Source organism: Phaenicophaeus curvirostris, chromosome 2 (genome assembly GCF_032191515.1).
Source record: "Phaenicophaeus curvirostris isolate KB17595 chromosome 2, BPBGC_Pcur_1.0, whole genome shotgun sequence".
Lineage (NCBI taxonomy): Eukaryota > Metazoa > Chordata > Aves > Cuculiformes > Cuculidae > Phaenicophaeus > Phaenicophaeus curvirostris.
Window position 1 is genome coordinate 79825629 of NC_091393.1, and position 71344 is coordinate 79896972.

The 71344-nt window shown below is 40.1% G+C and overlaps 3 protein-coding genes and 1 long non-coding RNA gene across 6 annotated transcripts; 2 read left to right on the forward strand and 2 right to left on the reverse strand.

Annotated features, from left to right (window-relative positions):
* Positions 1-6600: 6600 nt before the first annotated feature.
* On the reverse strand, positions 6601-14708 carry CRIPT (CXXC repeat containing interactor of PDZ3 domain). Its single transcript, XM_069852624.1, has 5 exons — positions 14614-14708; positions 14141-14206; positions 12755-12809; positions 12030-12133; positions 6601-9179 (listed from the first exon to the last, which is right to left on the reverse strand). The coding sequence occupies exons 1-5, from the start codon at positions 14627-14629 to the stop codon at positions 9115-9117; spliced, it is 306 nt and encodes a 101-aa protein (XP_069708725.1). The 5' UTR covers positions 14630-14708; the 3' UTR covers positions 6601-9114.
* Positions 14709-14711: 3 nt separating this feature from the next.
* On the forward strand, positions 14712-37055 carry PIGF (phosphatidylinositol glycan anchor biosynthesis class F). 3 transcript variants are annotated; one of them, XR_011337033.1, is made up of 8 exons: positions 14712-14726; positions 15449-15699; positions 17263-17354; positions 18279-18395; positions 23617-23725; positions 34763-34896; positions 35589-35687; positions 36277-37055. XR_011337033.1 is itself a non-coding variant. In XM_069852621.1 (7 exons), the coding sequence occupies exons 2-6, from the start codon at positions 15472-15474 to the stop codon at positions 34874-34876; spliced, it is 660 nt and encodes a 219-aa protein (XP_069708722.1). In that variant the 5' UTR covers positions 14712-14726; positions 15449-15471; the 3' UTR covers positions 34877-34896; positions 36277-37055. The 3 variants fall into 3 exon arrangements, 2 of the variants coding, with proteins under 2 accessions (XP_069708722.1, XP_069708723.1); XM_069852621.1 differs by lacking the exon at positions 35589-35687; XM_069852622.1 differs by lacking the exons at positions 34763-34896; positions 35589-35687; positions 36277-37055 and adding an exon at positions 23970-24307.
* On the reverse strand, positions 34954-53788 carry RHOQ (ras homolog family member Q). Its single transcript, XM_069852623.1, has 5 exons — positions 53443-53788; positions 52566-52624; positions 37061-37225; positions 36245-36340; positions 34954-35488 (listed from the first exon to the last, which is right to left on the reverse strand). Exons 1-5 carry the CDS (start codon positions 53582-53584, stop codon positions 35333-35335), a joined length of 618 nt encoding a protein of 205 aa, XP_069708724.1. The 5' UTR covers positions 53585-53788; the 3' UTR covers positions 34954-35332.
* Positions 53789-57867: 4079 nt separating this feature from the next.
* On the forward strand, positions 57868-67485 carry LOC138718265 (uncharacterized). The gene is made up of 3 exons (XR_011337034.1): positions 57868-58597; positions 59256-59419; positions 67062-67485. It is a non-coding gene; the product is annotated as an uncharacterized lncRNA (long non-coding RNA).
* The last annotated feature ends 3859 nt before the right edge of the window (positions 67486-71344 follow it).

Below are 71344 nucleotides of genomic sequence, written 5' to 3' on the forward strand. Positions count from 1 at the left end.
CAATTGCCAGACACCAATTACCATATGTGGTATGTTTGTGTTATGTTGGAGAGTCTGTACAAGAGAAACAGCTATTTCACAGCTTTGTTCTCATTTCTCGTTAGCACCTTGCAGCCTCCTAAGATTCTTCCTAAAGAATAAAAGATGTTATTCATAGCCACTCAACAAGGTGTTCTCTCACTGTTCACAGCACAATATCACTGTAACATTTTAACTAGCCAGAATATAAAATGACCTACTCATCCCCATACAAGCAATCAAACCCAATCCAACTCATCCCAACTACTAACAAAGCCTACAGAATACAAACTTTACTGCATATGCCTGAAGGCTCTCAGGCATTACCTAGTTTTCAGTAAAAGCTGCATGACCACACACATTTGAGGATCCCGACCCTTAATCCTTGCTCCGAGGATTCTGTACCATTTCCAAGAATTCTTTGGGTTACTTTCCAAAAGATGCTTTGATCAAAAGAAAAAACACAAACCAGCCAAACAGATCTCCCCAGCCAGACCTCCCTCTTCGAATAGCCAGATACAAGATTAATATAATCTGCTTTTGCACTGTCTGATGTCCAATGCGAATTAGGTCCCTAACCACCTTTAATATTGGCAGCTCTGAACCAAACTAGGAACTATACTTGGAGAAAAGGATACTAATCTACATCAAGAAGAGCAGCAAAATCTGTCAGTTAACCTGAATTTGAATCAGAAGTTTGTTATAGATGTTTGAGTTTTTTTCCTATCAGTTTATTGATTTAATACCTGCTCTTTCTTCAGCATCCTTAGTTTTACCAATCTTACGATATTTTTCACATGCAAATGTACTTTGAGATATACTTGTGTGTTCCTCAATGCATTGTGATCCTGCTGACCTATCTCCTTCAGAAAACATTGTCCTAAAACAACCTAGATATGCCTTAATCTTTGGCAGAATTGGGATAATACATCGTAACCCAAAGGTGTCCAAATAGGAACAAGGTATAGTGATAGTTTAATGTATGAGATATTCAGTAAATATCACATATCCTGCCCAACTTTAATCAACACTGAAAGTTGAGCAACTATGCAAAGAAAATGTTTGCACAAGTTAAATAGCTGTATAGCCCAAAGTTTCAACTACCAGTGGTGAAAAATACACACACATAAAATGTTATGTAAACTGTTTGAATGGACTTCAAGGTGGGGGGGAAATCTTATATGAAAACAATGCTCTATTTGTTTGTAGGAATCAGTGATAGCAAGGTAGACCTGTTCGACTGTGTTCAGTTCTGGGCCCCTCACCACAAGAAGGATGTTGAGGCTCTGGAGCGAGTCCAGAGAAGAGCAACCAAGCTGGTGAGGGGGCTGGAGAACAAGTCTTACAAGGAGCAGCTGAGAGAGCTGGGGTTGTTTAGCCTGGAGAAGAGGAGGCTGAGGGGTGACCTCATTGCTCTCTATAACTACCTGGAAGGACGTTGTAGAGAGGAGGGTGATGGCCTCTTCTCCCAGGTGACAGGGGACAGAACAAGAGGGAATGGCCTCAAGCTCCACCAGGGGATATTTAGGCTGGACATCAGGAAAAAATTCTTCACAGAAAGGGTCATTGGGCACTGGAACAGGCTGCCCAGGGAGGTGGTTGAGTCACCTTCCCTGGAGGTGTTTAAGGCACGGGTGGACGAGGTGCTAAGGGGCATGGTTTAGTGTTTGATAGGAATGGTTGGACTCGATGATCCGGTGGGTCTCTTCCAACCTGGTTATTCTATGATTCTATGATTCTATAATACTTCTTTGACTTGGGATCCTTGAACTGACCTTGGGTTGCAAGAGCAGGAAGCTGAACAAAGAGGTGAACATCAGAGATGCAAATCAGGGTGGAGACAGCACTTAGGGGCAGCGTGTGGGGTTTTGGAGGTCAACCAACCAAATGTTGATGCTGGTGATTGCGAGCGCGCGGACAATAGGCCTGGGCCAATCAGGATGCTATGGGAAGCGCGTGGACAGATAAGCAAAGGTACATAAACCTGTAAGTTCCAACAAGAAAGGTCTCCACTTTTACATCTATCTGGAGTTCGTCTCATTGTTTCATTCCCGCATTTGTTTTCTCAATTAACTAATTCCTTCCTTAAAGGAGTTACTGTGTCAAACTCTTGTCTTAGTCTGTCCTGGTCATATAGGTATCCGAAGTATTACACACAAAAAAAGACACACAGAGACAAGTCACCTCCTAGCAATCTATAAATGCTACAGATTTTTAAATGAGTTCTAACCCCAGCTTGACACCAACTTCCTCAACAGCATCAGACAAAGCAGCAGAATGGTTCTTACTCTTCTACCTCACATGGCATTGTGAGGGAAAACTAATGCTCAATGACAGAAGTGCACACTTGTGCTCCACACAATTTTACTGTTGCTAGTACTACAATTTCCTCCCTCAGTCTAAGCATCAATTTTTCATTACGAATATAAAGGCAGGAATAAAGCATATGGCATGTTACGGTTGAGCAGTCTCTATAAAACTGCATTTCACAGATAGCATGTGACAGGCACACTTGTCAAAACTTGGCTAACCTGCATATTCACCTCCAAACAATCTTCATGACCTTGCCATATATATTCTTACATTGGAAAGGATTTGAAACTTTTAAATTACTTGCTTAAATAAACTTATCCTTTAAAAAAAATTGTGCCTAGCGCACAGCTGTTTCTGAAAAAATTCCCCAACCTTCAAAAAACTTTTATAAAATAAAAAAGCATGGGAATTGCAAGCTAGTTCTTAGCCTTAATATTTGCATGATAATTTGTTTTTCATTAAGCTAAGATAAATAATTTAAAAAGTTTTCTCTTTTACAATAAATGTGGCAGTCTTTAAAAACTGAGGTTCTTTCTTCATGTACCATAATACCTGTATCTATCAATGCTGCACATACTCAAAAGTTCAGCAATAACATATGTTTATATGTTAGCCAGGTGCAGAGAGGTAGTTATGACAGGAAATCTGGATAAAACAGCAAGAAATGGGAGTCAGTACTATCAGCAAAATCTTAAGAAATCAATTGTTTTCACTATTCTCTACAGTTTTCCTAGAAGCTTCAATAATTCAGTCATATAGCTCGCTATTTGTAATACATTAGAATCTGACCGACATGAAATTTGAACACTTTGACTCCTAAAGCCTTCACTATCAGACACTTTTATCCTTAGCTGCTGCCAGGACAGGCACATGGGGCCTCTCTGCCTGGAGCCTCTACAACAGCACTGCAGGATGCCACAAGGAGTGAGCAAGTGATGATGCCCCCTTCTTCCTCTTCACTACAGACCTACTAAAACTATGTAAATCCATACTGACCCACTTATGTGTCCACTATTCCTAAGCTATGCTGGGAAATGTGGCAGTTTGGTGGGTTTCTGAATTTAGATTTTACATGTTTTGAAGAGAATGGCAGCAACTATTGTTACTTATTACTCATTATTCAAACAAGGATCTGTTTTAAGCTTAGAGCAATTAACCTCTGAGTCATTGCTTCAGGCTCTCTTCAAATTCAGGCTGACACCACAGCATACACAAAATATGCCTGACCTTTTTAAGATTTCTGTGAAGCCCTAACAAGTAGGGACTTCTTGTAAACAAAACAAAACAAGCAAGAAAATCTGAAAATCCAAATAACTCTTCTCTTATATCACTTTTGCTTACTTCCCATCCTTCAGGAAACAATGATTTTGGAAGCCACAAAAGGAAGCTATTAATCACTGAAATGTCATGTCATCACTTTTTCAAGTCTTCCACAGAAAGGCAGATTTAAGACTGTGAAGTCTTTGCTTAATCCAATTAGCATTTAAATATTTTAATCAATAAAAGATGACAATTGTACTGGGCTAGATGCCAACGCTCTGAGAGCCATGCCTTTTGTCACACAGTCTCAGTTGCACTGATGAGTTACTGAACAGTAGTAAACACACCAGAACATTAAATGTCCACAACACAATCTGGGAGCTGCATAAAGTTAAAATCTTTACCTTCTATGGCAGCAAAAGTATAGAAAATTAACAGCAAGGAATGATTTCCTGAAGACTGGACTGATAATGGTGTATATAAGGTGCCTGTGATGAGACACATTAGCCATTAGAATAAGGCAACTGTGTGTTCTGTGTTTGCATGTGACTTGAAACATTTAACAATCCTGATACTTAATCATTGTAACCATGATGAGGCAGAAAAAAACAAAACCTCAACATTTGTTTTCCCAAATCCATTTGGCAGACGAGCATATAGTAAGTGCATTTGCTGGAAGTGCTTATGCTTAATGAATCAGTAACGTTGCTAAGTTCAGTCTGCATCTTTCAGTGCAAAGAGAGAGACAGAAAGAAAAGCAGTTTCTAGAGGTTTTCTAACAGAAAGCCAATGTGGAAGTGTCTGCTTAATTAGGTAGCTATTTGTCCATCAGTTCAGTGGTGCCTGAAAAATCTACTTGCTATTTATTGCAAATGAATGGCAGCAAGGCGAAAATAAAAAAGATTTAGAAGTGTCTTCGCGAACTATGTAAGAAAGCAATCTTTACCCGCAATACCCACACAGAGAATATCCACTCAGCAATTCCTTCACTTTCTTGGCAAGATTTCAAACAATTTCTTCCAGGTGCCTTCAACACATCTCTTCCTGTTTGCCCTAAAGTTAGTGAAGGAAGCACACTCCTTGTCAACAGAGAACTCACGTTTTCTGCAGGTGTTGACCAGACATGATGAACATGTGGATACCTCTTGCAAGCTCTGCTAAGCAAACCGTCCCCCAACTCATAGAAGTTGCTGAAAAAATCAGTTTCTGATTAATTTCAGATGATAAGGTCTTCCATAAAAGCACAAGTCTGGGAGGAAGACAAGCAGTTCAGAAAAAACTGGTCTTCACATAAAGCACATTTATAATCCTCACTAGAATTTGGCTCTGTTATTTGTAAGGGCTGTCATCCTGCCTTATCAGATTGTTCAACCAGTTCTGCAGACGGGGAGAGCAAAAGTATTTTTACTTAATAGCAACCCTCATCTCTGATGCACTGATGTGTTCATTCTCTCAGGATATGCAGGGCAAGTCTTCCTGCCATCAGTATTCTGGTTTGCATCTTGCCACGTTTTTTTTTTCCTAAACCAGTTATCTGCCAACATACTGCAAGTAAAAGAGATATCTGTGTGACCTCACACTGAACAAGCACTCACTGAGCACATGGTTCAATTAAGCTACTGGTAAGTCAGTGATTGAGCTGCAACATCCCCAAGAAAGCCACTCTTGAATTTTCCACCATCCACAGCAAATGACAGAAAGGGGCCCATCTATAGGCCTTATGTACTTAGAAGAGATCAGGAAGTCTAGTTTCAACCCAGGGAAAACAATGACTTGTCTGAGGGAGGTTTTGAAGTCTTTATTAGCCCTAGAATCTTAATCTTGGTGTACAGGCCCTATCACTAAGTTTTGGCATACCAGATGTAAAAAGCCGCAGCTCCTGCTCTTGGCTTACTGCCTTTCAATGAATAATGAATCTGTCATGCTGGGAATTCTTTCTGCAGATTCTTCCTGTGTCTGGAAAACTTACAGCTTTGCGTTAGGAAAATACAGCAACATGGTTCATTGCACTGCTTCGAGCAGCTGCTTGATTCAATCTATTGGTTTTTAATTTTTACATATATCTCTTATGTCCACTAATAACACAAAGGCACAAGTCATTCTTGCCCAGAATTTATGATGGTGAGATTGGCAGAAGGTCCTGGCCTAAGTGTCTCTGGGTAGAACAATGTTCAGCCAGTACAAAACTGGAGTATTTGTGCAATATGAGGCATTATGGAGAGACGAGTTGATGATAGGAGTGATACCAGAAAAAGCACACAGGTGCAAGACTTACCATCTGAAATTTGTACATCTCTCATTTTGCTAAATAAGAGATTTTGTTACAAGTCAGGGCCATTCTCAAGGAAATCCAAAGTGGTCAGTGATAGCCCTGTATTTAGGACAAAGTCCTTCTTGCTATCTTTCTAGTAATGAAGGAACACAATAAACCTAAGAGGTGGAAAAAAATCACCACATTTCTACAGGCAAACAATTAAAATAGTCCTAATGCTTTGGAACAGTATTGCCAAATGACTATCCCGGATGGTCCTTTCTCCAGCCTCTGCAGCAGAAAGAACAGGGTTAAAAAAAAACCCTAAAACCTCACACATCACAGAACACATGGTAAGGACGGGAAAAAACGCAACACCACCTGGACAGAATAGGACACAACAGCTCCTGTTCCATTTTCATCTGACTGGCCACTACAGGCACAGCATCATTTTTACAGCTAATCTGTTCCTTTCTCTCAGTAATCCGCATCAGACTACTGAGCTCAGTAATAGCTCTAGCCAATGAACACACACAAATAGCAAGGACAGTATAAGAACAAGCAATACTGAGGAAAATTCTAATCCTACTAAATTTGGCAGCACAAACCTGTTATGTAACCAGTGATTTAGTGGACAGTCTGATCATCTGGCAACATTAATGTGTTCTTCTCAGTACATTAAACAAAAATGACAACTTTCCATCACAGATTTTATTTTGTTTTTCACTGCATAATATCTCAGGAAAGGCACCCCATGCTAACATGACACTTTTAATATCAACAAAAATGCTTTTATACGACAATTCAATTATACAGAAGGTGTATGCAAGATTAAAAGCTACCTTTAAGTGCGTCTTTGCCCAGATTCCCTTGAACTGTGGTGCATCTCAGAGGTGCAGGAGAGGGTTTGTGATCTAAATTTAAAGCAATGGGTCTCCAAAACAATGCTTGGAAAATAGGCTTTTCTGAAAGTTAACTGTTACATCAGCAAATTTTACAGATCTCAGGAACTGAACTTCTCACGAGGCTAAGAAGTTTTGAGAGCTACAGATGGAAGATCCCAAACACGTACAAACCACCAGAAGACCAAACCACTTATTGTATCAACTGTTTAAAGAAAACCCAAAACTGTCCTCATTTTCCAACAGAAATACATTCTAATATGCATAAGCAGCTGCCCAGCAATAGGATACAGGTGCATAAAGGATCTATTCACAAAATAACTATGAACAAAGGCTCATACTATTTAAATCCCCCTTGTCCTTAAATCAGTTACAAAATGAGTTAAGAGTTCATTCAGTCCTAACATTTACAAAGTGCAATAAACATTCGACTCATACTAAATACTCAAGAATTACCAACAGTAATGCTTTTGAAATAGAGATAGTGGCAAGTTTTAGAAGACAAGAAAGGAAGTTTTATTCACAGAATGGCAACAAAACGAAACAAAACCCAATCCTATAGAACATATCCATTAAGGGTGAAAAGTTCAGAGAATATCAGAGAATTTGCTATCTGAAATTGTCACACACTCTGGTGACAAGCACTTGTTGCAAAACCTGATGCTAATTACAAACATTTACTTTTCATCCATGTTTCATCCATGCCATCGATATGCACACTAATATGAGAATTCCTTGTTGTGTTTGGAAATAAGCGGCCATCACCATGCAGAAATAACTTTGCAGGATGCCAGCTATCACCAGCTAGCTAATCCATGTACCTCTATTCAATTAAGGTAGATAAAGCTTTTAAAATGAAAAGCAGCAGCATTCCTCTCTTCTTTTGGGGAACCCAGCTCGTTCCACTATCCTGACAAAGCTTTTTAGGAGAAAAAGAATTGCCATTTTAGCAACTGCAGCATGCCAACACATTTGGAACAAGAAACTTTGGTGACAAATGCTCAATCAAAAATGGACAGTTAAGGGTGACAGCTAATGTCAGGCAACCTCCTTCAGAAGACTTCCTATAGCACAGTCACTGCATGGCAGGAGCCAAGAGCAAACATCACCAGTATTTTGTTATTCTTCCACTAACACATAGGGAAAAAAGCGATTTTTCATTCTCTATTAGTCATGCAGTTGTCCCAGTAATAGACAGGAGAACAAGAGGAAACCTAAACCAGAGTATCTATTCATAGGGAAATTCCCATTGATAATTTTTCTGTCACAGTTGAAAGTCACAACAGCGTTCCACAAAGGAGATTGCTAGAAGAAAGAAACACTTAAAAAGGTCTAGTTAAAATCTCACCATAAATTAGGAGTAGCATTCTTCACCCTTAAAATGCATGTGTCGTGAACACTTGATACCCTCCGTAACAGAAATTGCTTTCTTACGCAGAAACCAATCAAAGCACAAAAGAAACCAAGAGCCACACTCAGCCTCTCACATTTAGAGAGGCTCACTTCAAGTCTCATATCACACCAACACAAAAGAGAAAGCAGCCCGTTTTGATCTTTCAGATTTGACATGTGTATAAGCAATTACATCACAGAATCCAAAAGCCAGTTTCAAACCAATTATTTAAAAGCCAGTCTACCCTAGGAAATAAAGAGGCTGAGACATGGCATTAGAAATTGATGCTCGTTATTTTATTGCCTTGGGCCACCAGGTGCCATACATGAAGTCTCCGTAGAGGCTCACAAGGGAACGGCTAAGCAGTCTTAATTGCCCAGGTAAGAACTGGCAGAGTAACACACTAGATTTCAGTAGATTAACCATTTATGATTTAACCAACCCTGCTGTAGGAAGAAACAAAATTCAACAGGACAATTGCATTAAAACCTGAAGAGCAATATTTAAATAATAGTTCAGGTTGAAAGTAATTATAAACATCCATCAGCATAGAACTAAGTGAAGATACTACTTTAATAAGGTGATTCAAGCTCATATTTCATATGTCTATAAAATATTACTATCAGACAAGCAGAAGACTCAAGATAGGGCAAAAATAAAAAAAAGCATTAATCTCAAAGACCTGTGTTACGATGGTAACATAATTTCAACCTATCCACTAGGATGTCTCTCTCACTTTAAATTGTATCAGTTGCCGCAAACCATTACCTTTAAATATCAGTTAACACTAAGTGCTAAAACAACAAAAATAAAATATTATGTGCATTCCTAGGCAAACAATAAGGCTGTCTTTACCTCTTATCTCATTCCAATTAAAAGTATTATCTCCCAGAATGTAATATTCACAAAAAATTGTAGAGAAAAATACTGTACAAAGACACAGCAGTTAAAGTTCATAAAAAGACTAGTCAACACAATTAGACAGAAGTTTGCTTGTAGTTCTTCGTATCTAAGACCTTCTTGCCACACATTGAGCAGATGCCTATAAACAAACAATAGGTGCGTAAATTACTTTAAAACCATTAATAGTTTTCTTAAACAACACAGTTGTGATGTTTTCATGAAGACAACTTTCAAAAAAAATTGTTTAAATGAGCTCTCACTAACAATGTATCTCTGCATTTTCTCACCAGATACTGCAAATTTAGAAGTAATAACATGACTCCTAATACAAACAAGTATTTACAGCACACGTGCAATACTGCCACTTAAAAAAAATGTCTATTTTGAGAGCATGATGATTCACAACACTGCCTGAAGCCTTCGTAATTTGCTGGAGTGCTAAAAGAGAGCCAGGAAAGGCTTTCATCTGACAAACAGGTAAAAATGGTGTATTATTAAACTTAAGTCCCGTAGCCAAACTGAGGCACCAGATGGACAAGTAGCTTGGCTAAGAAAATATTACAGTTGCCAACAAAATGACTGCTAAATGGAAGATTAACAGGTGAGTAGGTTCAGACAGTTGAGAAAGCTGAAAATTACATAGTTTATAGAACTAAGCTATTTATAGAGCAGTAGAAGTGAGAAACAATGGACACCCCGAATATTTAAAAGTTGAAGTGAACATGACTACTGGTGTCCCAGAGGACTTTGTCCTAAACCCAAGTCAGCAGACTAGAGCAGCAAAAAGTACTCAAGTTCAGCAGGGGCAGAGGGGCATGTTGTCAAAATGTGTCCCTCTTCTTCTAAAGCAGAAAGGTGACAAATCTTTTGTCTGGTAGGGCCGCATCTCATTTTAAAAGACCATTTCTTGGCAGACAAGAAAAATGTCAAGTGGCAACTATTCCTGTTAACTCGTTCTGAATGGGGTGTTTTCACATATTGACATCATGTGACTGGAACCATATCCAAAAGTCCATTAGGAAAGTGAACAGCAGGGAAAATGCCACATGATTCACTCTAGAGAGCAAAATCCAGCCCACGGTCTGTTCACTTCAGCTCTAAACTGAGGAGTAATTAACTTTAGATTGCTTCTCAATTTCAGAGATATGCAACAGTTGAAGCGCTAAGACATACGACTGCATATGCTTCAAGAAACATGCCATAATTGCATCTTTAATGGTCAGAACTACAACCTAAAGCACTTAAGAGTTCTGAATTTCATGAAGAAGCCACATTCAACCTACAAAGATACACTAGTGGGCAAAGAAGAAATACTGAAGCCCACCCAAACCAGCCATAAGTTTAAGAAAGAACCAGGTTACACCGTATGGGATTCAAAAAACAATCTGGTGAGCATCTAGCAACTAGAAAAGGCAACCCTCCTATAGCAGGCTGCTGAACCACTGACTCAGTGACACAGTATGCATTTATAGAACAGTTAATGTAATTTCATAAGTAAAACATACCACTGGTTAGCTGTAGCTTTACATCTAATAATCGGTTCACCTCGTGTCTGTGTCCTATGTGGATTCCTTGGTATTAATATTGTAACTGAGTTCACGTTGTGTTCCCTGCCCCTTCACACTGGCTCAGGAAATACAAGTTTAAGCCCTTTTGCTTATCTACTCAAAATCAAAAGGCTAGCAGAAGTTTGATATCCTTAAGGCTTTCCATCGAATTAATTGGAAATTGATTCCACCACCTCCCTCAGGAATTTTTTAACATTTTTTAACAATATTGAAGACTTATTATGAATATAGGAGATAGAAAGCTTCCAGGTATAAGCAGAATTTCGGTGTAGACATTCACACAACTCATACATAAAGAAAGATTTTATATATAAGGTACTGCACAGTGCAGTATCTTCCTTTCTAGGGACGATGATTACAGTCATCTTTTTTATTTTTCAGTTTTGCCTAAAGGTAAGCTTTACTTACAACTCATCAAGCATATTCACAACTGGACTAGAGACTCTAGAGAAATGAACCTTTCAATGGCTTATGTTAAGCCACTGAATGCCTAAGAAAATATGCAAGCACAAAGACAATTAGAAGCATGATTTGCCTTTGGAAACAATTTCATAACTGCTTTTACAATTCAGCTTATGTTTCTCACTTTGCCTTCTATTCCTCCAGTATTCTGCTCTTCCTAAGCTAGCCTATTGCTTTACCAAGACCAGAAGTTGGATTTTTGGTTGTTTCGTGGGGCTTTTTAGGGGGACGGCCAGGTTGGGTGGTTTTGGGTTTTGGTTTGCAGTTTTTTGGTTTTGTTTGTCTTTTGGGTTGTTGTTTTTTTGTGGTTTTGTTTCTTTGTTTGCTTGTTTTTACCACTATTCAGAAGCAGAAAAAGGACTGCAACAAGTAACTGAGTTTTACAAAATCTGATTTTTTCAGAAACTAAGAAAAATCAAACTTGCTAAATCACAGTTTTCTATGCAATTGTCAAGATGAAGCTCACAGTTACTCTTCCAATTCTACTGCTTTAGATAGCAGCAACATTCTAAAAGAAGCAGAATCACAGAATGACCTAGGCTGGAAAGGATCTACGGCAGTCTCCTGTCTTGCCCCTGCCCAGCTCAAACCATGGCCACGCTGGATAAGGCTGGCTCAGGACCTTTCAAGTCAATCCAGAATACCTCCCACAGAGATTCCACAGCCTCTGTGGGTCGCTGTTATTACAGTACTTGACTACATTCACAGTGAAAATTGCTTTCTTAGTATATAATTAGAATTCTCCATGTTCTACCCTATGTATGTTACCTCTTATTCTATTACTGTGACCCTCAGAAGAGCCTGACTCCATCTTCTCTATGCCTTCCTACTAGTATTTGGAAGATAGCAACTAAATCTCATCTTAGCCTTCTCTCTGTAAGATGAAACAAATTCAAGAGTTCTACTTGCTCTTTCATTTCAAACCAATCCAGGGTAATTTGGTACTCAGTGAAACTCACCTTTTTTATAGGCACATCCTTGACAATAGTGAGATCCAGGCTGATGGACAGAACTCTTGCAAATCCGGCATATTGCAAATTTGTTCTTTCCATAAGGATCAAACCTGGGAAAAAGGAGAAGTATTTTATTTACACACCTTAAAATAAAGTACTTCCTCTGCCTCATCCTAAAATGTCTAAGCTAGAGGGCATAGACAGAAATACCCACAAAGCCTGTAACTTAGAAAAGGGACATAAAAGGACTAATTGTATCAGGCTGCACAGTCTACACAGAAGTTTCCTCTTTCCCCATTAAGAGAGATTTCTTGCATTATGGACACAACCTTAACAAAAGCAGAATTAAATGTGGGAGTTTATTAACATACTATACTATAGTAAACTTAAATGCCTTCTAGCAGCACCTTGCCTCTTTCTACAACAGAACAGCCCCCAAGCATTAGGGAAATGCTCAAGAGATTGTACAGGCAATCTCAGCACAGAAAATAAGCCTTCCCAGATCCTCTCCTGACAAAAGCATCAAACCCTAGCAATTTGTGAGAGAATTGAAGTAAAATATTTGCACGCGCTCTATGATTCAGCACCCATGAAATATGTATGGACATACTTTTATCAGATGTCATGCCCACTACAATTACTTTAGTGTATATTGGAGAAGTTTTGAGCAGTTGCCAAGACACACAGTACACAGGCCTCAGTTTTAGCCAAAATCAGTATTAAATACTAACCTTGCCTTCTTTGAGGTCAATGCCTTGTTTTCATTTAACTTGCGGCCACCACTTTCTGCAAAGAAAATAAAATCACAAACCAGTAACTTTCCCAGTTCCAAGCATGCCTAAAAAAGCTTAGTTTACAGCTTTTACATGTGTGAAAATAAAGTCACAAACACAGATAAAACATATAGCACAGCATTAAAGCACAGAACAGAATACTTTATACAGTGTTCCATTTGCATATTGTCACTCCATACAAGGAGGAACAAAACAGTCAAGTTCAGTCCTGAAGAGTTTGGAGTCAATAAATTCCCAATGCATTAAATCAGCACGGAAGGAGTTGCAGAGATTAAAAATTAACCTGATCAACTATTTCAAATTTTAACTTTATGACCATAAGACAGCTCAGGTGCCCAACAGTCTTTTAGGTACCTGAAAAAAATCATAGGATCACTAGGTTGAAAAGACCATTGACATCATCGAATGTAACCATACCTGTTCAGTACTAGACCATATCCTTGAACACCTTATCTACCCGTCTTTTAAATACCTCCAGAGATGGTGACTCAACCACCTCCCTGGGCAGCCTGTGCCAGTGCCCAATAACTCTTTCAGTGAAGAAATTTTTCCTAATGTCAAATCTGAATCTCCCTTGGCATAACTTGAGCCCATTCCCTGTCATCCTATCACCTATCATATGCAAGAAGAGACCAACACCCACCACAACCTCCTTTCAGGTAGCTGTAGACAGTAATAAGATCTCCCCTCAGCCTCCCTTCCTCTAGGCTAAACAACGCAGTTCCCTCACCCATTAGTCGTGAGACTTACTCTCCAGGCCCTCCACCAAGCTGATAAAAGAAGTGGTTACTATTACAGAAAGTGGAATACTTTTTATTTAAGCTAAAGTTTCATCTAAGTAATTGGTTTTTTTCTTAGTTAGACAAAATGTCCCTCTGATAGCATGTTTTCTTTCAAACAGCGTCTTTCCAGACACTGGTCATTCTTTGTATATGATAGTGTCTCATGTGAAGTGCGATACATGCTCAACAGATGTGTCTTCTTCTGAAATCACCTCTGTCTGCAGCTTTTCCCTCTCTAAGACAGAAAGCTAGCTCCAAAGTTCCAAATTAGTAAGAGATTTGACTGGTGTAAAGTTCAATTGGTCCTTGAAAATAACAGAATATGCCTAACATTTCTGGGAAAATGTATACGCATGCACATAAGTAGGAAATACATTCTGTCCCCAGCTCCTGTCTCATTAAACATGATCGATGGAGATCACTCCTTCATAATGCCCAGGCCCGAAAAAGGGTGCCCGCTTTCTAAAACTCAAAAACGAGTCTTCGAAAGTTTATTGGCCAGCGTTTTAGGTATCAAAGAGTTAAACCCCACCCCAATTACCTGTCGTGTTTCTTGCACCATCTTTCCACGTATCGGGAGTGATGACCGTACCCAGTTTCTTCTCACCTGTGCAACGAAATGTTACAAAGTGAAAAAAAAACCCAAAAACTAGAACTCTACTGTGTTGATGCCCTGAAAAGGCGCTGCCCATGGACATGTGGACCCACATATACAAAGGCCCAGGGGCCCGGGGATGCAGGGGCCCACGGACGCAGGGACATAGGGGGCACAGGGACACGGGGAACCCACGGGCAAAGGGGACATAGGGGGCCCACGGACACAAGGAACCCACGGGCAAAGGGGGGACAGCGGCCCAAGGGGGACGCAGGGGACCCACAGACGCGGGGGCGGGGAACGGGGCGGGGAACGGGACGGGACACGGACGCAGGGGCGCGGAATACGTGGCCCACGGACGCAGGGAGGAGGGAGGGCAAGGACACGGGGGCACACGGACCCTCGCCCCCTTCACTCACACTTCTCGCACACCATGGCCGCAGCTCCTCCTCCTCCGCCACCACCACAACAACCAGCACTTCCGGTCCCGCCCCGGAAGTGACCGGCGCGCGCCGGCGGCGAGGCCGCCGCGGTAAGAGGCGCTCTCGCTCCTTCCCGTCTTTCTCGGCGTGTGGCCGGCGCTGCCGATCGGAGCCCGCGGGGAGAGGCCGGAGCAGGGTCGGGGGGGAAGGGAAAGGCATCCTGGTCACGGGAGGGGCTGAGGCGGAGCTCAGGGCGACGTCGTCGTCCCTCCTGCCACCCCCCGCCACCCTGAGGGGTCCCCACGGAGCAGCGCTGCTCTGTTTGTTTGTTGTGTTGGGGTTGTTTTTCTAGACGAATGACATTGTCTCTCGCAAGTGACAGGCGGTAGGATGGAAGGGAACGGCCTTGAGCTGCGCCGGGGTGGTTTGCTCAGGGACGTGGTTTAGGGGCAGATAAGAACGGTTGGACTCGATGGTCCAAGAGGTCTTTTTCCAACCCGGTGATTCTGTGACATTAGGAAAAACTTCGTCACGGAAAGGGTTATCGGGCCCTGGCGCTGCCCGGGGAGGTGGTGGAGGCACAGTCCCCCGGAGGTGTTGAAAAGACAAGGAGATGAATTTCTTGGGGATGTGGTTTAGTAGTGGACTGGTGCAATCGGACTCGATGATCTTAAAGGTCTTTTCCAACCTTATGCTTCTACTATTCTATGACTGTTACCCCAGTGCCGAGCTCAGAGCTCTGGCTTGCCTGTCGCGACTAAGGAAAAAAAAATCTTACCCTGTAGCACTCTGGCTGTGTTTCAGTAACAAAGCATGGCTTCCTCTCTTGCAGGTGGCCGGTTAACAGGGAGCACAATGAGAGAAGCAGAAATAAGGAAGCTCTTTGCTGCCAACCTCCTCTGTGTTTTTTTAGTTATTCTGACAGCGGTTGTTCCAGCTTTCTTCTGGGACGGATTCACAGTTGTGGGAACACACCTCACATGGCTGCGTATTTGTTCTGTTTCTGTTAGTGCCCTTAGTATAGTCTTGCACTTAATCCTTAAGCCAAATTTATCTCGTAAGAAAAGTTCATTTGCTCACAAGGTAAGATTTCTATTCTTAAGCTGCTACCAGACAAATTGGAGGGGAAGCAAATTCTGTTACTGAAATACTCAAATGAGAAAGGAAGAAGACAAATTTTTTTTGTGAATTCTTGTTTTCTGTGAATGAGCTGAGTGTAGCACCTTCTGAAGTAAGTTCACCAATATTTTTGTGATCTCAAACTTTTTTTACCTGCAAATAACCTGTTTAGGTGGGTGATTCTGTGCCTTTCCTTTTTGTTGTCAATGTATTGTTGTTTCTAGTCCTGGCCGTTGATATAACAATTGGCATGGTGGCAAAAATCTGCAAAATTGAATGGACACAGAATTCACTTCATAGTCCAGGCCTGACCTTCAGCTTTAAAATGCTTTTCTCATGTGTGGTCGTAAGTTTCAGATAACTTTAAAGGAAGAGAAATACTTTCTAGAATCAGAGACATGAAAGAGACTAGCTCATTGCAATTTAAGCAAAGGTAGTTCATTTCAAAAAATGGTGTGGAAGGCTATTAAAATGACTACATTTGTTTGTATGGCATACAGAAGAATCTAAATAAGGGAGAAATTTTTGATGTTACAGTTTGTAATGTAAGCATTAAAGGTGAGAATTCCAGTGAAATAGGTTTGAACAAAGCAAATCTGGAGCTGCACACCAATGTTTCAGGAGCAGAGAAATACACTAGCATTTTGAAGTCAGGTGGATAGTCTGGCACTCCCAGCTTGCTGAGTCAGACAAGATTTAGTTCTCTGATGTGGCGACTCTGAAACACGTAATGAAACATCAGAGAAAGAGTATTTTCATATGGGAAGCTTCCACTGGCTGTGGGGAATGCAAAATTGTTACGGGAAATGAGTATTTTAACCATCTATGACTTAAAAATGAAGCAGGCTACGTGTTCTAGGTGGGACTTCATCCCAGTCTAGCATAAGAAATAAGGATCAAAAAAGAGCACTCAAATGGAACTGTGGTTTTCTGTTCGTGACTTGATCAGAATAGATCTAGCCAGAACTATTCATCGACTGGCTGTGCCTCTATACAATATAGTGAGCACCAAGAAACTGTTGTTTAAATTCATGACAAATTATACATATTTTGCAGATTTCTAGAAAGTCATGGACATTTCTCAAAAGTATTTAGAATTTAAGATGCCAAATTCAAAATGCATTGGTTTTCATTGAATGAAATTTTAAGTGTTACAGTTGATTCTGAATATTATTATTTTCGTATTGCACATTGTCTTGCTTTTAACATAACGCTGAGATGTAAAATAGAAATGTAAAAATACCCAATAAAATTATGTCTGTTTTATCTTGTCATTTCTAGTTATATGTTTGTATGCTTGCCTTATTATATTAGGGTGCATGAAAAAACAGTATTGATAATTTTTAATTATTTAAAGTTTTATACATAGGAAAAACTGGATTGAAGTATACTGTGTTGTTATCATACTGTGTTGTAGTTGAAGACAGGTAGAGTATGATACTATTGATAAGATATAGACGATGTGTGTAACTTATGTTCTCTTTTATTTTGAAATGTTATTCTGATATTTTATTGCTCTTTTTTTAGATATCCAGATTTCTAAAATGCTGTATATACTTTTTCATGTCTTGCGTACTATTTCATGTGATTATTGTTCTTTATGGAGCACCTCTCATAGAGTAAGTCAGAAGACCCTGTCTTTCTCTAAACATTTTAAGGGGCAGTTCTCCTTGCAGATATTGGTATAAGTGTTGTGTATTTTGTGGTACATTGGAAGTTAAGGGATAAGCTCCTGGCTGGGGAAGGAAGGTTAGCTGTTTTGGGTTTGGTCTTGGTTTGGGTTTTTTTTGGAGGGGTGTGGGGACAGGGGTGTGTTTTCTTTGGGGGTTTAGTTTAGTTCAGCTTTTTTTTAGAAATTGACTCTTAAAAGTTGTGTGTATTTGTAGATGCGTTGTTCAAGGTAGTTGTGAACAGCTCCTTTTGCTTTAAATATGTTAAACATAAAAGCGCTAACATTTTTCCAAGTTTCATTTAGTTGTTTTCCTTGTAAAATTTAAGATGTGCCTCTTGCATATCTTTTGTCCTCTTGGTATTAGTGTTTTAGGAATGACTAAAAGAGGGAAAATAAAAAAAAACAAAACAAAACCAAAAACCAGAGGGACGAAGCAGCCTGATTTCTGAGAGACATTCTAAGTTACTAACAATTGCATCATGTGGTTTGGTATTCATGGTTGTTTCCACAACATCAAACTAGAAAAATAAATGGCATAATGAATTAAATATCCAAGCTTACTTCAATTCAGATGTGGTGTTCTTTATGAGGTACTCTCGTATTTTCTTTAAAATGTTGCAGGCATCAGGCATTTAAAATAATTACTGAATTTCAGTCTTCATTGAGATAACACAGATACCAGAATTCTTTCTATCTTTCATTCCTGTTCTACAAGTTAAGAGGAATAATACTTTCTTCTAGTACATGAGACTTAAGAAAGCATGCATGCTTTCACAAGTTGAATTAGAGGGTTTTTTTTTTACCCCTGAATCTTGAAACTCTTAGAAAATTAGTAACCACCTTGCTTAACTGTAATATTCCTTCTTTGTAGGTCAGTGATTGAGACATTTTTGTTTGCAGTTCTCTTGTCTACCTTTACTACTTTACAATGCTTATGTATGCTGGGACCAAATTTACAAGCATGGATCCGGGTCTTTAGTAAAAATGGGTAAGTTATAATCTGAAGTTTCTGGTTTTATCTGGAGTAGAAATATACAGAATTGATGTAAACAATATATTGTGGAACTTTCTGTAAGGAAAGTAAAACTTCCTGATTTCTGGGTGTATGCTTTTCTGAACAAAAATGTTATTCTCTATTTTGAAAACATTTATTTGGAAAACTTTCTTTTTATTTTTGATGCCCAGACACTAAATCACACTTCATATGTGTTTAAAGGAATTAGTTTTAAACACACATTTGGATGGTGTAAAACGATTGTGCAGTCCAGTATGATGGTTGTCAGATAAAGTAGAGACCTGAGGCTGAGCTGTATAGGGAGATCCTTGCACATAACCCAATAGTACCTTTGTAAATACAGCATTTAAAGTAGGAATAACCAGCCAAAACAAACACTATTTTAATAGTATTTTTAACTTGCACATAATGGTGAAAATGATATGTAATTTACTGTGGTCTTAAGTAATTTTTACCCATGCTCATTTTCAAGTTTCAAAGAAAGCTGTTTTCAGTGTTGAGAGTTTTCAAGCACTGATTTTTATTTTATTTTCAAGAGGAAGTTTAAGCTAAAATGACCCATTTAAACTGATTTTCACCTTGGTGACAGCCATGACATCAGCACGCATCAAGGATAGTGCATTTTTCTGACATATCCTCTCTCTTCTGCCTTTTTTTCACTCAGTCAATAACAGGACTGTTGAAAGGCTGGGATGCTGAAGCACAAAGAAGCCCCACATATGCTTGAGATTTAATAATAAGATGTTAGCAATCATTTCCTTTTAACGGTTTATAAGGGTGAGGTCTCGTCTTGAAAGTGACAAGTTCTGTAGTGCTGTTGAGCTGTGGTTTTTCATTCAAACTTCTGTAGAGGGGGACAAAAGTAGACTTTTTGTAGTAGTTCCAGGTATTGACTTTTGGGCTCAGTTCTCAGCTTACTGAAAAATATCTTGAATCCTTATTCAAGTCAGTTATGCTTGCCTTTTTATTTTCAGTGGAAGGCTTGAATAGACTTTAATAAAAGCATGGAGTTGTTTAGCCAAAACAAATAATTGCTGATTCACTTAGTCATGTTTGGAGGCTTTGCAACTGGAAATAATAGTTGAATTGATGTAACAGATGCTTGACGACAGTCTGTCTTTGTACCAGGTTAGATTTTGAATGCCTGTCAATGTCTGTTTTTCCCAATCTACATCTTAATGTTTTTTCAGCACAATTACTGCATAGGAAATAGTTTTCTTGTTTTGACATTTTTTCTGTGACAACTTTCTACGTACTTCATAGTAGTGAGCCAGGTCATGTTATGTGAATAAAATGTCTGTTTAATTATGATGTCTATTTAGACAAATCTTTGCATGAAAATAGACTGCAAAGAAATATTGTAGCAAACTGCTTTTTTAAAAATAATCCTGTGGTTTTTTTATTTGACCTCATGAATGAGTTGGAACATTTTGCGCTTAGGCTTGAGCTGAGTGTAGACATGATGTGTTAAATGTTCTCTCTGACTTAACCATGTGGAATGAGGCAGGACTGGTTGAAGGAGGAAAAGGATGGTTAGGTGAGATCAACACAGCTGTTTGCCTTGAAAGAAAGAGTTTAGCAACATGAATTGCACTGGAACAGCAAGCTGGAAAGTCTCATTAAGCATATAGCTTAGCATGGTAAAAGAATGTATCTTAAAAGTACCTGAATACAATTTATACTTAAGTAACCACTGGCTTTTTGTTTGGTTGTTGTTTGTGGGTTTTTTTGTTACTCTTATTTTTGTGCTATTGTCTTTGCAGAAAGGTGGAAAAAGACATAAAAGAAGAAGAAAGTTTATCTCAATATGTCAAGTGTAAATAAATAACAGATATTAATTAGCTATCTATTACTCTGGATAGCTTTCTGCTTTGTTTTAGGTGTTCTAGTGTGAAAATACTGATGTGTGTAATATCTTGCCATAGGGCTATTCATGAAGTTACTTCCAAGTAATTCGCGTGTAGTCTAGTGCATTGTGATAGCTGTGGTACAGCCGTCAGTCTGACCTAAATATTTTGCAGACAATAATGCAAAGTGCTTATTTTTTCTGTGAAGATGCTTAGCTTTCTCCATTTCTACTTGCAGCATTTTCAAGGGAAGTCACTACTAGTAAAATCACTTCTAATAATGTTACTACAAGATCAGTTGTTAAGTACCTGTGCCTGTAGGAGGTGGATTATATGTGCTGTCTGATGATAACATGTAATCTATGACACCACAGGTTTATTATTCCTAGTATAAAGTTTGGGCTGTTGGAGGAGTGAAGAGGGAGATGGTGTTCAGCTTTTTTTCTTTGCGTGCATGAGAAAATTTCTTGAAACACAGTTGTAGCTTAGACAGAAAATTGCGCGTGCTCCATGTTTTCAAACTGAATTCACTTTTGAATTGAAAGTGTCGATTTGGTGGATGAAATAGATTTTGTTTTTTAAAAGATTTTAAGAAATGCGAACAATTTGTTCTTACTTGCATATATCTAGTCTATGTACACATGGAATGTGTGAAAAAAGTAAGTTTTGCTACATCATAGAAACTTCAGTTCTAAGTAGGCTTTAAATAGGGCTCTTTTCATTAATTCTGCATTTGAGAAGGTGTGGGACCATGTCTGCTATCTCTGGACTTCATATTCTGACATCTACTGTTGTGACCAGTGTAATGACAGTGATCCTATGCTATCATGTGCTGTTGTAAGCAGATAGAGGGAAATAAAAGCTACAGAAATGGTTATCAGCAGTAATGAGAACAGGTGACTTTTCTTTAAATGGCTTCAGTAATGTTGGCTGAAATATCCTCCTGCATAAAAGCCTTTAAGAAATTGGCTTTCAACTGCTGATTTTTATTCCTCCTTTTGGAGGTTGTTTATTTCAAATCACTTCTCTGAGTAATTTTGTTGAAATTTCTGATGTAATAGCAATTATAAGATGTCACTTCGGTAGGAATTAGATTTTTTTTTTTTTTTAAGCTTGCAAAAGACTAGTATAGTATAGACCCATAACTTTAGGGCTCCTTCCAGTTGTCAGTTCACCTATTTTTTCACTTGTTTGTAAACTGCATACTTTTATGGACTTGGTAATGTTTTCTTAAAGGTAGGCATTACCAAATGCTAAGCACTGCTTAGTATTTCAGTCCTGCCGCGGCTCAGGATTCCAGATCATCGCTATCCAGGAGCAATCTTAGTTAATTCTTTTATGTTAGCTAACCTCTTAATTCAAACATTATTTAAAACAGTACTTAATGTATTGTATTGTATTATTTAAAGGCTTTAAAATACCTTTGTGCCACTAGTCATCATTTATTATCCTAAATATTGCTAGCTTTGCCTGCAGAGCCATCTTAGTTCTAGTTTATTCATAGTTAAAGAAACGTATAAAACTCAAAAGTTTATAAATGTTGCTGCAGCAGTTAGCTTCATGCAAATGATGGGTTTATGTAATGGGTTAATGGAATAAAGAATGCCAGCAAAGAAAACCCTGATGAGTGACATTCTATGAAGAAAATCAAAGCATTGTTCCTTCGGGATAATGTTGGAGGACAAGTCAGGTTGTATTTAAGTAGCCAATGTCCGTGCTGTGGAGTGGTTGAATTAGCTCAAACGGTTGCTAAACTGGCAATGGCTGTTCTTCACTTGGGCACTGTGCTTTGCTAATTTTGTTGCTGTGCTTTTGGACTCAGTCTATCTCCATATGATGCAGGAGTATATGTGTAGATTTAGCAGGTAAGAGGTCTTGTGGGATATAACTGCGCTTCAGTCAGTCCTTGGTATATTCTCCTTTCTCCTTCATTGCATTAAGACTGCAGTGAATGCTCTCTTCCCCGTGCTGCCTAACAGCTCGCTGCTCAGTTATCCATCTTCTGAAAAATAATCTACAAGAGTTCTCTATATGTTGACTCTTAAAAAGTTGTTTTTAAATCGGGGCCTTTCCCTTTAAAAAAAAAGGTCAAGCTGGTGGGATTGTGAATTGAAATGCAGTGTTATAAATTAAAGGGATGAGGTTATTGTACAAGAACCAGTTCTCAAGTTGCACCCTAAATATTATAATCTGAATTACCTTTATTTTGCAAACAGTGAAAAATGTTTGCATTTCACTTGTGAACTGTTTAGTCAATAGCAAGTGCAGCTGTGAGTTAGATATTCTCAGAAGTAAAGTTGGAAAGTTTAGACTCTCCAAAACAAGGTGTAGGGTTAAAGCTTTCATGTCATTCATCCTGAACAGCACGTGTTCAGAGTTTATTATCTATCTAGGTTGTAGCCATAAAAATGCACGTTTTTCCTTCTGTTTGCTAAAGTTAGGTTTGTGTTCGTAATCTGAGATGTAGCAAACTTAAGATTCTGATCTCTTACCTTACTGATTTGGAGCAGGGATTTTAACCTGGTTCTGCTGTCTCAGAACTGTGCTCTACTGTGTTCTGAACTTCAGCTGTTCTTATTTCTTAAATGGTACCAAATACTCAAATGTTCATGACTTGAATGTGGTAGATCGATTGATGGTGGACACGAAGTGCTTTTCTATTAAACAGAAACCTAACTTTTCCAAAACTTTTGAAGTCAGTAGGGTAGAAAGCTATAAACTGATAACTGGAGTAATTAACATCTCTTACGATATGATATGTGCTATGATTGACAATGCAAGAATTCCTTAGCATGCAGTAAACTGATCCTGCAGCGATCATTCATGAACTTGTACGCAGTGTTGCTGAAGGGGTGCAACATGCGAGTAACACTGATTTGCAGTGTTTCTTTTCAGTTGATTGAATATTCCAAAGCAAATTTCTCATGGTGGACTTCTAGTTTAAATTTCAGTTTGTTGTAGTCATCAAATACTAACAACACATCTACACCACAGAGTGATTCGTGACTGTGCTTTCCTGTACAATCTGATGCTACCCTTTCAAGTCTGCTTCTCCCTGCAATGTGCACACTATTTTCACTTGCTCAGTCAAACAGTGTTTCAAGTTCAGTAGGAGTATTTCCAGGTAAATAAATTAGCTTTTGCAATAAATGTCTCAATGGGGAAAATAAGTTCCTGAATATATAGTAGAGAAAGATTGTGGTTATAACTAAAATATGCTGCTTACATTTTACGTATAGTTAGTATCTTTTGGGAGAAAACTGCTTGCTATTTATCAAATCAGATCCATCATTCTGACATGGTAGCCTCTGTTGCTGTTGAAATCTTCTAACACACTGTTTTTACAGAGCGATGTCCATCTGGGAAAGCAGTCTACAGATTACCACCATGTGCAGTATACTTGGAGCTTGGTTTGGAGCATTTCCTATTCCTCTTGACTGGGATCGGCCTTGGCAGGTTAGTGTATACACCTTTATTGTATAAAAATATTACTTTTCTGGGTATGCATGCTACACAAAATTGCTCTGAAACGGTATGGGTATACTGCACCCTCTCATGAGCCGTTCGTAGAGGGTTATGCCAAACTAATATGTCAATGGAAGCATCTGTGCTTACAGTGTAAGGATGTGAAATGCAAAATTTTTACCTGCTTTTTTAATAGGTTCTTTGTTATAAATTTATGAGTGTCTCTTGTATGCAGATTTTATCATGAAATAGAGCTGTAACTATTTTGATAAGAAGAAGCAAGACAATCGGGAGGAGAAATGTGAAAGGAAGATGGCTCCAAGTTTGTCTGCCTTTGGTCTGGTAGCTTTTAATGTTTATGAGCAGGGAAGGAAAGATGCTTTCCTAGTGTTTTAGTTGCCCTCTATCTTCCATAAAAGCACTTAACAGAATGCATATTTAAATGGATTTGGATTGATTTGTGGAAATAGTGTGAACAAAGCACAGTACTAAAAACTTACCTTCTGATCTCAAAGGGAGGCAATCATTAGCTTTTTACTTGCACAATAAAAAATGTGACACTGGCGTTGCATATTCTGTCTTTATAAATTCAGGTGTCTGTGCTATTTTCTTAATATTTTTATTGGCATGGAGAAATTATTCCATTAAACATAACTGAAGTCTGCAATTGCCATGAAATGATGACACTAGTAACACTTTTTCCTACATGTAGTCAGAGGATGTTTTCATTCCTCAGGTTGCCACACTCATACACTCTCAGCTGAGGAGTTATTTGCTAGGACTGTTCCTAAATAGGTGGTTTCAAAGATTTGTTTCAGATATCAGTATAACAGGCAATACACTTTTCTCTGTGATACTGTAAGAGATCATTGTAGCTTACAGCTACAATGGAAATTGGTCTTCCGTAAGTAGCTAACAGCCTGCTTTTACGTCATCAGTCTCTCTTTACACCAGTGCAATGAGAGGACTAGGTTAATACTTTAGTTAGAAAAATCAGGTTTTCTTCCCTAAAAACACTTGGTTTTACTCTTGGAAGATGTTTCATCACCAGTCTGACATAGGTATGTGTTTGCACTAGTTGTTTATGGATATAATGTAACTCAAAAATCAAGGGATTCATTCAAATATGCAAGCTTTTATCTTCTTGTGAAGTTTTATTCACTTTCCCGTTCCAATGGGAGGCAAGCACTTTTTTTCTTGTCCAGCTAGGGTTTTAAATGGCATGTCACATCTGGCAGGTTTTATTTTGTTCCCAGACTTTGATATTGTGCTGTGTACAGAAAATTCACTTTAGGCACCAGTGATATAAGGAAAATTTAATAATTAAGTCAGTAGGCTCTGATTAACAAAACAAAGACACTAACATATTAAGACAGATACTTTAATTACAGCTAATTCTTTACTTTTATTTGTCCATTCCCCCATCTTCCCATAGTAAGAGACACAAGTTTGGTAATGGTCTGGCAGCCTTTTCTGTTCGAAAACTCTTCCGAGTCAATAAACGCCAAACATGACTGATGAAAGTTAGGCTGTACGGTCTGTACTTAGACATCTAAAGATATTATCTGACTCCTCAAAACAGCAAAGCATCTGCAGAAGCCTCAGATACCATAACTTGTTAATAGCTGTTCCTGGCCGTGAATGCTCTCCAGAGAATTCAGGCAGCAGCAGAAACCGTATGTCTGCATCTTCCTTATCTTCCAGCATCTCCACCCTCATTTCTGACATATTCCCGATACCAAAATTGGAAGGGTAGAGTTTCTGGCTATTGATTCCTGTATCAAAGCAATTTTCCTGTGCCTAGATCAAGAGCATTTGCTGCTTTGCTCTTTCCCTTAAGTTCTCGCATATTTCCCCATCCCCACTTCTCCACCTTTTACCTTGTAAGATCTAAACTAGTGGAGTAGAAGTCTTGCTTTCTGGTTTGGGTCTGAACTGCTTTGATCATTACTTTAATCATGATGTGAGCAATTCAAGAGAAACCATAGAGAAGTTTGCTTAACAGTCCTGCAGGCTGCCACTTCAACAGTCTCTGAAAACTGCAGTTTTAAGTGCTAAATTTTTATGATCTGCTGCACAAGAGGAAATTAAAGAAGTTCTTGTTAAAATGTAATATAGTTTTATAAGTCAAATTATCTCAGCAAAACAACACAGTGAAGCACCAAAATGGTAGCAAATCTTCAAGGCAGAAATGAACCACTTTAAAGTAGCTTGCTGGAGATCCTGTTCACAACTCTCAGAAGTTTTCAATCACCTATTGATAATTTAATGTCTTTGTGAAGGTTATCTCTTAAGTATTGCTCACAAAGGCACAGAAGGGGAAAAGTTAAAAACAAACTATCCTGGCCAGGCATTTTCAGTAGCTGCCCTGGAAACGCTACTTCCCAGATCAGCCAAGTGGAGATAGATATGAATCAGGTTCTCTGGAAACACTGAACTTCATGCAACAGTTAACGTGAATATTTTGTCTTTCTATCCCCACTGAGTAGTATAAATTCAACAACATAGGTATCAGGTCACACATAGTATCTCTTCATCACTGTCTCAGAAATATTCAGAGCCAAGAGACATTTCTGTTCTTCTTCAGAAGTTCACTGGGCACAAGCAGTGAAACACAGTTTTGCAAGAGTATTCCTTATGCTACCTGATATCAGGTGATTAGAGATTTGTAGTAGATTCTTTCACTGTAGCAATGAAAGAGGAGAGGTGCTTTCTGTAATGTCTTCAGCCTAAGGCAGGGGAAACAAGAATGGCCTTCATAAAGGATTATGGTGTTGTTGAAGATCTTCTTAGTTTGGGAAGAAAATCAGAAAGAAATACCTTTCTGAAGAAAATCAGAAATAAAATAGTGCTGACTGCTTATCTCCTGAGTAACTGATCTAACCACTGACTTGTGGAACATAAAAATACCTGTAAAACATTCAGAGGCAGGATGAGTATTTTTATTTTAAAAAAAAATTAAAGTAACAGTTTAAAAAAATCCCCCAAAGGATATGAACTGTTAGTGTTAGGTATAGAACCTAATCCAGCTGGAATGCTTGTGTTAACACCTCCAGATTTAAGTTCCAAGCATGGTCTGAAAAATGTTACATAGATCGTAATGTAGGCTTAGAAGTAGTCACAGGCCTGTTAAAAACAAATTATTTCTAGGCATCTGCATGAATAATGCATTAAGGTGTCATACTTTTGACATCAGCTGTTTCTCTGCTTTGAGGCTAGTATGAGAGCTTGAGGTTTACAAATTTGGGTTTGCCCTTCTCGGATCCAAAAAATGGACTCAAACAGAATAGCTTAGGCTTTGGCCTCAAGACCAGCTTTTCAGATAAGGACTGGTTTCATTAATGATTGTTTTCCTTTAGACTTTAGACTTCTGGTTGTAAACATTTTTTTTTATTTTATTTTAAATCTGTAGTGGAAATTGTTTTGCTCTAGAACAGAAAATGTGGTTTAAATATAATTGTATGCACAACACTGAAGTGGTATTCTCATTTGAGAGAGCAGTGTTAAGGCCTTCAAGCCTCCTTGTTTCAAAATTCAGTTCTAATGTTTCTGTTGGTTGTAGTTAGCATTTGTGGTGTAATAATGTGTTATGGAAACATAGCTGAATTTATACCTTTAGCTTCAGACAATTTATTATTTAATGAGTGTTGTAGACACAGTGAAATTGGTACTACAAGAATTAGATGAGTCAAAAATGGTTAATGACGTGATAAAGTAAAGCAGGAGGTTGCTGCTGCTGCCCTTAAGCTCTGTCTGTAGCCCTGAAATGTCAAAAGTTGGCAAAAACATTTGATGTCCAGCAGGTACAGACGCGCACTATGAGTTTGGAATGAAAAATTCTATTGTTACTTGTTCAGCTCTGTTAAAACAACCTAATATAACCTGAGGTTCATACAAGAAGTAAAGCACTGTTTCTTGAACTTGATCAGGATTTAGCACTTTATCGAATCTAGTGTCTACTTTCAACTGCAGGCAATTTCAGTCTATTGTTAAATTTACTGCAGTCTAGTGGAGTATGTAAAGCCACTTCCATGAAGTTACTTTTGTTTCTGCTCATGGCTTGAAATAAAAATGGCCTCTAATCACTTACCTGAAGCCAACAAGGTTGAAATAAAGAAAGAGAGAGTATTGAAGATGCTGGAATTCCAGTAGAGTACTAAATAAAGCTGCCTGCACTTTTCTGTAAGGCACTTGCCTGAATTGCCACACTGATACATATGGCAGTTCTGAGTCACTTTGTTGCTGCTTTCTAGCCAGGAAAAGCAATTGAGGACAACATTAGGTTCATGTATGCTAATCTCTTTCTCAGTCCTTACCTGTTTGTATTGGGATGAGCATCTTTCCCTGCAATTTTATTACAAGAACCGAAAACTTGTGTGGTAGTCATCCCTTGCATCATGGTTGAGATACATTACTAGAAGCTAGGAAGTTTGTAATACCATTACCTATATCTTACCTCATAGAAAATCAGATGTCAGTATGGCTTGTATATCTTTCACTACAGTTTTTTACTTCCAAGTACTTCAAACTTCTGTGGAGTAAATTTCATATGAAATTCATCATCAGGAGCTCCAATTCATGTACTAATGGCTAAAACCAAAATGCTACTTCATCGTGAGTTATTTATAAATGGAAGAAAACATATTGGTTCTTTACACATATCTCCTGTGACACACAACAAAACTGAGATAAATACAGATGAATCAGAAAATCTTCACTTTATTTTCCATGTTTATGCTTGAAAAATATTGCATACAGGGGATATTCAGACTAGTATCCTTGTCTACATTTAAAAATAATAATGTAAAATGCATTTTCTTTAGCATACAACTTTTATACTAAGCAGGTGTTACTTAATAGGAAAAGAATATTGTTTTGGAAAGAAATAATATAAAGAATAAAATAATTACCTGAATAATTTTTCAGAATGGAAATGAAAATTACATAAAGCATTTCTGTTAGAAGTATAAAATATATTGCTGAAAGTCAGCTGGTATCCCGATGACTTGTTGTTTTTCATTATTGTTCTCAAAATAACTTTTTAACATGATTTGGCCATGCCTGTTGCCCCTCTCTGCTAGTTATCAGAAAAAAATACTTTGTAACTGCAAACCCGTTGGTCAGAGAGGCCTGCTCTATTGTTGTTCCTGGTTATATGTCTGCAGTCCCTATAATAGTTGTATTTCTGTACTAAAAAAAAAAACTAAACAAAACCAATAAAAAACCCTAAACCGAGCAACAACACAACACCAAAAAACCCCAAAATAAAATAATGCCCTCAGACTTTTCAGGATTTACTTTGCAAGACATATCTTGGTTTATTACAAGTGTCTGACTGGTAGATGATTTTTGCCAATTTTTTTTTTTTTTTTAGACTATTATCTAATTCTTGAATGGTTTTTGAAATAATTTGCCACACTTAATTGTTATCACTTAAATAAGCCTATTCTAGATGATTTTCAAAAGGTTTGAAGAGTTGTACATACACTTCTAGTTGTGTCTCGCCCTCTGATACGCAGTGGGTATGTGAAGGTTCAACTTATTTAGGACAGTTACAGTAAAGAAGTAGAAAATAACTTCCTTTGTTATAGTTGCTCAGCTTTTTTCAGATTGCTTCTTTCAAGTTGATGGTGTACTTTTAATAAACACGTGTGATTTGGATCCTGGCTTTGTTTATCATCTGAGAAGTGGCACCATAAAGCACAGCACCACTGACATACAATGGGATCATTTAGGTGCTAATAGACACGTTGTGACACATGCTTTCTCTGCTCAGCCTGAGGTAATTTAGTTGCAGAACAACAGGGTATAATTAAAAACCAAAACTTTATCAGCATATCATCCAGAAGTTCCTGGGTTTATTCCCTGTTTTGATAACAGACTTTTAAAACACATCTGTGGGTTTACTGGGTGCAGGCCCACCCATCCCTCCTTTTGTAGCATAACTTTGATCTGTAGTATGTGTTACTAAGCACAAAAAGTGACTTTGAAACAACATTCTGCCTACAGTGTTTTCTTATTAGGTAAAAGTGAAACTGATTTATTCCCACGTCATGCTGAATACCACAAACATAATGGGTAGTGCTGATATAGCCCAAATGAGTTAACTGACTAAATTACATGGCAGTCAATATGACAGCAAGTATTAGCCTAGGTACCTCTCAGACATTTGTAACCCAAAAAATAACCTGGAAAATCTTGGACACAGCTCTTTGTGGTTACTCAAGTAAGCTGAAATAGGACTATAAACTTTCACATTACTTTGTTATTCTTAACACAACTCTGTTTCCTTCTGGTATTTGCTTTTGGATCTACTACCTACTGTGAAAGCTTTGTTGTTTCAAAAAAAAAAAACAAAAAAACTGCTTTATGTGAGTAGAAGGGATAATATCCAGTGTTTGAGGTTTTTTAAACAGAGGTAGAAACTTGTTCCACTCTAGTGTGGTTATCATTGTTTATTTAATGATATGTTTTCTTAATGTAAACCTTAATGGTGAGATCAAAGGCAGTTATGCTTCTATAACTTGAGAACACAAATCCACAAATGTGACTTCTAGTTACAAATGCCACCAGCCTGAAAAAAAACCTCACACTTTCTTCTCAGCATGTGCTTGTCAACACACACATTCTGTACAATGTGATAAGACACTTTCAGATAACATGTGCATGCAACCAAATTAGATTAAAGGCATGTACTGTAATTTTTAAGACAGTACAGACTAAACAATCAGGAATTTAAGGCATGTTAGAAACAGGGAGGGAAAGTAATTGTGCTCATTTATTCAGTTTTAAAATGAAACAAATTATTACACAGCTTTCTAATTGACAGTCAAATGGGTCTTTTGAAAGAGTAAGCATACAAAACCATCACCTTTTGGAATACAAGAAAAGCACTCATCTAAAGAAGGGGACCACTTTACTAAAAAAAAAAAAAAATAAGAAAAGTAAGTATAGTAGATTGCCCTACTGTTTTTGCATTTATATAATTCCAGCAGTCACCTGGTTACTTTATAGTATCTTTAAAAAGTTTATTAGGGTGTTTCTGCTCTGGCCTATAAGAATCTGGCCTTTATGTCCTTGTCAATGTCTATGTAATTCCCATTGCATGGGATGCAAATTGCAAACTTGTAATAGATGACAGAACTGTCATGCAGTCAGAATTCTGGTTTAACTAGCTACATGCATAGTATGGCAGAGCTAGATACCTTGCTGGCATCCTGCAACATGCTCTGCTTTCCATGCAATATGCTAAGCATTCTCACATCAGTTCATAGGTGTTCTAAAAAGCGCTGAGGAAACTAGCTCATTTGTTCTGGAAGGTTGGTAATTCCTATTTTGGGTCCTTATTCTTAAAATGAGTTCTAATATATGCTGGAAACCTTGCAGCTCTGCAGTGTCTATTTAGCTAGCCTAAAGAAATTTCTGTAAAGTCATACCACTGCTGTCAGATGAAAAGAAAAGGCAAAAAGAAAATTTAAACAAATGACAGAAGTAAGGATCATTTTGCATTAACCACTGGTTCATGCTTTGTCCCTTAAAATGCAATTTTTGTGCTTTTTAACCATGGGGTGGAAATTTGTTTTTGCCAAGCTGCTGTTCGCATTCCTAGTAATCATATACAGGTTGCTAAAATTGCCTTTTTTGGATGCGGTTGATACACAAGCTGACTTTCCTTGTATTAGGTTGTAAGGATGGTAGCTGATGCTTCCCAGCTGTAGGACAGACAAGGCATTTCATGACAGATTCCTGAAGAATGTTCTGTCCTGTCTCTTGTGGTCCCTCACCCTTTTCAGGTCAACCTTCTGCCCGTCAAAACAGCGCAGTTAGGCGATGTTGCCTAACATCTTATTCCCCTGGTGCTGACCCAGCCTAGACATGACATCAGTACTAGGGTAGGATATGTCAGCTTCCTCAGGGTGAAAGGGAGCATAAAGTAGGAGAAACTGACCTGAATAGTTCTCAGGGGATGAGGGGAGTTTATTACAAGTTGCATACTTTAAACAAGTGGAATGGAATCCATTAGAACAGCCAGATGGATATTAGCTGCTTAGATTTTTAGCATTTGACACAGCTCATATCAAGTCATGAAAGATGGTAAACCAAGTTTAAGAGATAATATGAAAGAGAGGGCAAAAGCAGACTGATCAAGCAAATCAAATTCACTTGAAAAGGTCCATTGGAAAGTGACTGGGCCTCAGAAAAATGAAGTCAGCAGTTAATGCAAAATAAAACAACTCACTTCCATAGACAGACAAAAAGCACGTGCAAGGGCTGTTATTTTAGTGCAGCTGATGTGCTTAAGAGCCACATCTTAATCTGTCTTTGATAACTTGCTGCTTTAGACATACCCATGGGCACACCTGGCTATATCTAGCCTAAAGGCCATCAGTCAAGAATAAAAGGTGCAGAACTGCTATCATTACCTGTTTGTTAGGTTATTTTTGCTCTGCCTTGAGGGTTAGAGAAAATAGCATAAGCACAGCAATGCTCTCCAGTCCAGGCTTTTAACTCCTGTGCTTAAGTTTAGAAAAGGCCAATCAAACTGCCTTCAGAACTACTTTGGGCCATCTGACCAGCATAATAAGAATGGGTACCTGGCCTAGTACCTGCTCTGTACCACTAGAAGGGATGAGGTGATGTTTCCTTTCTGTCTCGTTCATAGATTGAGTGTTTTATGGTTTCCTCCCTTTTCCCTCTGTCGTTGCCACCTGCCATTGGTGAGGGTTGGATTTCAGAAGTCAGAGACTCATGTAAAATAAGACAGCCTGAAACTTTCATAAGATAACACTGATTTTTAAAAAGCAAAGCAAAAATTGAATCTTTTGGAAGACAGACAGAAGCATAATTAATATTAAAAGTTAAATAACAAGCAAAAAAAACATGTTCCAAGTTGCAGTTCACTCGGGTAAAAGAAGCTACAGCAATCATCAAATATCCTTTTAATTGTACTGACAACTGCCCACTATACACAAAATACCAAAAGATGCATGGTCAATGGGTCATCATATTTACTCTCTAGTTAAGGGAACATGAAAAAATCAGAATTCAATATCTACCTATACTTCTGAAAAGCAAATAGACAGCTACAGGTTCACCTAATGTGGGTAAAATTTATTGAAGGATGGTTGATCACTCAGAGAATTTGATGTAAAAATGCTACTGAGCTATGAAGCCTCTGTCCATAGTTGTGTGGATATCAGGGTGGTATTTGACTTCATCAGTGGATAAGAAAGTATGACTTCTGTTCCAACTGAATGTTACTGAGTGAGCAGCTGGGGTTGCAGGGACTTTTTTATTATTTCATCCTTTAGATGTGTAATATCCAAAATGCTAGAAATAATTACATTTCGTTTAAAAGTTGAAAAGATCCACCTGAAGCATAAGTTTAGCCAAGGCCACAAACTCATGTGAGTTTTAAATATACATAGTATCTTTCCATGCCAAAGCATCTCAAGGCTTTTTATAGATCTACAATACTGCTGTGAAATAAATGAAAACAAGCAAGTCTTTGGTTTGAGAGGCAACAGCCAAAATATTCAGCAACAAAAGCAGCAGAGACAGAATGTCTGGAAATAGAAGAATGAAATAAGGTCAATAAAGAGTACCTAAGGCACCTTGTTTATAGTCATCTTTGCTACACTCCTTAAGACCTCCAAATAATATGTAGAACTGCAAATGCTGAGGAATGTGAACGTGAAACAGCAGAGGACAAAATGCATTATTTTTCATTAAAATTTTCATGATCAAAGGATGTGAATAAATATAATTTTCCAAGTTATAATGAAGTAAAGAGAAGAATCAGAGCTATGAAAATGAGTGAAAGGAGGCACCAGTGCCAGCAAGTTCATTTGATCTTCATGAATCACAAATCAAAATGAAGTAGAAAAGAAGGCTGGACACAGAGATGTAGATATTTTCTTTAATGTCTAGTGCATTTCTCAGTCTTAAGTACTATAGAAAGTGGAAATAGCCACCTCAATTTAAAATAAAAAAAAAAGTAGGAGAGTGCAGTCTGTAGTTACTTCAGGAACATGCACTGGACGGCATGAAGTGCAAAACTGTCCTTGCAAAAATATGCAAAGGAGAATTTTGAAGAGGGATAGGAATTCAGTTTATTCTACAATAAATATTTTTCTTTCACAACTTAGTTGAGACTTTCATCAAATGCAGCGTGTAATTGCCTGGTAATATAAGCTACATCCAAGGACAGAATGGTTAAGTTTTGTTTTAGCCACTCCTCCCTGCAAATCAGTACCAATTAAAAAAGTGGAGGAGGAAGGATGAGGAAGAAGAATCCCATTACTTCTTTGCATTCATACTAGATGGTTTGTGAAAGTGAATCAGCTGTGTTGAGTCAGTTCCCTGTTCTTATCCTACAAAACAGAGCTTATAATTAAAGTGCTCTTTAACATAACCGGCTTACTACTCCTTTGCTGAACTGGGTGTGAGAGGTTCAGTCAGTTTCCAAATTTATGTTCCCTTTCTACTGCTAGCCAGAGGGAAACTCATCTCTCTGCCTCCTTTACAAGAAAGAAAGAAAGAGAGAGAGAAAGAAAGAAAGAAAGAACCCTCTCTATGTCTCAGTCTCTGGCCTTATTTGAATATTTGTTCATTTATACACACCTCTAAAAGTTTCAGAACGCCATGAGAGACTGGACGGAGAAATCACCAAGTAATCTGTAGGTTTCCAGATGCGTGCAGCAGAACAGGAAGTCAGGTTAGCTGAACACTTCAGGGATATAAACACTTGTTTTCTCACATAGTTTTGGGTATATCAAACTAAAATCTGCAATAGCCAGAAACCTGGTTACTTTTTAATGCATACTGATTAAAAACTGTACAACAGCATTTAGTGTTCATGAAGATGATTGTTACAGTTTTGGCATTTTTAGGAAAGCAAGTCAAGCTTTAAAGTAATAAGACTGTACTGTCTTACCTAGATTATACTGAGAATTTGTGCTCACAAAGTACGAAAAAACAACAAACATCTTCCTCATTGTCTGCTTTTACCTTGTATTCTCCCCTCAGGTATGGCCCATTTCCTGTTCCCTTGGAGCTACCTTTGGCTATATGGCTGGTCTGATTATTGCACCTCTGTGGATACACTGGAACCGGAAGCAGCTTACTTACAAAAGCAGATAACTGGAGCAAAAAGAGACAAGGTATTTCTTTGTGCAGATTCCATACAGACTGTGCAAAACCTGTTATTGTTTTATATATATATCTATATGTGTGTGTGTGTGTGTATACTCAAAGCAGAAGACTATCCAAATTCATTTAGGGTATTTCCGGCCAAGCATCTCCACTCAATAAAATCAAAAAGATGCCATCTCAGCATGGTGCAGTTTTTGCTTCCTCTAGACTTTGTAACCCTGAGAGATTGTACCTTCCAGTCTGAATAAAGTATTTGTAACAGATGGGGTGGCTTCTTATTACAAGTTCATTGAGCTGGATTTTATTCCTCTGGATTTCTCTGGTAGTAGAAGGCAGAATCGTAGTTGTAGCTTTCAAACCTGTAACAAGTTTGCTGTGTCCTTAATGCATTGTATTTAAATTCAGTAGAATTTCACAGTAAGCCTGGCCATTGTCAAATGTATCTCACGTGATCAAACAGCAGTTTATGCATCTTGAGCCTATTCTCTTCTTCACTGTGTGTTTCTTTGGAGTTAGAATGGCTAGAATAGCTTCATCAAAAACAGTCTTCAGTCCTTTCTGTGTTAAAGCCGAACACTCCACGTAGCAGTAGGCTCCTATCTGTCAAGAAAATAAGGTAATTCAATAGCAGTATATTTCAGCTGTTCAGTTCTATCTGTGCACTTTTTCCTATGCCTTTTTTTTTTTTTCTTTTCTATAGTGACATCACAATGCTTGGGTGTGATCTAGAAAAGTTATCTGCACGTGCATCCCCCTGCAGGAGAAAGGAAGATTTATCTTTTGGCCAAGGATCTAGAATGTACTTAAGCTGGTCTGGTTTATAAAGGAGGCATATTAAATAAGCTGTTTGGATTGGCAATGGGGTCCTAAAGTACTTTTGATAATTAAGCAGCAAAAAGGAATTGCAGAATTACACAGACAATTTATGTTCCAAATATAAGACTCCATACATAAGCGTCCTGATAAACATAATCCATGCAGGGTGTTAAAATGGTAGTATAGCATTCTCAAATGATTTCTTAAAGATGCCTCCGACATTTAACTTGAGCAGGAGAGGTATCTTCCAACCTCAACCACTCTGTGATTTTAAATCTGTGATCAATGCTTATATAATGTTTATGAGCATCTACATGGAAAGTTAGAACAATTACTGACAGGGAAGTGCTATTACACAGGTCTACTTGTTAGTTGTATTCAACAATGTAAGTAAATATAGTTAATTGTTAACCAGTCATAAGGCTTCATACATTGACTGGTAAAACAAATGGGCAAAATTATAAAGGAAGAAAATGTCAACTGGAAATAGCGTTTTTTGCTTCTTTGCTCCTTGGTTGCATTTAGGAGTATCCAGTTTACCTCTTTTGCTAACTTCTGTCCTTGCTCCACAGATATGGGCTTCTCTTTCATATCGTTCAGTCTTGCAAGAGTTTTCGGGTCATCACGAAGATCAATCTAGCAAGAAAGAATGCACTCATGTTGGAATATTTTTTCTAAACAAAAGTCAGCAGACTATGTGATACACTATTTAAAGCAGAATTATTTATCTCATGGAGTATTACATGTATAAAAACTGAAATGATTCAGATTGTGGACCCTTCCATATCCAAAAACCCTGGAAATTCAAGCTGTGAATCTTTAATCTGGAAGGAAAAAATGTTTGTTCTATAATTCAGCTCTTCAATTAGACATGATCATCTCTGAATACCAGAATGCAGTGGCAGAAAGATTAACCCAAACATAATACCAAGATATGGGTCACTTTGTAATTGAAACCCAGCCCACAAGAAGCAAAAGGAAATGGTCTTGCTTCTCCTGTTGCTCCTTTGCTTCGGCGAATATTGGATACAACTAAAAGTTGTAGACCAAAGTGATTCCAGGAACATGGGTATATGAACAGACAATTCTATTCTGTGAGTCCTGTGACTTTGTGGAAAGTCACATGGAGAGAACCAGCCAATCTTACCACCCTGTTTACAACGCATGTATTTTAACAAAATCAAGGTAGCTCATTAGAGAACACCACAGGTTTTTCCGCCACTTGTTAGGGTCATTCCTCCAAAGCCAGAATGAGGTGCTGCTCAGGTCCTGTTGAGCCTGAACTTCCAGCCCTAAGAAAAGGCACCATACAATGATGTGAATTGTTTAAATAAAGTAGAACAGAACCAGATATACCTGTGTTCCTACTAGTAAAAAGGGAACATTAGGTGCATATTCCTTCAACTCCGGTACCCACTCTTCCTTCACATTTTGAAATGAAGCAGGGTTTACCACTGAGAAGCAGATAAGGAAGACATCGGTCATAGGATAAGATAAAGGTCTCAGACGATCATAGTCTTCCTGAGAAAGAAAAATTCTGTTATCTGCAATATAAATTGTTGCTTCTATTTTGTTAATTTTAACAGTTATATTCAGAAATGGTATTCACATTTCAGGAATTTTGTTAAGGCAAACTTTCTGAATGTTTACGTCTATTGCAGGTTAGTGTGACTGTTAGAACATAATCTGCATGTGAGGGTAACTATATGAACACCTTGGAAGGTGTGTTAATACTGATATAAACTTACTTCTGTATGAGAATATACAAAAGACTACCTTTTAAAAAGTTTTCACTTACATTTGAAAAAGGGCTTATCGTTAAACATATTACAAAGGTTAACATTTTTTTGATCAAAAATAAATAAGCAGGGGTGACTGCTACAGAGCCATCCACGTTATACAGAGTCTCTTCAATGCACTTAACTGTTCTCGTTTGGGTAATACGTAGAGGTCTTCCTTAGAATTTTCTCTCTGCCTCTTAGATACCTTACTGTCCTGTTGCTAACAGACTGTTGCCAACAGTCCTACTGCCAGGGCATACAATGCTGTGGCAACTTAGGAGCACTGTCCTTATTGTAAAACAGAGTTCTCTCCAGCAAGAGAGGAAGTAAATTTTGCCATATTTTTTAGCAAAGAGCAGGAGGGAACATGCAAGGTTTCCTTTGGTCTATGGCAATTAACCAATGCCTACCATTCTTACCTTAGGTGTTCGGTTTTTTAACTTAGATAACTAAGACTGAGCCCAGGCATCATAGAGACAGTGAAGAATGTTGGGTTTACGCCTTCTCTTCCACAATAAACACCAGTTTATTATGGCTGCTGAAGCAGCCTCCCTCTTATCCATGTAAGCTCCCCATCTTAATTAACTCCTACAAATATGGGGATGATTTGTACATTAAATGTAGAGACTGAAATGTAATTAAACTCTGATGTTGGAAATGGGACAGAAAATTAAATTTTTGTTTCCTTGGCAACACTCACATTACCAGTTTATTAACCTACAGATACACCATCAAAAAAGCCTTTCATTGATTAATTGTTAAGTTTTAGAGATTAGGTCACTAGAATTTCAGAAGATGTGAGAACTTCCTCAGAACAGTTCCTGCTAGACTCATCTTTTCATTTGGAAATCAACAGCTATGGGAAGAGGGCTGTTCTCCTCCTCATGAAATAAATGAAAAGCACTGGAGAAGATTCTGCACTAGCAAGGAGGTGACCATGGGCCAGTACTCTTCAGTATCTATTTACACAATATTCTTATTTGTAATCAGTATTCCCATATGTCATTTTGATTGTACTCCCTACTTCCAGTCTTGTATACTCTCTAGTTTTGTCAATAAGCTAGAGCATGCTTAGCTGTAAACATGGGCTCCCGATTTCACAACCAGAGTAACTGACGCTACTGTGTAACTACAACATTTTACAGGCATTTTTGAAGATCAGTTGTTTCCCTGCTAGTGTCAGGTTCCTATCCCGATTCAAAAGGAAAAAAACCAGTAACCGTGTCTTTTCCACATCTGTGGACACTCATCATAGAAAGCAGAAATGACTTTTAAGAACACCACAACAGCAACTTGAAACTATTCAACATTCAATTTTTTTTTTTAAGCACATACATTACATTTCACTTCTGCTAGTGAATATAGTTACATCCTGCTTAGGGTTACCACTCTTGTTTCCTAGGGTGGAGATCAAAATCCTAAAAGAAGTTTCCCAACTGCAAATTACACTGGCCCCTGGAGTACATAATCTGCATGCAAGAACACACAGATCTGTCAGCTGCTCTCAAATTCAGCTCTACTAAATCCTGTGTGAGGTATTACTGAATAGGTTTTCTTAAAAAAAAAAAATGTAGTTGTAAAGAGCTGCCTTCACTACACTCAGCATTTCCAAAAATCTCACATCTGGGTTGCCATAACTAGCATACTGTCTGCATTAAATGCTGGAATGGAGAAGACATTTCACTGACACCAGAAAGCACTGTTAGTCCATTGACCTTAAAATATCTCTTTAGTTAATCCATTTCAAATTACAGACAGACCTTTTATTCAATGCAAATGCTAATTATTTTCTGATCTCAAAGCCGAGTTACATTTGCATGGCTTACTTCAAAACTTTCATATTGAATTTATGTTTTCAAATCCCATTGGACACAAATCCTTGTACATGTAGCCACATCTTGGTACTGCACGTTTCTTCACACGTATTCATCAGGAGTCATCTGGCAGTGAGCAATGTTACTGCTTTTTAAAGCACGTGCTTCCTCTCCTGCCCCTGCATCTATTTATATGCCTTCTGACTTACACCATCCCTCCTGCACCAGGCAAGCTGTGGGTCCATCCTGTGTAAATAAGAAGTTAAACTGAAGGCAAGTACAGTGTGATGGGATACATCATGTACCATGGCCAAAGATGTATGTGGTATTCACTACAGTGACTTCACTGCATTTACACTTAGTTGGATTAACAGATAATTTGGCTATACCCACCGATCCTGATACTTGAAACAAGTCAGTGCTGCGAGGCTCTCCTTTAAACCTTCTTTGTGCTATGAAAATTAGGTTCATACAGATACTAATAATGGCAGGTAATTCTCATAAAGCTTCCCATCATATGATCAGCCTCGTCCTGGATCCTAGAAGAGATCCTAGTGTAAATGCTACCAGCATCTAGTAGGCCAACTGTGCTTAAAGGCTCCTTCTGCTCCCCAACAGCCCCTCAGAAATAGCAATCAAGCCTGAAAACTTTCTCTTATGTACTGGTCCTAAATAACTGCTGCACTTGGTAGAAGAATCTGAAACACCAAATGAATTTAGACTGAATACTAGAGAAACCTGGAAAAATCTGATTGCTTCAAGTATAATTTATTTCCCGAATCTAGTGTAAGGGAAATAAATGTGGTTTATTCTAAAAGTAAATGCAATGACCAAATCTAATCATACTAGCCAGTCAACCGAAATTCCAATTTCAGTGCATGTACACACCACACTGTATTGAACAATTAAGACTTCCAATCTAATTGAGGGAGGCACTGCATGTCTTTTCAGATATTAAAAATCTTAAAAATTTAACTGGAATATTTTAAGAATGTGAATTAAATGGGCAAGAAAGCCAGTAAGGATCAAAATATGCAGTATAAGTCTCAAAAATTCCAGGCTATCATAGTGAAATGGTTCACTCTCCAACATACTGTGGACTTTAAAATCATTCACTCTGCTGAAGCAGATGAATACAGATAGAAAAACATACTGAAAATAATGGAAGTATAATAATTTTAAACAAATAGGACTCAAGTAGTTTGGCCTAATTAATGTTATATGGAGCTGTGATCCATATAAAAGATAGGACACTGTAGCAGGACTATCCATCATTTACCTAGTATCTCTGTGATAACCCAGGACAGCTGCCAACACAGAACAGACATAGAAAAGGAACTGAGACAGAAGAACTAATGACTTGCCTTGACTTCTCAGTGACAGACTGGGAAGGTCTGTTTGGTTTTTTGTTTTGTTTTGAAGAGAGAGAACGGAAATCCATGCTTTTAAATTTTCATTTTGCCCTAGTTTTGATATTCCTCAGGTTATGTCTAGTATTGCCTTTATGTTAGCACCTTAAAATCTCTCCTTTATGTCTTTTTTTTTCCCATATCACAGTACCTAATAATCTGCCTCTATGAGATTTTCTGCTGCCTTGTATTTGAATACCGAATCCCTGATTTTCACTGTATTTTGGATGTTTAGGTGGATTTGTTTTAACATGTCCAAAAATTGGCTATTTCTTTTCCTGACATTTACGTGCTCAAGAACAGAGGTCTTGAGGAACTTTTTGTATGAGGGCTGAAGAACAGTATTAGAATTCTGCAGCAATATACTATTCTTATTTTCAAGGGTTTGCTCAGATTAAAAGCAGAATGCAAAGCCATATTTCAAGTTGTACAATTGATGTTAATATTGCTTTTGCCCAGTTCCGTGGATATAAGCTGAGACATAGTTAAAAACACACAAACTGTTTTCCTACTGATTTATTCCTACACTGATGCTATGTGTAGCCTTGAGCAAATTATTATCCTCTCTCCATTTGTATCTTCCCATCCATAGGGGTTTGCTAGCTTAATAATACCTTAGTCTTTGCAAAGCACTCCAAAAGACTTTGATGTACATAGGTTACGTTCAGTGGGGTATTAAAAAAGAAAAACAAACTAAGATAAAGTGAAATTTAATAATCTCTGGACAACCTTTCTGACACACAAAAGCATCATTCCCTTGTATTTATCCGAAAACTGAAGTAAGAGGTGCAGGCACACTGAGCTCCCATAATACTAGAGCCTCTGCGTCTCCTGTGTTTTGTGGTATCATGCTCCTCCTTCCTGCTCAAGTTAAAGTGTTGGCACAGAGGTCCTTACCCCCCTCTCAGTAATTTGAGACCACAGGCCACTTTCTCTTCTGGAATAGTATTAAAGACTATCCAATTTGGAAAGGTGAAAGGCAACTAGGGGCATCATTGCAGTCAGTTATCTTCCCAGATCCTGACCAAAACCTTCGGGGTAATTCATACCTCTGAGATCTGCTGTTTCAGGTAGCGAAGAAGATGGTAACCTAGGTCCATTTGTTTGATTGTTGTTCCTTGCAAATATGAGAGCTAGCGTCTTTAAGCAAATAGGTGAAACCAAATTCTGGTACGTCATTAACACTGGGACAAGGGCTCTGAGCAAGGTGGGTCATGCTTATGTTTAACCCAGGTCCAGTGTTTTATACTCTGATGGAACCAAAACAGTTCATGCTTTTTTGTGTTTTGCAACTTATGAGTGAAATTCTAGCAATAAATCTCCAATTATATCCTAATGACATACTGTTATAAACGAAAGGATAAGCCTATTTATTTTCTTTTTTGAGAAGATTTAAAGTGGATGGGAGGGAACAAAATAAAGCTTGCACCACTGGAAAAAAACCTGGCGCTCAACAACTCTAGGTTTGTGATCTCTGTGTTGGCAACCATCTGTTGCTTTCACAGCTTACAACAGCAATCATAAGAGGAGGTTCTCACTCCCAGCCATCTGTTTTTAGAGGGGAAGCCAAAAATAGACATCAGGCAGAGCTGCTAGAGGAATCCAACCTTCACGCAGCAAAGGGTACTCACTGCTGCTGCCCAGAGGGTCTTAACGAGGCACACATATGTAACTAGATTGTTTCTGCAGAGCAGAATCCCAGCTAACAGTCAAAGTTTTAACCCATTTTATAGTAGGGCTTGGTAACAACAGTCTAAAGTCTTCTCTCAGTATAAATTGCCATACTTTAATTTTTGAAATGCATTTCAAAGCTGTTCTTCAAGACTGTATTTTTCATAGTTTTCCTCCTTGAAAAAAAAATCCATTTCAGAAGCGCGCACACACACACATATATTAGTTTGGAAAACATAACAAGTGAACCATGAGGACTTTTATCTAACATGTGGTCTAGGTACTTAGTAACACTCCACAGTTAACCTAGTGGGCACATCCTGCTGTCTCCCCCAGATTATTTGGAATTAAAGGCTGATCTGCAACTTTGCCACAAGAATCAGGCAAAGCCTCCAAAAGCAACTGCCTACTCCAGAACCAAGCCAGGAAACGGGCTTCACCCCACTGAATCACCCTCTGTGGTTTCTGATTCTACGAGATGCTTGGATGGGGGAGGAGAGAGAGGGAAGTGGTGTGTACTGCCCCATGCCGAGCACAAATTGCTTCCCTGGCTAAAAAAAACTCTAATTTTTTTTTCAGTCTGGGCTGTGTAACCCTGTAACCCTTTTTAAGGAAGGAGGGTGGAGCATCCCTAGGACACTGGGTTCCTGGCACTGCCACCCACAAGGCACAACTAATGCAGGACCATTTGGCAAGCTGCAATTTGGGCTGACACAGCATTGTCACAAAATAGTCTGCTTATCTAATTCTGCACCCCAAGCCCTGTTACACTGATGGCTACATTGGATTTTTCAGTTGCCTGTATCTGTAGCCACTAGCTCTAGAACATGCAAAACAAGATATGGTGATTATTCCATGGCTGCAGGGGAAAACTGCACTACAGACCCTCTCTCTATGCACAGGCTTATGGGGGATACAGCTTGCATTGCTAAAGAAAGCAGAATTGTCCTGTTGTGGCTTTGCTTCTGCAGGTTTCCCAGGGAGTGCAATAAAGCTGCCAACTTGGGCCCAGCATCTATTTTTAATTTATAGAAAAGGCTGCAAGAATGCAGGGTAAGTGCTCTTCCATTGTATTCTAAAAATGAAGTAGGCTGATCTAAATCCATCTCCAAACTCCTGTGAGGGGGACAGTTCAAAGGGTTATGAATTATACATTGAAAAAAACAGGGTTTGTGAATTACTTTTTTTTTTTGACAAAACTTTCCCTCTGGCAAATCTGAGGACTGTACAGCTGCTTACATGTCTGAAAATCTTTTCTGCATAGATAGAGATAACTAGCTGGAAGACGGCACTTAGTAAGATGGGTTTTAGAGCATGAGAGACAAGAAGGGACAGAATATTCCTTTATTTAGACAAAATTGCCTTTAAGTGATCAGAATTGATGCCAGTCTTAATGTGGGATTAAATACTGTCCAAATCCTACATCTTGCCATGTGATAATGCTAAACTGTTTTCCTAGAAAGCCTCAACAGAACACTCCCATTTCTTTCCCATCACCACAAAAACTTCAACGTGGTGGCTTCTTCATGGCTTTCTAAAAGTGGAAGTCCATGGATTTTCTCTGTAAGGCTTATTATTTTAGTGTCTGTAACAACAGAGCATGTATTCAAGTGACTGCAAGTAGTATCAGAAAGAACAGTTACACTTTAACACCTTATACCAGTTCCTTATCCACTACAGAGCTCCTACAAAGTGACAGCCCTTTCACTCCTTCCCCATGAGAAATCACAAGGCACCAATTCCCTTCTCACCACCAGTGACCTTATGAACAGCACTCTTCCCACACAGGATTTCCACTTACTACTGAAAGGGAATTGAACCCAATTTTGGTGACTGCAACCACAAACAATCAGGATTTTCCATTCTTTCAGATATGAGCAAGAAAAGGAGATTCACTCTGGCACAAGAGATCTAGTTAGCTCCTCTGCAGAACCTGCTCTTTGGAAAGATGGGTTCCTTCACTTCATTTTTCCAGAAGAATATGACCATTAATAAATCTCTTCTCACAGGGAGAACAGACTATGGAATAGAGATGGTTTAATATTGTTATCCATATCGTATCAGATGTGTCTTTTCCTTTACTAACTATATAAATCTTGCCCAGATGAGAAAGAGTGATCAGTTAGGTGTCCCATTCCCTTTCACTTTTTATAAATAAAACCGCAAAAGCACGTTCTCCAGTTCAGTGTTGAGCAACAGCTTTGAAGATGGAAGACTAAGCCTTCACACTGGCTTCGCAAGATTAATTCCCATTACACAACTTCTCAGAAGATGAAGTGCCAGAGTACCAGTGCCATCATGCGCGCATTGAATAAATACAGTAAAAAAGTTTCTGGAATTAAAGGAGTTCCTAACAGTCTTTTGCACCTCGTTTTATGTTGAGTCCTGACTTGTCAGAGCTAACAGCTTCCATTGAAGAACGTGGTAAAACACTCAACAATTTCACTGCAGCAGATGGTAAGGCAGTTGAAAAGCTGCCTATGGTTTCTCTTCCTTAAGTGAAGAATATGTCAGCCATCTCACTGCCCACGGGCTACCTGTTGGTCATAACCAAAGATCCAGCCCAGATCATGCCTGGCATCCATCCTTCATTGACACTGCCACTGCATCCATCTCAACTGGAAATCAGACCAACAAGGAACTTGCATTAAGTCCTAGGGGTAATCTTTTAGCATTCACAGCTTCATCTAATTTAGAGTAAAAGCTGCCTGAGGCACTTTCAGTCTGTGTTTTATTAATCTGAAGCAATAAGTTCACTTAGGAGGCCGATAGATGTTCCTTTGCTCCAGAGAATAATGCTGCCACCTGCATTTTATACACACTTCAGCGAGTGCCGGCCATTGCAAAGAATTATCGCACATGTGCTACAATGTGGATGCAGCTCAGAGCAGGATGAAAACAGCCACTAATGCATCAAACGGCACAACCTCTTCATAAGTGCTGGAAGTGTCACATAGCATTCAGACACATTTTTCTTAACACAAATCATCCAGTCACCAGTCCAAACCAAAAGACTACTTTTAAAACCACAGAACAGAGTGATAGAAATACAATTCACCTCCTCCCTGCCCTCATTTTGCATTTCTTCTCATTAGAGGAGGGACAGTTTGGTTAGAAACATAACTGCCCATTTGGAGATTTTAAAAACATCCTAAAGCTCTGTCCCAAAGCATCTGTTTCAGTAAAGTTGTTTTTTATAATTCCCAATAAAACTGCAGGATTTGGAATAAAATTTATATTATTCTGTAAAAAATAATATATGCTTTCTATATATAATGTATATATATAAATATAATATTTGCTTTATATTATTTTGTAAAGCCCAGGTTCTTAAGAGTCTCATGATCACATAAAGAAAAATCACATCCTTATCACCTTTAAATGAAAGATAAATTTCTGATCCCTCAAGAGATACAGAGAAAACTTGAATACATGAAGCCCAAAGCCTTAAAGAAAACCCTCATCCAACAAAGCACAAAAGAAAGTCTCAAACCATTTTGACTTCCTAGGTTTTGTAGGTAGTGGTGTCTGCAGACAGGAATAGCTGACTCACCATTTTGAATGCCTGGGACTGACAAACCCTCAATATTGCTGAAGTAAGCATTACATCCTCTTTATCCATGTGTTCTCAGCAAAGGAACTGGAACAAAGCTTACTGAAATCAGCAGTAGGGTGCCAGCTAACACAGAGCTTTAGGACACACATTGTAAGACCTTTTGTGTTGTAGGTCTGCGCTATGGAGGCAGTACTCTAGTCTAAAATTGTATTTAGTTTGTTTTAAGATGTAGTTTGGAGAAGGAATCAAAAGTCAGGCTATGAATGAAAAATAGTGCATTTTTTATACTTTTCCAAAATATAAAAAGTTGTTTGCAAAGGTAACATATTTCACACAAGAAGTCTGACTATGGACCTGCCAAAAATTCCTAGGGTCTCCTATGTTCTCTGAAAAACTCTGCCAGCTCCTGCCACCTTAGCCAGTTGTCCCATTCCGTCACTCTTGCCTGCTGCAGTACAGCTGTAGATTATGTGACATTCAAATGAGTGCAGGTGCACACATCCTCCTAAACCAAAGTCAGGACATAAGAGGACATGCAATCATATTGTGCTGGAAGAGCAACAATTACCGCTTGTATTCAGTGTTGCCTTTTTAGCTGATGATGGTTGGATAGCATCAAAAGATGTCACCGTACCTCAAAGAAAATAAGTAAGTAAAATTCAGAGAGAGAGAGCTCTGTCACAAACTAAAGGATGACTACTGACTCTTAATCTAGGAAAAAAGACATTTTTACTTGACCACAAAATCAATGTTTAGCAAGCATCCCTCTAGGTCAGAACTCTTCACATGTTTCTAACATATCAAAAATTGAAGTTTTAGAGAACCTCTCAAACTTGGTCTGCTTTGGGTTTTTTACTTTGGCCTGCCATTAGCATACTGTTAATTTGGGGACAACATCCTGGATCTACATTTTCAAACACATCCCTTGCATTTGATTTTAACATAACTCAGTGCTGCTATTCAGAAGCTTTTGACACTCTGAAAATTAAACACAACTGTCTTGAGTTTCCCACATATATTTAGTGGATGCTTTTGGGAACTCAGAGCAGCATTTCCCATCTGACAATAACAATACTTACCTATCTTTCTAGGAAAGATACAACACTTTTGAAGTGTGAGTCACAGCTCACAATGAGGTGTCTGAATGTAAGCTTTGCACTGATATTATTATTGTTGGAAGGCCATTTTTAAAAGCTGAACTGAAGGCAAGAGTCTCTTTCCTTTTAAAGGGAAAGCCTGTCTTTGCTTAAACACTTGTCTAGAGAACTCTTGACATGGAGATTGTTAACTCAGGCACTTCACTTCCTTCTTTTGCCTTGAAAATCTTGTATTGCAGAGATGGAATCTAGGCATATTTTATTTTATCTGCATACATCCAGTTGTTGCTGCAGAGCTATTAAATCTATGTGGCTGGCAACATCCCTGAGTGTAGAGTGTCTTCATCAGAGACTGAGTTATTCACAGGCCAGCATGCTGGCCAGCAAGGAGTGAGCTCACAAGCTCACAGCCTCCCAGCACCAGCTGCCAGCTCAGCTGGAACAATGTAAAGAGAGGGAGGGAAAATGCAAGTAGGAGGACTGAGGCGCAGGGGGGAACGGAAAGGGGACAGGATGTTAATTGCTAACATTTCATTTTTAGATCTGCTAAAATAACACTGTAGGTTTTGGTGTTTACAACTCTACCGTAAAAGGCGGCAGGCTTTGCATGGTGTAAGACTGTGTTTGCATGTTCCAGGCTTGCATTTGGCACTATGGCCATGTGGGAGGTGCAACTCGGAAGAAGTAACATGGTCTGAGGAGGGTCACTTCTGTTTCCCTGTGGACCAGCCAAAATGTTCAGCAGTTGCCTCTCCTTTCAGTAGGAAGCTGAAGTGATACCTGCTACACCAGGGCTATATACCAAAACCCCAGAGAAAGACTCAGCAAGGAGTACAAAGATCACTGCTATTTCTTGCGTTATTTACAGCAACCACCACAAGTTTGGTGACAATCCATTTTAATCACCACTCCTCCCCCCCTCTTTCCCACAGGCACACTCACAGTTACAACCATTAGGTTTTACACCTTGCCTTAGCGCAGGCACTGATCTTGCTAATATCTAAGTTAGCTTTACGCACTTAAGCAGCCTGACCAATTTTAACATAAATTGCTTTTAACATCAATGCCTCCATTCAAAAAATCTCTCTATCTAAATGAAGTTGGCTGCAGCTGCAACCAGAGTATCCATCGGTATCTGAGCTGAGAGGAACTAAGAAGTGGCTTGTTCTGCTCTTGTACTTAGCATGTTTTGTGACTACTCTTTTGGTGACAGTTGAGAAGGCACCGAGAGCTTTATTGTATCAGACCTACAGTTTGTCTAATGTCTATTAGGGCCTTTAAGGCAGAGAAATAAAAGTGGAAAGCAAAGGAACACAGTTTACCTCAGCTTTGTCCAACCAGGCCACAAGAGTATCACAACAGTAAGTGATGCTGAGGGATATAAATATTATTAGGCATTGTACCATAGTAAGATTCACTCTCCTTCTTCTGTACTGGCTCTGCGCTGCCCAGACGCTGGCTGGGTGCCAAACCTGCACCAGACAACCACTCTGTGCCCCCGCAACTCTATTCCCAGGGCAGCAGGCTCTGCTCCCACATCCCCCCAATCCTTCCTCCAGGTCCTGACAGTCCTTTACAGGAAAGACACACGAGCAGAGCAAGGTGTCCATCTGTATATGGTCAGCAAATACTGGAGGAAAGGGACCAAACTACGAACGAAAACCCCACAGCAAAAGGGATGAAGAGGGGGATGAATGCTGACTGGTATTTTGTGCAGCAGCACATGCAGTATGGAGCGAAATCCCAACTTCTGTGTGTCCTCCCACTTATCCTGATCATCTGGGACATGGGAGGGGGACACAGTGCACCTCTTCATTAGTGCTTGCAGACATTTCTCCAACAGTTTAAGTATCAGGAAAGGTGGCAGTATTGCTTTTGGTACTATAGAAGATCAAAATTATAATCACTGATCACCAGTTCAAAAGCACTGAAACACGGTGAAGTTAACAGTTCCCTGATGAAGCCATGGTTCTCTCCCAGGATGATTTTGCTGCAAACCTCTGCTCAACAAAGAGCAGTACTGACACACAGTTAGTCTCCCAGAGCAAGAGCCAACTGCAAAGCCAAAGGCATCCAATGTCAGTATGACAAGCACATTACATTTAAACTTCAGTGTATTGATGCTCCCAGCTCCAGGCAATATAGGTAGGTGCCACAGTTCTCATCTTCCTGGAGAAACCAGGACCCACTCCAAACCTCAGCACATGGCTATGTGCAACAACAAGCTAAAAGGAGCTGCCGACTCCACCTCTGGGAGGAATTGCTGAAAGAATGTCCTCTCGGACACCACTGGCCCTGAATTCCCACCCACATCCCTGGCAAGGGAGCCTGCCTCCGCAGCTGCAAACTCAAAGGGGCTCCAAGAGCCTCCACTGCCCAGCAGCTGTACTGGCTATTTTCTGCTGAACTGGGGCCTCAGTATTTTCAGGCAGAGAAAAGCCTGCCTGAATTCTCACACACACACACAAAGGGCAAGAAGGCCTCTCTGTCCGCAGACTGAAGTTTGTGAACTGCTAGTGTCATTTTCCCCTGCTATATATAACCTAGAAAAAAAAGGGATTTTAATATATTTATTCTCAACCTACTTAAGGCTTGCAAAGATATGAGGCATTATGTCATTGGTGTAGTTACTACACATGATCTTGTGTGTGTTGTGCAGAAGCAAGCTAGAAATGAGTAATGGATGCCATGAACTCAGAAGCCTGCAACTCCTCTGCCAAGGAGAAGTCTATCACAAGTTGCTGAATACATAACCACGCAAGTTAAGAGACCCACAGGCTGGTGAGTCACTAGTTCAGGCCTATGAGCCTGCTGTGCACCAGCTAGAAATCAAAAGCTCTTTAATTATTGCTCTGTTACAGGCTTTCTGCATTAATTTGGAGTAGGTCACTATCTCAACCTCCATTTACCCTCCACTCCTTTTCCCCGCCCCCCAAAATGAGGTCTGTAGATTGTACCCATGTGCCCTGTCCAGAGCCAGGAGACTGAAGACTGTGAACTGTGATATCACAGTGATCACACACTGCCAAGTTTTGATAAAATGATACTATCGGGCCAGTATTTTACTATATATAATTATCTGGGGTAACAGAACTAGAAATAAAAGCATTGGTGTATGCTGGCACAGAAATCCTGACTTTGAGCGGCAAAGAATCCAAGCTGTACAGATGTCTGAGCAAACAGGTGGCAAGTACCACATTGCAGCATGCTGTTTCCTCAACACAGAGAAGGCACCATCAACTCATGTCTTTTTTGCCTTTACTGTATATATTTAACCATTAAAGTAAGCACTCTCTACTGCATAGCTCTGGGAAGATGGGCTTGTCAGCACACTCTCTCACGAAGCAGCTAAAAGAACGAAATTACTGGACAGGCATCTTCACACAGACTCCCCATGAGCATCTCCTTAGTTGTGCTGGATGCTGGGATGGGGCCCTATGGGGCAGTCCCAGATGTCCACCAGTTCCCCAAATATGCTGAGGTGCGATGGAGATAATGGTACAGATTTTATAAGCATTGCAGGTCTGACTGAATGGGGAAATCTGCCAAGAATAGATATATTTGTAAAGGTAGCCTCATTAAAACACACTACGTGAACTAGGGCTCCTCTGAATCAGGCCAGCAAGATCCGGTTTTGGATACATCAGAAACTGCTCTGGAATTCAAGCTTAAGTTTTCAGCTTCCCAGAATTCGAAGGGGAAAAAAAAAACAAAACAAAAAACTTACCTCAACTTTATACACATCTGGATAAACAGTTTCACACTGTAAAGTTTTTCTTAGTTTAACAGGAATATCTTCACTGCAAACTGGACAGTTTACCCGACTGACTTTTGAGGAGGCCAAAGGTCATTCAGTTTTGTACTCAGCACATTCAGGCAGAGTGGGATACCGCAAAACCACCTTAGTTAAGGTTACACAGAGCTAACAACAGATGCTCCCATTAATAGCAACAAGCCAGCACAAGCAGTTTGAGATGGCATCCACAAATAAGCTCTGCACATGTACAGTAGTGCTAGGGTTGCTTTTACATTTTCCAATGTTCGTGATAAAAAAAATTAGAAGTACAACAAAAAAAAACAGATATGCATTAACCAAATGCATTATTTTCCTGAGCACTAGATCCTCATTTTGTGGCATACTTACGCAATATTTTACAAGCTATGTTTTGAACTAATTACTACTGAGAAACAGGACTATGGCAGTAATAAGAAATGCACTTAGTTGGCATAAATGTGAGGAGTTTGTGTTTAGGTCAGTGAGATGACAATCATGAAGTCAGTCTTTTTGGGAAAAGCCTCACCCTGCAAGTGTCAGCTTTCTGAAAAAGGGGCTGTTTCCTACAACTCTCAAGGAATTGATTTTATTACTCATTTCAGGCGCAACAAAGATATAAAAGACCACTTAAATGCTGCTTCTCTTCCTTAAAGCTGTATGCAGACCTAAGAAGGCACACTGATTTAGGCAGCGGTTGTTCCATTAAGTTTAGGAATAACATGGTTAAAGAATATGGCTTCAGTCTGTGCGAGTCCAGGGAGATTATCTTACAAGTTGCTCTTTACAACAAGGAAGCATGTCTGAGGTCATGTGAGACCAAAACGCATGCTCGCACTGCAAGAAGTTTTAATACAAGGAATTTACAGAAACCCACGCAGCATTTCTGTATATGCTCCACACCTCCTTGGGAGATGATGCCTGCACCTCCTGCCTCTCACAAACTATTTTGTTTCCAATAAAGCATCTCCAGAGAGCTGGGAGCACTTTAACCTAGGAGACCATGCTCAGCCAGCGGCTGGTGCCGTGCAAGTTAAGCCAAGAAGCACCCTGAATAATGGAGCCCTTTAGTAGCTGCTACACCAGCGACCCCTCGAAACATCAAGCATTTTATCCATCATTAAAGTTACTTAAGATACGCTATGTCACGGTGTCTTTCACAACGGGCTGTAATAATCCTAACCAAACAAACCACTTGAATTGTCTGGGATAGCAAAAGAAACCCAGGTTATCTCAAAAGCAGTGGCTGAGAATTGCATTGTATTATTTCCCCACTTTAAGCTGAACAACTCTTCCTAGCTATTTAAGAGCGTAAACAAGGCAAGCTGCAGCAGCTTGGCTCTCTACCCAACCCGGCGCCTCTGAGGCGGCTGGTTCTCCGTGTCATAGACTCATAGAATGAATCATAGAATGGTTTGGGTTGGAAGGGACCTTAAAGATCACCCAGTTCCAACCCCCCTGCCATGGGCAGGGACACTCCCAGCAGACCAGGCTGCCCAAGGCCCCATCCAACCTGGCCTTGAACACCTCCAGGGATGGAGCATCCACACCTTCCCCAGGCAACCTCATCATGAAGAAAATCTTCCTAACGCTTAATCCAAATCTTCCCCGTTCCAACTTAAAACCACGCACCACCCCCGACACAGCCCACCTCCACCCACCCTCAGGAAAAAGAGTTCTCGGGTCGATGGTTTCCCCCTGCAGCTCGTTTTTATCAATCCCGCACACCCAGCCCTGGACCACCCAGCGCTCGGCACTCACCTGTCCCGCGGTGTCGTAGAGCCCCAGCAGGTACTGCTTCCCCCCGACGGTAACGCTGACTGCGAGGGGCAAAGCACAGCGGGTCAGTGCGGGGCAGGGGGGAGATGGAGGAGGTGAAGGAGGAAAAACAGACGGGTCAAAACGCGGGGAGAGGCAGAGGGGGCGGCGAAAGGGGGTGAAAAACAGAGGGGGTGCGGGGGGAGAGAGCGTCCAGAGGGGAGAGACAGAGGGGGAGGAGGGGGGAGAAAAGGAGGAGGGGGGAGTGACGGGGAGAAACAGAAGGGGTGAAAGAGGGGAGAAACTCAGGAGGTGAGAAAAACGGGGGAGGGAGGGGGAGAAACACAAGGGGTGAATGGGGGAGAGTACAGGGAGTGAAGGGGGGTTGAAACACAGGGGGTGAATGAAAGGGAAAAGAAACACATGGAGTGACGGGGGGAAGAAACAAAGGGGGTGGAAGACAGGGGGTGAAGGAGGGGGATAGAAAGACAAGGGGGGAAGGGGGGAAGAGAAAGACAAGGGGTGGAGGGGAGAGAGAAAGACAAGGGGTGAAGGGGGGAGAGAAAGACAAGGGGTGAAGGGGGGAGAGAAAGACAAGGGGTGAAGGGGGGAGAGAAAGACAAGGGGTGAAGGGGGGGCGAAGAGAAAGACAGGAGGTGAGGGGGGAGTGAAAGACAGGGGAGGAAGAGAAACACAAGTGGGGGAAGAGAAAGACAAGGGGTGAAGGGGGGAGAGAAGCACAGGAGTTAAGGAGGAGGAGAGAAAGACAAGGGGTGAAGGGGGGCATGAAACACAGGGGTGAAGAGGGGCAAATCCTGGCTGCTACCCCCCCACAGGCGGGTAAAGCCGGGGTACGGAGGGAGCCCGGCCGCCCGCTCACCTGCGTAGTGGTCGAAGACGGTGGGCACGTACTCCTCGGGGAAGGCGTCGTTGGCGTAGCTCATCAGCAGGCACGTCTTGCCCACGGCGCCGTCCCCCACCACCACGCACTTGAGCATGACCGCCGCGCTGCCGTGGGCCATGGCTGCACCCGCCCGGCCTCATGGCCCCGCGGGCCCCCCCCGCCGCCCCGCCGGGACCCCCGGCAGCGGCATCGCCGGGCGCCGCCTCCCCCGCCGGGCACGGGCAGCGCCGGGGCTGGAGCCGCTCTGGAGCTACTGGAGCTGAGCTGGAGCTGAGCTGAGCTGCCGGAGCGGCCCCGCTGCCCGCACACGCATGCACAGCGGCGCCCGGCGCTCCCACAGCCCCGCGGAAGCCTCGGGGAGGTCATTGATCCCCCCCCGCTCCGGGCCGCCTCCCCGTAGGTGCGAAGGGAGCTTGGGGCGCGTCCCCCTGGCGTTGGCCCGAAACCGAGCCGGTAAGTGTTGAAATTATAATAAAAGGGACGAGAAGGGGCTGGGGGGGGAGGGGATGTGGGGGTGGGTTGTTCTGTGATGAGTTTGTTGTCTGTGGGTCTGAAATTCGTAGAATGGTTTGGGTTGGAAGGGACCTTCAAGGTCTCCTAGTTCCAATTCGGATCAACTACTCCAGATTCAGGAGTGGGAGCGTATTTAAGCAGCCTGATCCAGTGGGACGTGTCCCTGCCCATGGCAGGGGGGTTGGCACTGGATGATCTTTAAGGTCCTTTCCAACCCAAATTATTCCATGATTCTATATCCTGTTCTATGATGATATGAGTTATGGACCTCCCATACAAGGACAGGCTGAGAGAGTTGGGGCTGTTCCGCCTGGAGAAAAGAAAGCTCCGGGGAGACCTTAGACAATCTTCCTATACCTGAAGGGGCTACAAGAAAGCTGGGGAGGGACTGTTCACAAAGGCTTTGTAGTGGTAGGGCGAGGGGCAATGGGTATAAACTGGACAGGGGAAGATTTAGACTAGACGTAAGGAGGAATTTCTTCACCATGAGGTTGGTGAGGCACTGGCACAGGTTGCCCAGGGAAGCTGTGGCTGTCCCATCCCTGGAGGTGTTCAAGACCAGGTTGGATGGGCCCTTGGGCAGCCTGATCTGGTGGGAGGTGTCCCTGCCCATGGCAGGGGGGTTGGAACTGGGTGATCTTTAAGGTCCCTTCCAACCCAAACCATTCTATGATTAATGTGTGTGCTTTAAGTGGGGTGATTGCCCGTTTGACAGGCTTCTGAAGGACTGGAGGGCAAGATCTGGAGAGAGCAGATAGTAGATACTGCCTGAAAAAATGAGTGGAATCATGCTCCCACTCACATCAGTTGCAAAAATCCCACTGTTCAGTGACACTTGACTTTCACCCTAGCAAGTCATTTCCAACTTCACATGTTCAAATGGCATGCAGTACACCTACAGTTAGGCAGAAAACAATTGCCTTTTCTAGCCCATATTTTTTTGTAGATATGTGCTGTAAGCCCTATGCAATTACGACAAAAGACAGCACACAACAGTGCCAACCACGAGGAGACCTCTGTGTCATATGGTTTGTGTTTCTGTTTGATCTGACATGCTTGAGGGAGAAAATAAATGCAAATCCCACGTTGCACAAAGCATATCTGAATATTCAGTAAAACTTGTTTTGAAAGCAGAGAAAAATAGAAAAGCTATTACTTTGCAAATTTTTCAGCTTAGTCAATCAAACTTCCATGCCTTCAGACCACTTGGGGGGGAAAGCAGGACATTTGAGACTGCTCTGCTGCGATCACCTGCATCAACCCACACCCACAAGCAGACAGAGGCTGCCCCAAGAGGTTTTTCCTCAACCCTTTGGAAAATGCCACCTATAAGAGAAAGCTGGGTTTACTGAGAAGTTATCTGACAGCCAGTGCAGGACTCAGAGCCCAGATCTCCCAGAGAGCAGCTGTTCCTAATAAGCAGGTATGTCTTGCACGAGCAGCTGTTTCAGGGTGCGTTTTGGAACTAGGTTCAGGAAAACTGCTTCACTGTGGTCTAACTCATGCTACCTGAGGTTAGAGGTTCCCAGGTACCCATGAGGGAGTTGAGAACCTCAAATACTCAGTGGCTCAGGCAACATCCACTTCCTTTTTGCTCTCCTTGCCAATATACATGCTCAGAAACACCCAGCACCTGCATCCCTGGGCAACAGCATCCCAGGCCACTGCCTGCACGATCAATGGGAAGGATACTTCCTCTGATATGCTGCTTGCTTAATTGCTACTGTTGCTTCTCAAATGCTGTAATCAATATTTTTAACTTGCACAATTTCAGCCGAATTATTCTCATCCAGTCCCCCATCTCTCTCAGACAACGGATGGCCAATTAGTCTGCCCTAAATATTTAGAGAAAATGAACTGGTAAACTGAAACACTCGCCTCAGCTGTCCTCGCCAGCCTGGCTGGTCGCGCAGCCATGGCGAGTAATGTAGCTGCAAGAGTGGGACTTCATAAAACCTCACATGAGCCCCGTGGCTGATATGAGGGCCCACAGAGGAACGGGACTGTAAGTGCTCAGGCGGGTTCATCCATAGCGTATTTCTTGTGCTTGTTTTTCACCCTTTGCAGGTGTCGTTTTCCAGCAAGCGCACACAGCGGTGCAATAAGGAGGGTGCAACAATTAGGAGAATATGCTCACCAAGACCTCCTGGAAACTTATTTCTTCTCTTAAACTTTTCTAAATTTCAGCAGCTCCCTAAGAATGTCGTAGAGGCTCTGCTGTTATCAACTGATGTGGTTCTGTGGAGAAATACAGCTCAGCTCCATTTTGGCACAATGTATATCAGATAGATTAACAATCTGCTCTGTGTAACACTCCTCCATTTTTTAGCAGTAGAAATATAAAAAACGTGTTAAAATAATTACCTACCTATGACAAATATTATTTTATATATCTTTAATAAAGACACTAAATCTTACCATTTTCCCCTAACTGCTTTCATAAGGTAGTAAAATAAACCAGTATGAAATGTTAAAAAGAAACTCTTAACCTTCTTAGTGATATTTAAAATGTATTTTTATTTCTCATTGTTTACTCTAATGTTGTTAGGAAATAAAAAACAGTTCAATCTAATTTTTCATAAAAAAGTAATTTCTAAGGACAGTTAGTGACTAGTTCTAGCTCATGTGCTGAACAGTTACTTTAGCAGCATGTATGGGTGCTTAACAGTCCCTTTTTTTTAATTTTAGGAATTAAAATTTTGCTTTGTAGGACCACTGTAAGACCTCTTATGTATATAAGGCCGAGCACTCACCGGGAAGAAGAAACACAGCTAGATTTCCTTAGAAATAAGGTTTGTTCCAAATAATTCAGGTCAGTAATGGAGGAAAGGGAGAGAAAGTAGGAGAGAAAGTCTGATCAATGATGGGAAGCCTATGAGGACACAAGCCTAGTCAAACCCCATAGAGAACCACACAACTAGATGACAGAAGAGAAACTTTTCTTGGAAGCAGTTGCTGGAGTATACCAATTTCTGCAAGTGAGAACATGGAGTGGGCCTGTGAAGTAGAATGATAAAGTCCTTCACGTGAAATTGCCGCCAGCAGGAAAAATAGGTGGAGCCAGGCCTAAGTAAGTAGCAAGAGACCTGTTTGGTCTATGGAACAAGAGAATAAGTGTTGTTAATCGTCTAAATTCAGCAGGTTTTGAAAAGATAAATCTGTACATCTCAACATATCTCTAAATTCAACCTCAAAATTTACACAATACGATTATTTTCATCAATTGTGTTGTCACTCTGTCTTGTGGTTTAGTGTTTCTCTGTCCAAATCTTCTTGTTTACCCTGCCAGGTAAGCCGCGGTGCCTCACTTTGCCACCAGACTGATGTGCACCACTAGAAAGCGCCCATGCATCTCACTACAGAGGTGGACATCTTCCCATATTGGGTGAAATGACTTCATAGGAGGAGTCAATATTTGAGGAAACACCTCAATAAATGCCAAGTCCCAGCAAAAGCTCGAAAGAATGTCTAAATCCCACAAAGGTCAATCAGAGGATTCATTTGTTTAGGCATCCCTGTTTGCAAGATTGGAGCCATGGTTTATGATTCTCTAAAGAAACTTTTAGACTTACAAGGAACTATAAGTCTTTAAGAAAGTCAGTGAAAAGGGCAATGTCATCTGAATGTCCTGTTTGCAGCGTATTGTCTTTCAGACCAATCAATCTCTCATTGTTGAGCAGAGCTGTCCTGAAGCAGTAGAAGGTAACAACCGAACGGACATAACACAAGCTTGGCTTTCAGTCAGAATGATGTATTGTCATAAATGGCAAGAACACTATTTTTACAATTTATGAATCTGATCGTTACAGTTTGCTTCTCTGAGATTATGTAATGCAGAGAATGTGTATGTATCCCAGCTAATACGGAGGGGTAAAAAGCACATACTTCTAGTGTGCCAAAAATGGATGAGCAATTCTGTAGTTGCAGATTCAATTCTTTCTGAATGTTTGTCTCGATTATTCTATCCCAAATATTTTTTTAATCTTTTACAGGAGCACTGATACTAATTTCCTCTCAATGTAAAGGGTCCCAGCTGTATGCTTGCTTCCCTTGTAACAGGTTTCACGAACACAGTGATGTCTCCAAGCAAAGACATGCAGTATACAACATCAAAATTAAACAGGATGACACATTTTAGGTCATCTGCTGTAGTCATCTGATTGCTAGAGCACACTGGCTCTTTACTGGTCCTCAGAATGGGTCTGAACATCACCAGCATGTCACATGTTCTCTTCAGGGAGCAACCTAGTGTGGTCTACCACATGGAAAGCTCCTGCACAGGTCTCTTGAATTGTCTCATCTTATTCTGTAATGCTGTTACAGCTCATGATACTTTATTAATCATCTTAAATAATTCCCTCCCTTTTTGCATGGATGTAACTGAGATGGGAATCTTCAGTTGACTAAAGGAAAACGGTGGCAGCAGGAACAAAACTAAGGCCCATAGCTGAGAATAAGTTACTACGTTTATAAAATAAATTTGGCAGTAGCCACCCAAGAGTGTTACAATCACTACTCTATGTGGCTTTTCTGAATAACTGTAGCCCAGGAGTTTTAAAGAGAGTTAAAGAAAATACATCAGTGGAAGCCTTTTCTCTGAAAAGGCAGCTCCTTTGAGGTGAATACTTTTTGAAATCATGTGAAGTCCATGAAAATGTTTTAAGAAAAGCATAAAAATGTTCTGGCAGCTTCAAAGCATCCAGTTTTTATATTTTTAGAACAAAACATTTCCATTTCTAAATCACTATGGTTTCAACTTAAGTTAGCATGGTGTTAGAACACAGTGTAATATAAATGAAAAGGTGACATTATCAAACATTTCAATCAACCAGCTTCATTTTTCTTCTTGAAGTATTTTTAAGGGATTTCAAAATTTTCAGGTTGCATTCCTAATTAGGGCAAAGACAAATCTCAAAATTGTTCATAAAAGTAAATTTTTATCCTCTGCACAGCTTATGCACTCCCTCAGGCTCATGGTATGCATAGTAAGATAGTGTGTTCCCTTCTAACTCTAACTAATACCCTTTTTTCCTTGAAATCTCTTTGTTTGTCAGTGTTTTCAGTAATGAAGTGCCCAGTTTTTGATATCATCATCTCCAAGTATAATCATTCACCAAGTGCTGTCCACTTCTGAGCTGTGTTTCTTTTAAATATACATTCCAAGAATACACCTGATGTTGCAGAAATGCTGTATTGCCAAACTACTATTAATAATTATTCTATTGTATCACAGTAGTCTTGTGTCCTTAATTAAGGCGAGTGTTTCATTTGAATAGGAACTGCTTAAATATAGAGTAGAAGACAGCTTCTCTTTTGCCGATTTTGTGCAGGATCCAGTCCCTGAAGAAATTCAACCAGTGCACAACACATAAAAAGGAGAGCAAGTGAGTTGGTGAAGTTAAGGTTAAAATTGACAGCATCAAACTGATACAAACTGTGGGTACATGCCCTGCTTTCCAAGTTTTTCTGTCCTAAGAAGTAACTGTGAATTTGATTGGTTTCCCCCAATAAATTTCTTAAGGTCTTTACTTAATCTCCCCTTGATTTCTGTAAGGTTTTTATCCCATGCTGACCCCTGTAATACCTCCCAAATTAGTTTGCTGCCAAATTCATTAGTATGCTATTTACCAGCCCTTCTTAGGAATCTAAGGAAGAAATTGAACATAAAACTACTTTACTACAGTTGGAAAAGAAGATTACTTAGGGAGAAAGGAAGAAAAAAAAGAGAAGGAAAGCCAAAGCAAGGTGAAGGGTGCTACAGAAAATGGAGGGAGGTGGAAGAATGAGAAAATGATGAATAGGAAAGTAGGGCTGGAAGAGATATTGAAAAGTAACAGCGAAGCAAAGAAAGAACAGAAGTGTCTGATTCAGTTAACTTCTGAGAGGGTGCTTAATTTAAAAAATGAGAAGTCCACAGACCCAGGCCCATACCTAAAATTAAGCTTTTTATCTTAAATTGCAGTTCTCTACACAAGGATTTAAAGCACCAGAGGGAATAAATCCCATCGAAACTTGGTGAGATTAGGCACCAACTTGCCACAGGATCCTTGAAAAATCTGGGATTTCAAGATACAGTATTAAGCTATAAAATAAATTATGCTGGAGCTTTTAAGTGCTATTCCCTATTCAGTGTAGGAGCCTGAACAGAATAAATCTCTACTCCGCTATTTATCACTGGGCTAAGTGTCAAAAAGAAGCAATTCTCTTCCACAGGCCAACTTGGTTACAATTACTCGCAGTTCACCAGACATTCTGTTGGAGATAAAATCTGTATCATAGTCAGACTTTTTGTACAGCTAGAGTCACCACCATTCCCAGGCACAGAAGAAAGGACTAAACAAGGAAACATTTCCTCTAAGCACTTAACATCCTTTGCTGATGCCACATGTGTGGCTCCGTACATCACCATAGTATCAGAACATCTCTTTAATCGTTGCTAAGAAATACACACCTCTGATTCATTCCAGCACTCAAGACTGTATAGTCTGACATGGCTTTTATGTACTTTGGTGTACCAAAAGGAGAATGAAATAAAATCTTGAACCTTGGCTCACTATCAGAGACTGGAGTAGGTATTCTTGTTACATGAATGGGGCATGATTTGCTTAGGGAATACTGAGTCCTTCCTGACACCATGCACTTCGGAACAAACCTAATCTCCTGAAATATCTAGTTGTGGGAAGTTAAAATTAGGAATCTTTTTTACACTGCAAATTATCCTCCACTTGTAAATCCTCCACCTCTGCTGGCCTTACTGGAAGTTCAGGGCATCACATGGTGAATCCACGAGATAACAGGTTTCCTGTTTTGTACTTCACTCTACACTAGACTTCCAGAGGGCACCAGGATCACTGCTGTGTTGTGTCTCAGTTTGCTGCTTGTGCCTGTGATTATCCCAGATGTGGCTCTTCAAAGGCAAAATTAAAGCTTTAAGCAATCTTTCATTTTAGCTAAACAATCCTTGAGGAGCCAAAAAGGCCACAAGCCTTCAACTAAACTACATTTTGTGTGAGCCTATTGCCTGACCCTGGAATCAGCAGGCACAATCTGACCATGTCCACAACACTGATGCCTTGTACCCTGTTTGGAATGGTGCCTTGTCAAAGCTGACTCCTGTGTGGCACTGGTGAGGTCCTAGGACATAGAGTCCTGGTCTTCTTTGCCCAGAACTACCCCCAAAAGTGGTCTATGTATATCCACTGCAATGCTGATGACTGAGTGTTGGCATTTAAGAAAATACCCTGGCCTTGTTTGTTTTCCCAAGGCAGATGTCATCATTGCAAGGTCTGTGTGATCTAAACTTCATTATTACTGAGCTGTACTAATTCCAATGCAAACTACTTCCCTTGGTTCTTACCAGTACTTATTATTGATTAATTCTGATAAATTTAGTAATATTTCCCACTGTGCAAAACACAACTAACAATCAAATCCTCCAGCTCTAAACATACATATATGAAAAAATACCTTTTTTTTAGTTCCACTTATGACAAATGAACCTGTGCTTATAGCTGACCTCTGGATTCACTCCAACATGTCATAAATACTGGATTTGGGTTTGAATATTCATGAATTCCAAGCTTCTTTCATCAGCTTCTTTGAAGCTGATTCTTGATCTACTTGAGAGACAGAAGCAAGCCCCTAAATTAGTTAATCTTCTGTACACTGCTAAGACTCAATTGTAAAGTCAAATGCTGAAATAAAGATCTTTCTTGATTTGAGGATGCTTAATGCAGAAAACTGTAGCCACATTTTAACACATGCCAGTTAATCAGCTTCCTAGAGAAGTAAAGTCCAGTGTTATATGGAGGTAAAGAATGGTGAGAGTGGGATATTGGGAAATGGTGGTGGATGGCTGAGAACAGGAGAAGTGAATGGGAAATCGGGGAACCCCGCACTATCCCCACTCATTCTTGCTCTGGAATCTGAACCCACCCTGCACTAGGAGGGAAGGTATAAGTCCTTCTTTGGCATGTTGGGGAATGCTGTAGGAGATTCAAAGACCGGAGAAGACAAACGCAGACTTGGGAATCTAGCATATACAGGGGAGCATGGGCTGAAAGCAGCTTGTTGTGAAGTATGAGAAACTCCTTAAGTGCTAATAGCTTCTAAAAAGCTAATGGCTTAATTAGGGCTGGAAGACAAGAGCATGCTGGCAATTTTCACAGGCAGGTTTATGTATCTCCTATTAGGAAATGGAGGAGAGAACCATCATTTTCTTCTTAGGTGTTTATTGTAATCAAAGTGGAATCATGATTTCTGAGGATTCTCTCATCACACTGTCAATAATTTCACCTTCCAAATATTTCAGTGAGTAGTGACAACCCCATACCGTATAACAATGGAGAGCACACGGCTTCGGAGTCACAAGTTTCCCTGTATTTCATTTCAGTAGTGCCATTGTTGCAAAAGTAACTACAAGCGCCAGAAAAAATATATCCCTATTAACAACATTGCTTTGCTGAGAAGATTTGTTAATGTATAGTTAATATTGCTCACTTGCTTCCATGAAGATGAGTTCAGCATAATTCAAATGGCGTGACCAGCAGGTCCAGAGAGGCTATTCTCCCTCTGTACTCGGCACTGGTGAGACCGCTCCTTGAATCCTGTGTTCAGTTCTGGGCCCCTCACCACAAGAAGGATGTTGAGGCTCTGGAGCGAGTCCAGAGAAGAGCAACAAAGCTGGTGAAGGGGCTGGAGAACAAGTCTTACGAGGAGCGGCTGAGAGAGCTGGGGTTGTTTAGCCTGGAGAAGAGGAGGCTGAGGGGAGACCTCATTGCTCTCTACAACTGCCTGAAAGGAGGTTGTAGAGAGGAGGGTGCTGGCCTCTTCTCCCAAGTGACGGGGGGCAGGACAAGAGGGAATGGCCTCAAACTCCGCCAGGGGAGGTTCAGGCTGGACATTAGGAAAAAAATTTTCACAGAAAGGGTCATTGGGCACTGGAACAGGCTGCCCAGGGAGGTGGTTGAGTCACCTTCCCTGGAGGTGTTTAAGGCACGGGTGGACGAGGTGCTAAGGGGCATGGTTTAGTGTTTGATAGGAATGGTTGGACTCGATGATCTGGCGGGTCTCTTCCAACCTGGTTATTCTATGATTCTATGATTCTAAACCTCTAAGAAATGAGGAAATACGAAGGATATTAAAGCAAAAGTAACACCAAGCTTTATAGCAATGCCTCAATGTGTCTGTAATGGAAATAATTCACCTTTTCAGTGGATGTCTCTCAGGGAACATAGTATGTAACTACTATAGCACACCTTCTCTTTGGAAAAGTGGGTTGTATTTGCAGTGGTGCTTCCTTTATTGGCATACTCTGAGCCAATTTCCTAGAAACAATTCCATGATAATTAGATTTTATCTTTCCCACTACTCACCAGTTAACAGTGTTTAGTCATATATCTATTATTAAGTCCACAGAGTATTTTACCTACTTCACTTAGCACAACTGCCATTGGTTAAAATGTCTCTCTGTCCCAGCACTGAATCAACATCAGGACTGAGTCACGACAAGAGGCGTGTGGCTATCTCAGTACATGTTGTTCTTTTGATCCCATCTACAGGAGTGATAAGCACTGTGGGGCTAAGGCCCTATCTGAAAGGTATGACCTCCCATCTTTCCTACTATCATAGTTTACTAAGTCTGCTTCCATTCAACACAGAAATACTCAGCTCAGTGAATACTGCCAGTTCCCAGTTCCTATTGCCAGCTCCTGGGAAGGAAAAATAAAGGTTGCCTGAATGTTGACCTACACTCTGTACTTCCTGGCTTCCACAAGTCTGAATTTTGCTGAAGCTCATATTTTATAAGAACTCCAGCTACTGCCAGGAAATCCTAATCCTGCTTTAATTAAGGAGTTTTGACAATCAGTAAGAAGGAAAGATGCTTTAAGGACCTGAAATTCACTCTTTCCTTGATCCTCAGAATACATTTTGAGAGAGCATCTTTGCAATGTGTTTTCTGAGATTAAGGATAAGGAAAAAAAATCTGAAGCTACTGGAGTTCTGAGGTTTCTAGTAAGGAGCAGATGCATGAGGGAATGGTAGGCTGGCTTTTTTTCAGTGTCTGGGGTGTGGTGGTTTGGTTTTGAGCATTTTCCTGTCTCTTTTATACCAGTAGCTAAAAAACTGTGGTGGGGTTCACCACAGTTTTACTCTTTTCTTTATTGCTTTAATGGAGTCTGTTTTTAATGGCATTCAGAAAACGTGCAGCTAAGGATGAGCAGGCTTCTTTAGCAGATATATATACATATATATATAGGAAATAAGCTTTTAAAAGTGTGTGTATAACTGTTTGAAGCTGCAAACACTGCACCAGTTTTCAACAGAGCTCAGCTCCTATCTCTCTGGAAAACAACAACCACCACCACCCAAGTAAAGGATAGTTCTCCCAAAATACTCAGCAGATCTCACTCTTACCTTTTACAGCTGGATTTTCAGAAGTACCTTAGTGGGCTCTTTGTGTGGTACATGACCACCTTTTAAAGCTCTGATCTCAGCTGTGTATGGATGAAAGATACAGTGCAGCTGAAGTTTTGACCTAGGTCTGTCAAAACTCAGCCATGAACTCTTCACTTAATTTTTCAGTTCTACAACTCTAAAATAGGATAGAAATGCTATGGCATGTCAGTGATGTTGACAGGACAGTAGGGATGAAGGATCAGTAGTGTCAGCAGAAACCAGGGATGTACACCTCTCGCACACCCCATTTGGTGTTGTAAACTATATACCACAGCTGTCTCTTAAAGGTGGCTGCAACCTTCTTGGCCTTCTACTTCCATAACTTCCTCTCAGGATGGCTGGAAAAAGCTGCAGTAAAGAAAAAAATGTGTTAAAGATCAAGCAATCAAAATTAAACTTTTAATAATAATAACATGAAGAAAAATTTTCCATTGGAAAACTGATATTAGCATGCTAACTTAGGAATGACAAAACACCTCAGTGGTTCCCGTATTCATGAATACGCAAGAGTGCACTGCTAACAAATTCACTGCTCCTTACATTCATTAAACCATCATGAGAAAGTGATAGTTGATGCTGGGCAATAACAAGGTTCAAGAAGATAAAACTGATGTAGACCTTGCCTTACAGTAATAGACTAAAAAAAAAATCAGTGATGATGTGAGTCAGCCTAGTTGCATCAGCTTCTGTGATATTTGAATTTGGTCAAATCCAAACAAAGCAAATGTTGCTTTAGAAATAAATTTTACATAGCCTTTGTACTGCTGAGCAGTGCAAGAGAGGGACAAAAGGATTTCAGGCACAGACAACTCTAACAGTCCCCCTGAGGAAGATTTCTGTGGCAACAAGTGATTAAGTATGATTGGAACCAGGCAAAATATTTTCAGAGAGCTCTTTCTTCCCAAGTCAAAATGAGCTGGGGTTTGAATTCACAAATTCTTAAATGAAACTAGACATCTTCTCACATATTCCAATTTATGCCCCCCTTTTCCCCCAGAAATAAGTAATATGATCATTCATTCACTACAATAACTGCCAAAATGCAGTAATAGTTGTAAATCTATTGCATTTCAAGCTTCACGAGTTGTCCTAGATTTGTCTGTTGGCTCCAGACAAATTTCAGTTCTCTTCCTGGTCATCCTGCTTCAGGTTATCCAAAAAGCTGGTAGAAAATTCCATTTAGTGTTTTCAGAAGGGGAACTGCACTTTTTGTGTTGTCCTGTAGCTGAAGAAGATAAAGAACTTGCTTCTTTCTGTGTGTGGATCTCTAGCATCTTACTGACCATAAGAAACTCAAAGAGACAGGCAAGAACTAAGGAACATAAGCATTTGCAGAAACAACAGTCCATACGGTGCAGACATCAGAGTAAAGCAATATAGGTTGCCTTCCCTCTAAGACAGTAACACTGCATAATTATGAACCACCTTATAGAGTACTTAAAAATCATGGACAACGTTGACTGAGTTAAAAACCTCAAGTTCCTTCCTGGCCATAGAGCTGGAGAGAGCATAGTTATGTGAAAGTCAGTTTTGTGTTTGCATGCAATGGTGCTGTGTTAACACAAGGACTGCAAAATTACTGCTGTGTTCATTAATTTACTTCTCTTGTAGCCATGGTGAATCAGTCCTGTTTGCTGCATTGTGCGTTCCTCAAATGGTAACATGCAGTAACCAAAACACCTTTCATCTCATTTGCATCACCTATACAAATATATACTCACCCCCTAGAGAGCTCCCAGGTTAGAAGCCTGATCCACCTATGCTTTTGAAAGAGGATGGAAAAGACTTAAGTGCAAAAAGCACTAGCAGAACCAAAAGAATTTATGCTTAGATGCTAATGGCAGCTTTTATGCAAGTGCCCTGCCACCTCTCTGACTGACTGCAGGATGCCAGCCTTTGTGTTCTGCTAGGATATGCCTAGAAATATTTTAATGGCCTGGTTTTCGAAAAGCTGCCATTAGAGAGGAAGATTTTGCTTAAAAAAATGCAACTGTGTTACAGAATATCCTGCAAACAGAACAAAGCATTTCCAAACGTGACTTAGTCTACATGTGTGTTCTTCCTGTACACACATAGCAAGCGCTTTTTCACAAGAGTCATGTTTTTCTACTGTATTGTTTTTATTAAGAACCTAGGGAGGTTTATTTTTCCTCAAAATCTGTGCTTCAGAGTCATAATTTTCTGAGTCCTAACTTAGTTTGGTTGCATTAAAATTTTTACCTTCTTGATTGTGAAGAAAAGGTGGAAAGTTGAACTGTGAAGTTTCAGATACTTGAGGAATTTTCAGCAGGTCTGTGGATGGAAGTCTGGGGTCTTATTCTCAGTTTCTGATTGTTTGGGTTAGCAGCACTATTAGCCTCAAGACCATAGAAAGCTTAAAAAAAATTGGCTTAATGCTCATTTAAGGGTTAGTGTAGAATATTTTCTTTTATTCTTCCTTCCCTGCCCTTAGAGTAGTACCAAATTATAATACATACATTGCTTCAGATTTCCAATATTTCCCAATCTGGATTAATTTACAGTTGGAGAGAGGGTGTGAATTAAACTGTTATAAAAGGCTTAGATGTAGTGCCAACTTGTTACTATGCTCTTTCAAGCATCAAATGCTTTTTCTGTTAAAGAAGCTCTCGAAGAATTTCTTGCATCTGGAAATCTCTCTCATTGCACAGCTGATCTATTAAATGCAAAAGAAGACATACGCAAATGAAGGCATTCATAGTAAAACAACTCCTGGAGACCTTGCTGCAGTGGGAGGCTTTGCTTTATTATGGTCTACAGTAAGATGTTGCCTTCTTCAAGGAGATTTCAGTCTGTGAAAAACCCAGCTACCACAGGGATGTGGAATGCAAGACAAGGGAGAAAAGCAGAAGACAGAAGAGCACACAACAAACTGTCACAAGCCGACACCATCAGAATATGCAGCCTGCACCCTGAATTACACTTAACAGTCCAGAGCAAGAAGAAGATGGGCCTGACACCACTTATTAATTCATTAAATACTGAAGGGATGACTTCAGCTTCTGTGCTGCATTTTACACACCACCTAGCAAGCAGTGAATATGAAACACTTCCTTGTTTTCTACTGTTTTGGGTTTTTTTAATTAAATTTTCTTGTATATCAAATCCCTACAAACATGCAATTCTATTCTCTGCCAAGGGATGTGGTATACCTCCTGTCTCTTATTGGTTGCAAACATCACCTTCATACCATATCTTCTAATTAAGCAGTAAAGTGTTGGATGAAGCTGATTTAAATTTGGCTACGTAAAGGATGATCTCATTCTTGCTATTATTGATACTTATATCAGAGCTGTGTTAGTCACTAAGGATTTTGCTAGCAAATTGTATTGAAAGCCCATTAAACTTCTTCCTTGATAGCATTCACAGAAATCTATCGCATATATACAATCTTAACTAGCCACTGCCAATTCTTATTGGCTCTGTAAAAATTATTTAGGGATCACAAATTTCCTAGTGCCTGCAATTTCTATCCTGAATCATTATTGGCCAACATAGCCTCTGGACCCTTTAGTATGTCCGTGTACTTATGATCTTCAGCCTGTCCTATCCTTCAGCTCCTTGCCACCTTGGTAAGCATCCCCCTTCAAGCAGGAGAATATGAAAAGGAGCTTAGACCTGAGTATCTTTAATTTCTCTCCAATGGGCCCACAGAAGCAGAGGTACTTGGAGCTTTGAGAGGAATTGTTGATCTTTTTTCCTCCTTTGTTCACCCTTTCCAATCAACAGCAACAAGAGCCATAGACGTTCTGCATTCCTCCTTTACAGGATTTCTTCTATTTTTCCCCTTTTACCAGATTTCTTCTGTCTTTTGAGGGTATGTTTTTGGCATTGTGAGGTAGCTACATAGTATAGCTCATCTCCCACATCACCAGTACCAGTGTCAGAGACAGCTCAATAGCTGCCAGCAAAGATCCTAGTCCTTATTCCCACTAGTTCAATAGCTTGCTGACTTTCTGCTGTGTGTGGAGTCATGTAAATGCATGAACTTATAACTCATCAAATGTGACTAATAGTTTTATGGTGCTTAAAATATGAGACAAATTTGAACTGATGTGAACTGAAGTGTAAGGAAATAACCAGGTAGCAGGTTTTAAACAAACAGAAAACAGTGCTTAATACTGCTGTGGAACTCATAGCCATCACTTGTGTCTGCAAAAATGGATAAATGGTCTTTAAAAAGATTGGAAAGATTTGTGGAGGATGATTACATCCCTGGCTATTAAATATGATGATCCAAGTGCAACCTCTGCCACAGTGTTGTAGAAGAAACATATTTCAGAGAGAGACATTCCCTGATCATTAACCTTGGCCCCCATTAAAGATCTTGAGCTAACCGAACTTTGGTATGGCATGTTCTTGCATTTTTCCTAAAAATTCTACATTTGGCTAATATGTTTTGTATAGTGATTAATCTTTGTCATACAGGGACTCATCCATAAGGACTTGTACAGTTCTAGTGAATTTAATACTTGCAACAAATAGGATATCGCTGGACCCTATGCAATGAAATATATATATGATTCAAATAATCAAGGGGTTACATGTATACAGTAGTGCCTATTCTTCTCTGCCATGGTCCCCCAACTAAAAATGGAAACTCATAAACAAGGGGAATCTGTCTACGTTGTGCTTGCAGTGCCTCTGAATCTACAGAAGGCAGGCTACAGAGAGACTGAAAACACTGGTGTGCTGCTGCACCTCCTAGCACGTAACGCACAACAGATCTGACTATTCTTGAAGTCCTAAAATGATCACTAAAAAAAACCCCTACTACTTTATCCAATGATTGCACATCCTAGTATCCACACTGCGGCTGAAGTGTGGATCATGCAGTCACATAGTTTGGAAAGAGTGTCAAGCCACAGCTCCTCTATGTAGGAGGCTGCATTCACTCCTGCTCAGCCGAGCAGGCTCAGAGCTCTGCTGAAACACAGAGGTTAAATTTGCCACTCCAAACTCTTCAGCCCAAAAGACTACCCTGAAGCTTTTTGCAGGGAAAGGATTTAATTAAGATGTTATTTCCATAGTACATTGCAATATTCAGTGTAACAGATGACCATCAAAACGTATTCTTTGTGATTCATGGTACAGGTTTGCTTAGACAACGTTTAAGATGATCCCTAAGTACAGAAAGGGTAGAGGCACCAGAGACGCAGGAGAGGCTTTGCTGAGCAGGTTTGAATGTCATAAATGCACTGTTATGGCTTAGTAATTGTATCACAGTTGACAGACGCTGCAGCAGTCACATGACTAGAACATGACCTCATATTTCGGCTTTCTCCCCTCCTCCCCTAGTGATGAGAGCAGTGCTGGCACTTAAACAAGCAGAAGACATTTACAGAAGGCAAGTTTGTAAGATACTTAAAGGAGAAGCCTGAATTTGGACACAGAGATATACTTTGTATGGGCTATTAAGCAGCTGCTCAACAGTGGCGGGGAAGCAAAACTCTTTTTTTCCACTTGGGAAGGGCACTGTCATTATTATTAGGGTAAAAATATTGAATCCTGAGTCACATGGACTTAGATCCCTTCCCAAGGAAAAATGTGGAGGAGGGGTGGTAGAGGAAAGAAATGCTTCCATGATCCGTTCATAGTATTACTCTGCAGACAATGGGGCTGCTGCAAGCTCAGATGTCCTCCAGAGATCTGTGGGAGGATGCTGCAGAGGTCATCTCTGCCCTGTCGCTGCCCCAGAAGCCACTCCAGATGCTCTGGCAGTATGATTTCACAGAAGGATGGAACAGCTTGGAACAATACTTAATTTTGTGGAAATTTTCCTGGGGTACTGAGTGTCCTCCTAAGCCTGTCTACCTCTTTTTGCATAGATTTTGAGTCACGCAAGTCCCAGGAAGGTTCTGAGAGGGCTCTGGATAGCCGAACACTAGTTCAGCATGAAGGGGAACCCCAGCCTGGAAATTTCAAAGGTTACAATTGGCCCCAGGGGAAAGATTTTTGATCACAGCACTGTTACACAGGGACCAAAATCCCAGCTTTGGCACTGACCTCCATGGCAAGTTATGCCATGCTTGAAATGACAACAGTGATTACATGCTGAGTTACCCCAATGGAAAGTGTTCTAAAAGTGCAGACATTTTTGTATTTTTTGTGTGTTTTCTCTCTATCTACAATTTGCAGCTATTCATAAATTACAGAGCATAAACCAATTCAGCTTCAGTGTTGCTCAAAGGACAAAAATCAAGAATTTTCTCGAAACCTTCCTTTCTTTTGCCTGATGTTGCTTATCATCTCTTCGGATTGAAACCTGGCTCAGTTGTTTTACTCTACCAGTTGCAGTGGTACTGCTTTGGCCCAATAAGATCCCAGTTAGCCTTGTTAATATTCACAGTGTATCAGAACAGAATCACAGAATCACTAGGTTGGAAAAGACCCACAGGATCATCGAGTCCACAGGATCAAATTTCTCTGCTTTTGATACACCACGTTTCAGTCACATTTGGGTTGCAGCTCCAGGGAAGTCTTTGCTTAAAAAAGCTCTGACCAGATACAGCAACTGTTGTTTTGATTATCCCAGCTGAAGCGTGAGTGTTCCTGCAAGAGCTGCTGCGTTTGGCCTAGAGTTTTTCCTGGGGACCTGGAAAGCAGCTGCAGTCACTAAACGTGTGCCCCCAAGTGCCCAGGGAGCAGCCCCTGCAGGGGGGTTCTGCCTGTCTTAGCCCAGCTCTGCCAAAAGCCAGGCTCTGGGATGCTTTCAGCCAACACTTTCTGTCAGGAGGCCTTTCAGAGACAAGATGGGAAGCCTGCCCATAGGAAAATGAGCATGCTCAGCAATATCACAGGGGTTAGCCCAGCTCTCACTGCCCACCATGTGTCTGCGGTGTGGTAGCGATGCTGGGAGCTGCGTGCCCGGCGTGGTGCCACCTTATGA

What these genes read in the sequence shown, in the direction of transcription:
- CRIPT (XM_069852624.1), bottom strand. An exon ending in TGGTGCAAGAAACACGACAG is followed by an intron (nt 12,810 to 14,140) that starts GTAATTGGGGTG and finishes TTTTCTTTGCAG; the next exon opens with AAAGTGGTGGCCGCAAGTTA. An exon ending in TTGACCTCAAAGAAGGCAAG is followed by an intron (nt 12,134 to 12,754) that starts GTTAGTATTTAA and finishes CCTTTTTCCCAG; the next exon opens with GTTTGATCCTTATGGAAAGA.
- PIGF (XM_069852621.1), top strand. Translation starts at nt 15,472, where the DNA reads ATGAGAGAAGCAGAAATAAGGAAGCTCTTTGCTGCCAACCTCCTCTGT. An exon ending in TATGGAGCACCTCTCATAGA is followed by an intron (nt 17,355 to 18,278) that starts GTAAGTCAGAAG and finishes CCTTCTTTGTAG; the next exon opens with GTCAGTGATTGAGACATTTT. An exon ending in ACTGGGATCGGCCTTGGCAG is followed by an intron (nt 23,726 to 34,762) that starts GTTAGTGTATAC and finishes TTCTCCCCTCAG; the next exon opens with GTATGGCCCATTTCCTGTTC.
- RHOQ (XM_069852623.1), bottom strand. Translation starts at nt 53,584, where the DNA reads ATGGCCCACGGCAGCGCGGCGGTCATGCTCAAGTGCGTGGTGGTGGGG. An exon ending in TCTACGACACCGCGGGACAG is followed by an intron (nt 37,226 to 52,565) that starts GTGAGTGCCGAG and finishes TTTCTTTCTCAG; the next exon opens with GAAGACTATGATCGTCTGAG. An exon ending in GACAGAAGTTAGCAAAAGAG is followed by an intron (nt 35,489 to 36,244) that starts GTAAACTGGATA and finishes TTTTCTTGACAG; the next exon opens with ATAGGAGCCTACTGCTACGT.